The sequence below is a fragment of the Rousettus aegyptiacus genome, unplaced genomic scaffold (assembly GCF_014176215.1).
Source record: "Rousettus aegyptiacus isolate mRouAeg1 unplaced genomic scaffold, mRouAeg1.p scaffold_m13_p_6, whole genome shotgun sequence".
In the NCBI taxonomy this organism is placed as follows: domain Eukaryota; kingdom Metazoa; phylum Chordata; class Mammalia; order Chiroptera; family Pteropodidae; genus Rousettus; species Rousettus aegyptiacus.
Window position 1 is genome coordinate 60,806,909 of NW_023416309.1, and position 72,089 is coordinate 60,878,997.

The following is a 72,089-nucleotide window of genomic DNA, read 5'->3' on the forward strand; positions in this document are numbered from 1 at the left end:
CTGGGACACTGGGCTGGGGAGCCCCTGAATGAGGCTAGGACCAACTTTCTTTTTCAGGGGAGCCTCTGAAACCTTTTTCTCCTTCTTGGTATTCCAACACCATCCGAGGGTGTGGGACCAGTACAGTCTGATTCGCGACTTAGCCCCTCCTGCCTTCAATGTGGCTCTTTCTTTATGTTACCAGATGTATGTGTTATAATCAGCTGGACTTCAGGTGATTCTCCATGTTATTTCATAATTTGGTTGTAATTTCAGTGAGGACCTGAGAGGAGATGAACTCTGCTTTCATCTGGACTGCCATCTTCCTCGCTCCCTCTCCTCTACTGAGAACTCTTTGATGGCACCCATTTCATTTTAGTTCGTTTCAGAAAAAAAGTTGAAATCCTTACAATAACCTCCCAGCTCTACAGATCTTGGTCCTTCCTTCTCAGACCTCATTTCCTATTACATTCTCCCTTGCTTGCTGGACTTTAGTGCCCACTAGCTTTCTTTCTCTTCCTCGAAGATGTCAACATGCTCCTGCTTTTGAGTCTTTGCCTTAGATCCTGCTCTTCCAGATATTCATATAGTCAACTTCTTTATCTCTTTTAAGCGTTTGTTCAACTGTCCCCTCTCGATGAGGCCTTTCCTGAGTCCCCACCCTCACCCCTAGCTCTCCTAATGCTCTTACCTTGCCCCATTTTTTATAGCATTTATCACCTCAAAACGTACATACGTATAATTAACTCTCCTTGCTGAAGGCAGGAAATTTTGTCTGTTTTATTCACTGACATATTACAAGTGACAAGAACAGTGCCTGGCATATAGTAAGCATTCAATACCTATTTGTTGAATAATGAATGGATTTGCAAATGAAATGTGGTGGACAGCTTCTGACATGGCCCCAACGATTCCCACTCCCTAGTATTCATGCTCTTGACTCACCTTTGAATGTGAGCTAGATCTACTTGACTCACTTCTGATTAATGGAATCCAGCAATAGTGGTGGGATGTAACTAACCTAGGCTATAAATGTCTGTGACTTCTCTTTTGTGAGTATGCTCTCTATTGGCATCTCAGCTCACACACCTTGATAAACACTTTGATAAAGCAAGCCATCATGTTGAGAGGTCCAGATGGCAAGGAACAGAGGATAGCCTGTGAAGGTTCCTCTCAGCAAGGGACTGAGGCTCTCAGAGTAACAGCCTACACATAACCATGTAAGTGAGTCTGGAAGCTGATCTTTCCTCAGTTGTACATTGGAATGTTTAAAGCTGAGATCGTAGTCTGCGAGAGACCCTGGGCCAGAGGCACACAGCTATGTCCACATCCTGACCCATGGAAACTGAGATAAAAGTATTATTATAAGACACTAAGCTTTTAGGTAATTTGTTACACAACATTAGACAATCAGAAAAAGAAAACAAACAAACAATACTAGTAGAAAGCAGAAGTCAGAGAAAAAACATGAATGCTTATTAGGCATCTACAATTTTAAAGGCACTTCCAGGTGCTTTCACTATGTTACCCAAAAATGGATATAAATGATGTGTTAGCGTTCTTCAGAGAAAAGGAACCAACAGGGTAGAGCTAGAGAAAGAGAAAGAGATTTATTTTAAGAAATTGGTTCATGTGATTGTAGTGTCGTAGCCGCCAGCCCCCAATAGACACACGGACTACCAGAAATCAGTGAGTTATAGGAAACACACTCTTTATTCAGCAAGCTGGGTCTGCCAGAGGTACGCAGACCCCAAATTAAGCAGCCCCGAAGTGTAGAGTTACAGGGTTTTTAAGCCCCAAACCCCATTCTTCATTCCGTCTGAACACAAAGGTCTATTTTTCTTCTATTTACTACCTGTCAACCCACAGGTCGGTTGTGCAAGTGGGGGTACAGAAGCAGAAAGCTTATTGTTAGAATGTTATGTACCCATGGGTGATAGCCTATGTTCCCATGGTCAATTGCCAAACAGTAATTTTCCAGCCAGCACATTCCCCACTGGCCTTAGCAGAAGATCAAATCCTTGATTCTTCATGTGGAATTCGCTCATAGCCTCTATTCTGTAATACTAAAAGTTTAATAGAATTAATTCTCTTCCTTATATATGCAAGTAAGAAATTGAGGAAAAATGGTCCAAAAGTTAACAAGAGGAGGAGGATTTAAGTCCAGCTACAGCAGATAGAAGGGTTGTTAGCCATGGTGACCAACTGAACATCCTGGGAAACTGGTTATTTGATTGTAGTCTTTGTTTTTCCCTGGCATCTAAATTCTCTGTACTAGTAGTAAGCTTTCTCTAATTATTCCAGAGTTATTGGCATAGAAGCAACAGGTTTTACCTAGAGCCATACATAATCCACCTTGTTCTAAAAATAATAAATCTAAACCTCTTCTATTTTGGAGGACTACTTCTGCTAGTGAATTGACTTGAAGTTCTAGCCTGCTAAGCTCAGTTAACTTTAGGGGAGTTCCTACCCTGACATAGTAAGGGGGTTGCGGTTTAGGCACAACCAGCAATCTTGTCCTATGTCTAGGGTGGTCTTATTTAAGACCTTGTGTATTGTCATTAGCAAAGTTATTAATGCTCCTTCTGGTTCTGGTTGTGGCTGGTTGAATGCCTGGGCTAAAGAGGAAAAAATGAAGAAGCAGAGGTTTAGACTTATGTATGCTCGAGTCTTAGTCTTAAGGGCCTGTCTTCCTGAGCTGTCCACTCTCGTGCTGCTTTCACGTGGGAGTGATGAATCCATGATGGAATGCTGTCTACTTTAACTGCAGTGGGCATCATCAGGTAGACAGTGAAAGGTCCTTTCTATTTGGGTTCTAGTCCTTAGGAAGTGAACTTCTGGATCCACACAGAGTCCCCAGGCTGAAACTGATGGGGAAGTCCATTCCCCGGGGCGGAGTGGACAGCACGAACCCAGGACCAAATCTCCTTCTGTATACTTTTAAGTGCCTGTAGCAACTTAAGAAAGACAGGATTACGTAGTTCTGCCATTGCAACAGCCACATACCACCTGGTCAGGATCCTTCCTAGGTGGAGGAGCATACTTTGGCTATAAGCGAGGGGACCCAGCTGTGGCATATTACCAGCTGAGAAACACTTCTTAGAGAAAGGACTTTATATTTGTCCTCGAAGATATTACCCAGGGATATCTACCCATATAGGTAATACGGGACTTGGATGTGAGAGCCAAGGCCAATATTCTTATGCTAACTGGGGTTGTGAGACTGTCTTCACTATAGATAACTTAAAAAAACAGAATGATCTTCATATTAGATTAGAGGACCAAGCCTCTCCACATGCTCTCTTGGGTTTGCAATCCTATCATAATCACCATCAAAACTGGTAGCCCTGGAGGACAACACTATTGACTCATGGGACAGACATGGGGTATCAGATTATATAAAACCAGGTGTAATTCAGGATTATATTTTACTATCCAGGTTAAGGATCCTCCCAGGAAGGTTAACCCTATAGGACTCAACAAACCACTTTTAGTTCTGGGACTACCCCAAAGTCTTACACCTAAGAAAACTTCTGTTTCCGGAGCAACTCTAACTCCAGCTCTAGCCCCTCCACGCAGTAGCTTAACAGCTAAACCCCAGGCATTCAACCAGCCACAACCAGAACCAGAAGGAGCATTAATAACTTTGCTAATGACAATACACAAGGTCTTAAATAAGACCACCCTAGACATAGGACAAGATTGCTGGTTGTGCCTAAACCGCAACCCCCTTACTATGTCAGGGTAGGAACTCCCCTAAAGTTAACTGAGCTTAGCAGGCTAGAACTTCAAGTCAATTCACTAGCAGAAGTAGTCCTCCAAAATAGAAGAGGTTTAGATTTATTATTCTTAGAACAAGGCGAATTATGTATGGCTTCTACGCCAATAACTCTGGAATAATTAGAGAAAGCTTACTACTAGTAAGCTTTGTTTTGGGAAAAACAAAGACTACAATCATATAACTGGTTTCACAGGATGTTCAACTGGTCGCCATGGCTAACAACCCTTCTATCTGCTGTAGCTGGACCTTTAATCCTCCTCCTCCTCTTGTTAACTTTTGATCCATGTTTCCTCAATTTCTTATTTGCATATATAAGGAAGAGAATTAATTCTATTAAACTTTTAGTATTACAGAATAGAGGCTATGAGCAAATACCACATGAAGAATCAAGGATTTGATTTTCTGCTAAGGCCAGTGGGGAATGTGCTGGCTGGAAAATTACCATTTTGCTATCGCCCATGGGAACATAATGCTCTAACAATAAGCTTTCCGCTTCTGTACCCCTCGCTTGTACAACTGACCTGTTGTTGACAGTTGGCAAAAAGAAGAAAAATTGACTTGTGTGTTCAAACGGGATGAAGGCTAGGGTTTAGGGCTTTAAAACCCTGTACCTCTACATTTTGGGGCTGCTTGATTTGGGGTCTGTGTACCTCTGGCAGACCCAGCTGGCTGAATAAAGAATATGTTTCCTATAACTCACTGATTTCTAGCGATCCGTGTGTCTATTGGGGGCTGGTGGCTACGACAAGTGAATTCCTTAAAATAAACACACACAGACACCCTATTGGTTCTGCTTTTTTGGAGAACCAAAAGTAATACAATGTGATTACCATTTAAATCAGTGGACTTTGAGTAAAACAGATTTTTCTCCATACTATGGTTAGGTTGAATTAGTTGAAGGCCTTCAGAGAATATATTAAGGTCTCCTAAGAAGGAAGGAATTCTATCTCCAGACTGCTTGCAGGTTCAAGACTGCAACATGAACTCCTGTCAGAATTTCCCGCCTATTGGCCTGCCCTGCAAATTGAATACTTGCCAGCTCCCCTAATCATGTGAGCCAATAAAATATCTACTAATTAGTTCTACTAATATTTTTTGTTTAACTATATATTTTGTCTATTGCTAGTATAGCCACTCCAGCTTTTTTGTGGTTGTTCTCATAATATATCTTTTTTTGTCATTTCACTTTCAACCTATTTCTACCTTATAATGTAATATGTGTCTCTGCATCTAACATATTTTTTTAAATCCAGCTGGAAAATCTCTGACTTTTGATTGGAATGGGCAATACATTCATATTAGTTATTATCGATAGAGTTGGATTTATATTTGCGATTCTGTTTTATTTTCTATATGCCTAATGTCTCTTGTCCTTCTATTCCTTTTATTGCTTTCTTTTGGATTAAGTGAAGATTTTCTAGTGTGGCAATTTAATTTTTAAAATTTTCTTCAGTATTTTTTGGTTACTTTCTTAGTGGTTGCTCTAGGGTTTTCCATGTACATCTTATCAGAACTTGCTTTAGACTTGCATTAAATTTCAGTGAGATATAGCAGCATTACTCCTGTGTAATTCCATTTCTCTTTCCCTTTTTTGTGCCATTATTCTTATACATATTATGTCACTATGTACTTTAATTATTGCTTTATGTAATTGTATGTCTTTTAAAGAAGCTGAGTGCAAGAAGGGAGAGTGTAGGGTTAACTTAGAACGTAGCCCCTCCACATGCTCAGATGACTGATAGCTGCCCAGCCAATAGCCCAGGCAGTACACAAAGAGCTTTCAGCAATAACTGCTCCCAAGGACATTTTCTGCTGCTCCCATGAATGTTACCTGCTCCTGTAACCAAGAAGCACATCTTGCTCCCATCCATCAGAGAAGGCGGCTACTCCTCCAATAAGATAACCCCTCCTTCTGCTTGTGTGCATAAAAAACTCTGCTTGCTCTTGGTCAGCAGCTTTATTCCTGCAGCTTCAACCAGCCGCTGCTGAAGCTTTCTTGCCTCGTGAGTAATAAATGGCATCTGTCGCCCCTCTAGTCCTCCTGGCAGTTCTTCCAGAATACCCAAACCCAGGTGCAAGTACCAGGCTTGGGGCTTCTGCGCTACAAAGAGCAAGTATATATTTATAGTGTGTTTTTTAACCTTCTTATATATCATTTCTCATTCTTTGCTCCTGAGGAATTGAGTTACTATCTGGTGTGATTTCCTTACTCCAATACAACTTTGCTTCCATCCTCCTCTTTTGTGCTATTATTTAAAATGTACATTTAAATACATGACATTTATATATGTTATATGCCAAAAGATACAATTACATGCATACTGTTTTATAGGATTGCTTTTTAAATCAGTTAAGAGAATATAAGAGAATATGTATCTATGCTTTTATAATTATGTAATTATCTAGTGTCAAATTACTGTGTAGTGTCTCTTGCTTTCAGCCTGAAGAGCTTTCTTTAGCTCTTCAGTCTTCTAAAACTATTTAGCTAGCAATAAATTATCTCAGTGTTTATTTATTTTGGAACGTCATTTTCGAAACACATTTTTCCTGTTTTTCTTTTTTTCTTTCAATAGTTTGGATATGTTGTACCTCTGCCTTCTGGCCTCTGTTGTTCCTGATGGGACATCACTGTTAAACTTATTTGGGTTTCCTTGTATGTGACAAGTTATTTTTCTCTTGGTATCCTTAACATTTTATCCTTATCTTTTTCAACATTTTTACTGTGATACATCAGGGTGTGGATTGTTTATGTTTATCCTACTCGAAGTTCATTGAGTATCTCAGATGTGTAAGTACATGTTTTCATTATACTTGGGAAGTTTCCAGCCATATTTCTTTGAATCTTTTTTTCTGCTCCTTTCCCACTTTCCTTCTGGTACCTTTGTTAAAAGGGATGCTGGTGTTCCATATTTCACTGAAAATCTATTTTTCCTCATTTTTTTCTCTGTTGCATAGATTGCCTAATCTATATCAAGCTATCTTCAACTTTGCTGGTTCTTTTGCCAGATCAAATCTACCGTTGAGCCTCTTTATTGAATGTTTCTCTCTAGTGAACTTTTGGACTGTAATTTGTATTTGGTTCTTTTTTTATTTCTCTTTACTAATTTTCTCTATTTGATAAAATATTGTCTTTATACATTCCTTAGACATAGCTTCCTTTATCTTTGTACACATTTATTAGAGCTGCTTTAAAGTCTTAGCTTATCTGACATGTGGCCCTCAAAGACAGTTTCTGTTGCCTGAATTTTTTTTCTTGTTTATGGTCACAATTTCCTGGGGTTTTTGCACCTCATAATTTTTTTTTTTTTGAAAATTGAATATTTTAGATAATGCATTGTAGCAGCTATGGAGACAATCCCACAACCAGGACATATTATTGTGTTTGTGTGTTTGCTTAGTAACTTGTCTGAGCCATTATAGTAAAGTCTATTTTCTCTGCAGTGTGCAGACTCTGATGTTCCTCAAACAGTGCAGCCTTGGGCACATGCACAGTTACCCTGGAATAAAATATTTCTAACAAGGATCTTTGTTTTTGCCCATGACCTCTTTATTAAATTGTCTGCCTCTGTTGGTCAGTTATTACTAATTTCTTGCTGACAAAGCTATTGTTTTCCACAATACCCTGAGCATAAGTTGCTCTCCAGTGATCCAATTAAATTCAGGCCCCACTGCAGTAATCTTTGAGGCCAGGTTTTCAGGTTCATTCTGATTTCAGGAGCATCCTTCATAGCTATCTCTGCCTGGTTTTCTCTGATAAACTTCTAGTTGGTTATGGTTTAGCTTGTTTCTCTCATGCAGTTACTACTACATTCCCCTTAATTGCCAACATCCAGAATTTCCTTTGTTTTCAAGAGTTTCCATAGGTTTATACTTCCTCAAATAAAGTTAATTCCCATGGAGAAAGCTTCAAAGCTCTCTGTTCTTACAGTCTCCTCCATCTGGGAAAATAACTCTATGCCATTGTTCTGGAGTTTGAGACAGAAACAGTGGCCCAATTCTCTTAGAGTGACACCACTTCTTTCCAAGCAGGCCACTAACTAGGGATAGTACTCTTTGGTCTTAGCTTGCTACACCTGGCATGAAACCTTCACCCTAAAAGCAGGATATCTATATACAAGAATATTTTCTCTGTAACATGATGAGACATTCTGGTGCTTTCCCTTTCCAGGGAGATATAAGAATATGAGGGAAGAAGAAACCCTATGTTCTTGGCTACACATGCTGAACTTGGTGGGAGGGAGCATGCAGTTGACCCTAAGACAAATTCCAAATTTAACTGGTTGTTTTGTTTTGTTTTGTTTTGTTTTTGTTTTTGTTTTTGTTTTTGTTTTGTTTTGTTTTGTTTTAGGTGAGGCAACCCTTGATTGACCTCACAGATTGCAAGGACCTTGTTAGCTTACAATCCCTTATTTAATTTTTTTATGCCTAGGTGGTCTCCCAACCAAGTACTAACCAGGCCCGACCTTGCTTAGCTTCCGAGATCAGTTAACTGGTTGTATTTAAAAATAATTTTCACCAATGAAGGCAGTTTCACAGGAGAGGGTTTCCATGAAAGTCTTCAGGTTGCTATTTCAGAAGTCTACTCCTTTATTTCTATTTCTTTCCTGAATGCACTGGTAGACCTTCTAGAATAATGTTGAAGGGAAGTGATGTGAGTAGACATCCTTACCTTATTCCCAATTTTAGGGAGAAAGCATTCAGTGGTTCACTATTAAGAATGATGTTATCATACAGTTGTTAGATTTGTTAAATTTTTTTCTTGCATCTATGGAGATAATTATACGATTTTTCTTTTTTGGTTTGTTAATGTAATGAATTACAACAGATTAGTCTCTAAATGTTTAGCCAATCTTTCATTCCTTGAGTACAACTCACTTGGCTAAGATTGGCACTCTCGAGATATATTATTCATTTAAAAATATTATTGGATTCAATTTGCTGAAATCAAGTTTATACATTTTGCATGTATGTCATGTGTAATACTGGCTAGCTTATAGTTTTATTTTCTTGTAATGTCTTTGTTTGGCTTTCATGTCAGACTAATGCTGGGCTCAGAACGAATTGGAAAACATTCTCTCCTCTTCAATTTTTTGAATAGTTTCATATAGAATCCATACTATTATTTTACCACTAAAGCTATTTGGAACTGATGTTTTCTTTGTGGGAAGATTTATGTAAATTCAATTCAATTAATAAATAGTGTTATTTGGATGATTTATTTCTCTAGGTTGAATTTATTGGCAAATTTTTATTTATAATATTCTATTTTCCTTTGAATATCTATAGAACCTGTAAAGATGTAACTCTCTTATAGCTGATTTTGGTCAGTTGTTTGTACTCTCTTTTTTCCTAATCACTCTGACTATAGGTTTATCAATTTGATTTCTCTTCTCCAAGAGACAGCTTTTGAGTCCACCGATTGTCTTTGTTGTTTCTTATTTCATTGATTTCCACTCTGATCATTATTATTTGTTTTTGTTTGTTTGTTGCTTACTTTTGGTTACATTTGCTCTTTTGCTTTTAGGTCAAGATGGAAGCTGAGGTCATCATTAGGGAAATTTCTTCTTGAAAAGAAATGTATAGTGCTATAAATTTCCATCTCGATTTACTCGGAGTGGCATTCCATAAATTTTGATATGTTGTAGTTTCATTTTCATCCAGTTCAATTAACTTCTAATTTCCCCTTTGATTTCTAATTGGCCCATGCATAATTTATAAGTGTGTTTGGTTTCAGATATTTTGATGTTTTTCAGATATATTCAGTTATTATTTATAATTTAACTTCAATATGGTCAGAGAGCATATTTTGAATAACTTGACTTCTTTTAAATTCATAAGACTTCTTTTATGGCCCCAAATATGGTCTATTTTGGTAAATATTCCATGCATACTTGAAAAGAATATATATTTTGCTGTTAGAGAGTAGAATGTTTTATAAACGTTAGGTCAAGTTGATTGATATGTTGCTTAAATCTTATATACTTGCTGATTTTCTACTTGTATCAAATATTGACAAAAGTGAAGAATAGAGTGAAGATATATAATGGAGTCACTATTATCAAGCCGCTAAGTTACTATCAGGTAGTTCGAGGCATGAGGAAACAGATCTATTATTGTTTTAACTAGCCTGGAAACCTAAACTCTTTTAACTTTCTGGTCCTGCATCAATGTCTGCATACACATCAACCCCCCACATAACCCTCTGATTACCACCTCAAAAACTAAGAAAAGAATATTCACATATCCAGATCACCTGACATCCAGTATTTAGACCACCAGTCATCTAAAATATTAGCATCTCAGACCAATCTCAAGAAAAGCTAAGACCAACTCTTAGCTTTTTTTTTCCTCTTTGGAATATTCTGGATATCGCCTAGTTGTGATTCTGGTTTGCAAACCCTAACACTTGAATAAATCATTATCATGTATTTCTAGACAAAGCTTCCTGATTCATTTACACTCAGTCAACAGGGGATATGAGATCTCAAACTACAATTGTGGGTTTATATATTTCTGTTTTGCAGCTCACTTATTAGATATATAAATATATATAGGATTGTATATCCTCTTGATGAAATGATCTTTTTTACCTTATAATAGTCTTCCTTTTGAAAGCTACTTTATCTAAAATTAACATATCTTTTCAAGGTTTCTTATGACTCATTTAAGCATGGTATTTTTTTATTGTTTCACTTTTAACGTATTTTTGTTTTTAAATTTAACATTCATATCTTGTCAGCAACATATAGCTGTTTCTCGTTTTTGTTATTGTTCAATCATATAATCTATACTTTTAAATCAAGATATTTGGTCCATTTACATTTAATATAATGATGTTTGATTGTCTATCATCTTCATCTTGCTATTTCTGTTCTTTGTCTCATTGTGTCTCCCCTTACTCTTTTTTATTATATATTTTTTTTCGTTTTCACTTGGATTGAGATTTTTTATGATTTGTGTTTATTTCTTTTGTTAGCTTGTTGGTTATAACTTTTTTATTTTGGTTTGTTTAGCATTTATGATACGTATCTCTAACTTTGGTTGCTTTAGCATTTGTAATACATCCTTTATGTTAATGTCATACACTTCATTTTATACATGTTATAAACGATACATTGTTATTATTAAGTAGTCAATTATCTTTTGATTTAAATTATAAGAAAAATACTCTCACATTTACCCATGTTTTTACCATTTCTGGTGTCCTTTCAAAAAAAATTTACTTCTTCCTTCTCCAAATGCATGGTGTAAAAACGCCTGGTCAATCCCAGGACAGCAAACACTAGCCCTGCTGCTTGTGGTTTAGAATGCATACTCCAAGACCTGGTCCTTTTTCTGGCTAGCATATGTCTCAATAAACCCTTTCTTTCAGAAAAACTTTCAGCCTTGAAGATTTTTGATAGTCTCATAATTGTTAAATACATTCTCTTCTGTTTATGTTTTAACATTGTGTTCTTTAAAACCTGGACTACTCCATAGTTATAGTAAAATTTGTTGATATCCTTTATGGTTTCTGCTTTTTGTTTCATACTTTCTCAAATTCTGTTTGTTAAATCTTTTATTTTTATTTTAAGCAATTGCTATTTTACTTTTTAAATTTAGATACTGAATTCAGGTACCATTTATTTATTATAATGTGTGCAATGACTACATAATCCATCTTATTTTCTCAGCATCTTAATACTATATACTATCTCCATCGTTTGAAATGACAATTTTAACATTCTTATATATATTTGGATCTTTGGATCTGTGCCTGCTCTTTTTGGAAGCCAGCACCACACTTTTAAATTATGTTGATAATAATACACATTTCCAAAAGAAAATTCTTGCTTATTCTCCAATGTTATATGTATTTCCTGATGAAGTGCAAAATTATTTGTCAAGTAAACAAAACCAAACTGTCCATCAAATTTTTATTGTTTTGGAATGAAACTAGGTTAACTTCTAAAGATTATTTGTAAGGATAAATACAAATATGAAACAATATTTTCCTTGGTGCAAAAAGGGAAAAAGACCTTTGCTCCCCTCTTTTCTATGAATATGTCCTTGAAAAAATTATAAATCTTTTTTCTGTCCTTTTGATATGTATGTAAATCTTTTTAAAAAGTAAATAAGCCTGTTTTTACTTTTACAATCCAGGAAACCTCTTTCTTAAAGGCCTGGAAGACATGTCTTTACAATGTAACTAACACATAACCACTATAATTACAAGGTGAATTTAGGATGAACTTTGCCTTGGCAAATGGGTTGTCAAGTCTTCTTGAACGGGTTATACGTATCTGGTTCTATAAAGGTGTGATATTTCTGTCATTGCAAACGCATTAGCAAGCAGATCACCTGGGATGCCTATGGCAGTCTAGCTTAATGTTTATTAAACTAGATTGTTTCTTCTTTTCTCTGTGGAGAGGATTTTCTGGATTGGCAAGAGGCGTTTTTAATTATTTCCCCAACACCTCTCATCCAGGAAACTGGTGTGCGTGTGTGTGTGTGTGTGTGTGTGTGCACGCGTGTGCGTGCGCATGCAAATACATATATAAACACATATTCAAATTTTATCTGTATATATTATGGCTTCTATGGTTTAAAATTGACTATGAAAATGTTAATATTTTGGTAATTCGTTTGAATGAAAATTTTCTATTGTTGGCACAAGAGTACACTGATGTCATAAAGTTCCTAATGACCAGGAAATCAGCATATATTCAGTATATATTCTTTAGTGAAATGATAGTCAAACTATTTTATACCGTTAGGATAAAACGAGTAAAAATCTCAGAAGAGTGCACCTAATATTAAGCGGTTTTTTTTTCTCTTGGGAAGTGGTATGTGTGGGGCTCAAGTTGTTTTAGCTTATATATATTTTCTCTTTATTATGTTTCACATACATTTGCATAATTTTGAAAGCTAGCATTCCTAAAATAGCCGTAACAGTATTGTTCTTTGAATGTACTTAGTTTCAAGTACTTTCTTTAACTTACTCATGAATATTCACCGCACCACCCCACACTAGTTTTCTGTTTTCAAGCCCCGATTGCGGGTTACCAGTTTCAATCAGCTATGAGAATACGTAACGAAAGAAAAGACCAAGCCTCCTAGAAATCCCAGCGGCAACCAAGACGCTAGAGGAGACCGAACCTCATGACGTCATCCGAAACTGAGTCGCAGCCGAGGCTTCGGGGAAGCGTAGTTCCAGAGTGGGACGTAGGAAGCCTTCTGCGCATAAACAATTCCGGCTCCTTTCAATAGTCGCCATTTTCTATTTCGCACCCCGGCGCTCAGAAGACCCCGGACCCTCCTGCCCGGCGCGGTGCAGCCCAGGGCGCAGCCTGGCATCTGCGCGGGCCGGGCGCTGAGGCGGAGCTTCTGATAGTGTGTGGAAGGTCGCTCTCGGGGCTCGAGGCAGGGGCGGGGCGGGGGTGACGGGAAGCCGGGTGTCTGCGGCTGCGCCTTGTCGGAGATCCTGGAAACTGACGCCCATCTCCGAACGCGGGGCTGGCCTCCAAGGGGCGCTAGGGAGAGAGCTGGACAGCGGCTGCCTGGCAGGCTGGTTGTCATCGTTCCCGTTTCTCTCCAGAGCCTTGTTTCTTGACCTGAGTGGGAGGCGGCCGGGAGAGGCCTGGGGCCGCACCGGGTATCGCCAGGGCGGCGCGCGGAGGGAAAGGCGGTTTGTGACGTGGATCCGACACCCGTCGCGTTCCGGCTAGCGCGTTAGCGGTCCTGGCTGTTGGAGAAAGGGCGTTGTTGAAGTTCCAGGGACTTGGGCTCAAGTCCAATGCCTGCCAGTAAATGGGCAGGTTAATCTCGGTACGATTCAGATATTCTTCTGTAAATTGACAGTACTAACCTTTCGAGTTGTTTTCTGTATTAAGTAGGATAGTATATTTAATGTGTGATAATAAAGATGAGCGGCTTTTATTATTACAAGGTATACTGTTCTTTCATTATTGGCTCATCTTATTCATCATAACCATCCTTTGACTCAGTATTAACCACTTCCATTTAAATAAATACAGATACTAAAGGTTTAGAGAGAGAAATTGTTTTGTTTTGTTTTTTCAACCCAACATTAATAGATGGGTTTTAAATTCTCACTTCTTTTATTCTGTAGTTCCTGCTGCTTACACTAAAATTTACAATCTTCAGTTGAACGTAATTGTCCCTAAGCATCATCAGAACATAATTGTGGAGTGTACTGATTAGGTCCACCTCATACTACCATGTAGCTTTCTATTTCCGAAAATTCTTGAAGCTTCCTCTTGTGTCAAAAGGTTATAATTAAGGCCCTTCCTGCATTCTCTAGTCTCTTCTCAGAGGACTGTTAAACAAATAATTTGTAACTGTAAATTAAGTCCTCAATTTTAAGTTTTACTGGAGGAGGTGGGAGATCAAGACAAGAGGGGAGATCAGACATTTTTTAAAAATGAAAACTATTTTATCCATGCTTCATATGAAAGTAATATGATGCCTCTGATCTGGGCTTTTTAGGCATTTTGTAAGCAGCAGGCTAACTGGAAGTGATTTCTGCCGCCTGTAATGTAGAAGGTATCTCAGCATTATGGCATCCTTTTGCTACCTATAGCAAGTACCTCTTTGGGGATCACGATACCACGTTGTTATTTCAGAAATTAGATTTGTGTCACTGTTAGAAGATTAGATGGCCATGTCACAATTCATCAAAGCTTAATTAAATTTTACTCTAGGCCCAGCCCAAGTTTGGAGGGAACAGTGAATTCCATGGTACAAATTCCATGTCTGAATTTGTGGCACTAGTTGAAGACTTATAGAATCAGAATGATATTTGAAGAATTGTTCAAAATTATCTGATTCTTCTTCATGTTAAAGATAATAGCATTGAAACTATGACAGTCACTAGGTTTGGTAATAGTAGAGCCTATCCCAGATCAGAATACTCCAGGTCCACCATATCATATTTAAGTCAAAACAAGGTTCTTGGAGAAGTGATTTTTGAGAAACTGCAATTGAAGGAAAAAACATTTTTGAGAGCTTTGGAGAATTTCTGACTGTCTGGAGTTTATAATAGTAATAGGAAAAATTGTTATGACCTATAACAAAGCACTTTCCATGTCAGTAAATACTCCCATCATTTGTAATGCCAGCATAGGATTGCATACTTCGGTGATATATATTATACACCTTACTTAACTAATCTATTATTGGATATTAAAGCTTTCAGTTCTTTTGTGTTATTTAGTAAATGGACACATAATTTGCAAAACAAGTAATAGAAAAATATCCCAAGGTCAAGATTATATCAGAGTCACCAATGGACAGGTGGTACTCCTTTATCATGGTCCTATTCCTTCTCATGGCTCAAAGGGATATTTTTCCAGGGATTTACCTTTCACTAAAATGTCATATGAAAATTTCTCATAGGTGATTCCTGTAACTGCAAGATAAGGAAAGTCTCATGATTTCTGTCTTTCAGCTTTCCCTGTTCTGACTTCATAGTTTCTATCCTTTCCCAAGAGCAGCAGAAAATGAACAAATTCCAGGTGAGTCATTCATTTAGCTTTTATTTTGTTTCACTCTGTACGTGTTCAATGAGTTTTATGAAAGAGAGCCCACATATTAAATTTAAAAAGGAAATAGTTTAAAATCACCTTCAGGGATTTTCCGTTCGACTGGCACAAGATACTCCTTGACCCCTGGGAGCCCCACAACCTTTCAAGGGGTCTGTGAGGTCAAAATGTAATATTAAGATGCAAATTGCATTTTACACTGTTGACGTTTGCACTGGTGGTGTGAAAGCAGTGGTGAATAGATTGCTTGCTACCTGTTCGGCATGAATCAAGACTGACACCAGTGACACTGCATTCCTCTGTAATGGACATATAGTAAAAAATTGCCATCCTTTCATCCTTGATGAAACAGTAAAAATTATTAATTTTATTAAATCCTGACCCTTAAGTACACATCTTTTTAATATTCCATGTAACAAAATGAGAAGTTCACACAAAATACTTTTGTTGCACACTGACGTATAATGGTTGGTTGTCTTGAGGAAATGCACTCGTGATTATTTGTGAACTCATCTAGCCACTTTTTTCATGGAATACAATTTTTACTTGAAAGAGCAGCTAGCAGACAAACTGCTTATTCAGACTTGGGTATTTAATAAACATTTTCTCAAAAATGAGTGAAATGAGCCTGTCATTTCAAGGAAAATAACTGTCACTGTTTGTTGCCAGTGTTAAAATTTAAGTTTTAAGTAAAAATTAGAATTTGGGGAAACTTGTATCCTCCACTATGAACTTGACAACTTCTAATACTTAAAGACTTTTTCTGATGAGATTGGAGAGGATACAAACAAATGTGATTTTTTAAATGTAATAAAATGTGTAAACATTTGAGTAATATTTCCAGTATATGTGCTCAGAGACAAACTCAAGCAGTTTAAGAGGACAGTGATACAGTGAAGTGAGGAACAGAATAAGTTGATTCGGGAATGCCAACTCTGAAAGATAATATTCGAGGAAAGCCCTGAATTAGATTAAACAGAGAGCCAAGTAGAAAAATGGCAGAAAATGTAGATAGGAGGAACAACAAATATAAATACTCTAAGGCATGTTCCGGAAACTGTATTCAGGACATCAAAGCTAGAGAGAAGTGACCTAAGGAGAGAAAGGTAAGAAGTAAGATCTAAGAGGTATAATCAAAGAGGTAAAAGGAGCAGGGATATATAGGACCTGTAGGTTGTAGAGAATATTGAATTTTGATTTTATGTATTGATTCATTAAAAAATTTAACAATCATACTTTATATAATCAAAGGAATGTACATAATACATATGTATAATTTAGAGAGTATTGATTAAGTAAGTAGCAGAGTATCCCCTATCTGGGTTAAGAAACATAATTTACTAGTACCTTTGAAGCCCTTGTATGCCCCTCCTTAATCTTATTATACTATTACCCAAAGAAAACTAATTCTGAATTCTGTGGTAATCACATCCTACTTTTTAAATTTAATTTGAAAACAAAACATCTTATTTGGCAATTAATTAAATGCCCGTCCCTTTAATAAGCACTTGATATAGTGTTTTATATAATTGTCACAGCCAGTTTTTGAAGTATTATTATCACCATATCATAAATTTTCAGAGTGGATATCTGCTATTAATTAAAAATCATAGTTTCAGGATATGTTGGTGAAGAGAAAAGAGACACTAGAGGGAAGGAGAAATGAAGTAGGATGAAGTGCAAAATTGAACCTATTCTGCTTCAGTCAGTCTTGAACATATATCTTTTATGTGAAATTCTTCTTATCCAGAATTCATTCAGGAGTGGCACATGACATTTTCCCTCTACCTTATGCTCTGTAACTAATTGCCGGATGGTCAGTCTGGAACAGCAGAAATGAGTAGTGAGCCTGTTTATTTTTGAAATAATTTTCCAAGGTCCCAACTCTTGGAAAAATTTACTTAATGCAGGTACTGGAATTTTTTGTTTGTTCATAGATATTTTTGCCAGATTATCTCTTTATTTTTTCTTGATCATTGAAGTCCTATTGGCATAAATTTCCTGTTTGAAAATATCCTTTATAGTTACTATTTTTATTCTGTGTACTTGTTTGTTTTAGTGTGGGTCTGCTGGTAGAAAATTCAGTTTATCTGAAATATTCATGAAGAACTTGGTTGTATAGAATTCTTGGTTGACAGTTCTTTTAAAACATTGAAAAGTATTCCTTGCCTTCTACTGATGCTATTAAAAACTCACCTGTTGATTTTTCAGACCATCGAGGTAGATTTTCTGTTTTGTGCTAGCTACTTTTAAACTAGCTTTTACTCTAGTACATTTATGTATGAATTTCTCTATATCCTAATGAGATTTCATGTATTTCCTTTGGGTTGAGTATTTGAGTGTTTTGAGTATTACATTGTATCTTCTTTATTGACTTTTAAACTCTACCTTTTTGTTATTTTGTTTATTGTGTAGTCTGGAGGTTATAGTATGCACCATTAACTTATCACAGTATCTACAAATATTATTATTTGTCATGAATAATGTAATAAACTTTCATCAGTATAATTCTGTTTACACTGTTCCCACCCTCATGGTCCTTGTCTTATGTCTCACTTCTGCATATATTTTTAACTCTATATACTTGTTATTTTTGTTGTATTTTTTTTATTTTTATTTTTTTTTATGCCTACTGCACCCGGTCTTTCTAGGTGGTCTCCCATCCTAGTACTAACCAGGCCCGACCCTGCTTAACTTCTGAGTTCAGACAGGATCGGGCTTGTTCAGGGTGCCATAGCCATAGACTGTTTTATTTATTTTGTTTTATTAAGTTTATTGGGGTAGCATTGGTTAACACAATTATATAATTTTCAGGTGTACATTATCATTTGACATCTGTATATTCTATTCAGTGTTTACCACCCAAAGTCCAGTTTCCTTCAGCTACCATATATTTGATCCCATTTACCCACTTCACCCTCCCCTTAAACCCTATATTTGACTCCCTTTACCCTGTCTACCTCCCCACTCCTTCCCTACGCCACTAGTAACCACTAGACTATAGTTCTTTGGTAACCACTAGCCTATAGTCCACATCCATCTCTGTTTGTTTGTGCTACTCATTTGTTGCTTTTAGGTTTATATCTCACATATAAGTGATATCATGTGATATTCGACTTTTTCTGTCTAGCTTATTTCGCTTAGCATGATTATTTTGAGGTCCATCCATGTTGTCACAAAGGGCAGTATTTCATCTCTTATGGCTGAGTAATATGTCATTTGTATATATGTGCTACACCTTCTTTAGCCACTCATCTATCGTAGGACACTTTGGTTTCTTCCATGTCCTGGCCACTGTCAATAATACTGCTATGAACATCGGTGTGCAAATAACTCTTTGGATATGGGGTTTCAAGTCTTTGGGGTAAAACCCATAGAGGGATGGCTAGATCACATGGTAGATCAATTCTCAGTTTTCTGAGGAACCTCCATACTGTTTTCCCTAGTGGCTGTACCAATTTGCAGTCCCATCAGCAGTGTATGAGGGTTCCTTTTTCTCTGCATCCTCTCCAACATTTGTTATTATTTGTCCTATTGATTATAGCTATTTGAACAGGTGTGAGATGGTATCTCATTGTGGTTTTGATTTGCATTTCCCTAATAGCTAGCGATGTTGAGCATCTTTTCATATGTTGTTGGCTCTCTGTTTGTCCTGTAGGGAGAAGTGTCTGTTCAGGTCCTCTGCCCATTTTTTGACTGGTTTGTTTATTGTTGTTGTTCTTATTGAGTTGTATGAGTTCTTTGTATATTTTGAATATCAGGCCCTTATCAGAGTGTTCTTGCAAATATATTTTCCCATTTGGATGGTTCTCTCTTTATCTTGTTGACGATTTCTTTTGCTGAGTAGAGCTTTTAAATTTGATGTAGTCCCATTCATTTATTTTAGCTCTTACTTCCTTTGCTTTTGAGGTCAAATTCATAAAATTCTCTTTAAGTCCAAGGTCCTTGAGTTTCATTCCTATGTTTTCTACTATGCATTTTATTGTTTCAGGTCTTATATTTAGGTCCTTAAGCCATTTTGAGTTAATTTTGGTGTGTAGTGATAGACAACGGTCTAGTTTCATTCTTTTGCAGGTGACTTTTCAGTTTTCCCAGCATCATTTATTGAAGAGGCTTTCTTTTCTCCACTGTATATTTTTGGCTTCTTTGTTGAAAATTATTTGCCCATGTAAATATGAGTTTACTTCTGGACTCTCGATTCTGTTCCATTGGTTCATGTGTCTGTTTTCCTGCCAATGTTATGCTGTTTTGATTACTGTCACTTTGTAGTATAATTTGAAGTTGGGCAGCATGATGTCTGTCTCCAGACTCTTTCTTTTTTCTCAGGATGGCTTTGGCAGTTTGAGGTCTTTTGTGCTTGTATACAAATCTGATGATTTTTTGTTCTATATCTTTAAAAAATGCCGATGGGATTTTGATGGGAATTGCATTAAATCTGCATAATGCTTTAGGTAATAGGGTCATTTTAACTATGTTGATTCTTCCAATCCGAGAACATGGAATATCTTTCCATTTCTTTGTATCTTCTTCAATTTCTTTTAATAGAGTCTTGTAGTTTTCATTATATAGGTCCTTTACTTGTTTCATTAAATTTATTCCTAGGTATTTTATTCTTTGTAAAAGGAATTATTTTTACCACTTCTTTTTCTGACACTTATTTATTGGATTTTTGAGTGTTGATTTTGTTTCTAGAGACTTTACTGTATTTGCTCATTGTTTCTAGTAGTGTTCTTGTGGAGTCTTAGGGTTTTCTATACAGAGAATCATCTGCAAATAGTGACAGTTTGACTTCTTCATTTCCTATGTGGATGCCTTTAATATCTTTCTCTTGTCTGATTGCGCTCTCTAGGAGCTCCAACGTTATATTGAATAACCGTGGCGATAGTGGACAGCCTTGCCTTGTTCCTGATCTTAGAGGGAAGGTTTTTAGTTTTTCACCATTAAGTATAATGTTGCCTAAGGGATTATCATAGATGGCCTTTATTATGTTAAGGTACTTTCCTTCTATACCGATTTTCTTAAATGTCTTGATCATAAATGAATGCTATATCTTGTTGAAGGCTTTTTCTGCATCTATTGATATATATCATATGATTCTTATTTTTTAATTTGTATGAAATGTATCACATTAATCGATTTGCGTATGTTGAACCATCCCTGTGCCCCTGGGATGAAGCCTAATTGGTCACGGTGTATAACCTTTTAAATATATTGCTGTTTCGATCCGCTAGTATCTTATTTATGGTTTTTGCATCTGTGTTCATGAGAGATATTGGTCTGTAGTTTTCTTTTTTGTGTGTTATGTGTACTGGGTTTTGGTATCAGAGTGATATTGGCCTCATAAAATGAGTTGGGAAATATTGCCTCCTCTTTGATTTTTTTGGAAGAGTTTGAGGAGAATAAGTATTAAATCTTCTTTGAATGTTTGGTAGAATTCACTGGTGAAGCCATCTGGTCTTAGACTTTTACTTTTTGGTAGGTTTTTGATGATTGTTTCAATTTCCATACTGCTGATTGGTCTATTTAGATTTTCCAGTTTTTCTGGATTCATTATTAGAATATAAGAATGCTGTGGATTTTTGAGCATTGATTTTATATCCAGAGACTTTACTGTATTTGCTGATTCAGTCCAGGCAGGTTATATTTTTCTAAGTACTGGTCCACTTCTTCTAGGTTATTAAATTTGTTATTATATATTTTTTCATAGTAATCTTGTACAATCCTTTGTATTTCTGTGATGTCTGTCATAATTTCCCATCTTTCATCCCTGATTTTGTTTATTTGTATCCTTTCTCTAGCCAGGGGTTTGTGAATTTTATTAACCTTCTCAAAGAACCAGCTCCTTGTTGTGTTTATTTTTTCTATTGCTTTTTGTCTTCAAATCTATTTATTTCTGTTCTAATTTTGATGATTCCTTTCCTTCTGCCGACTTTAGGCCTCATTTGCTCTTCCTTTTCAAGTTTTTAAAGATGAAGCATTAGGTTGTTTATTTGGGCTCATTCTTGTTTTTGGAGATAGGCCTGTAATGATATGAACTTTCTTCTTATGACCGCTTTTGCCACATCCCAAAAGTTTTGATATGTTGTACTATCATTATCATTCATTCCTTTGTATCTCTTGATCTCTCTTCTTGTTTCTTCTGTGACCCAGTTATTCTTCAGTAGCATGTTATTTAATCTCCATGTATTTGTGGTTCTTCCCGCTTTCTTTTTACAGTTGATCTCCAGCTTCAAAGCATTATGATCAGGGAATTTGGCTGGTATGATATCAACCCTCTTATATTTTTTTAGGCTATCTCTGTGTTCCAGTATGTGATTGATTCTTGAGAATGTTCCATGAGCACTAGAGAAGAATGTATAAGCAGCTGTTTTGGGATGGAAGGCTCTGTAAATGTCAATTATGTCCAGATGGTCTAATGTGTCATTTAAGAATGTTATTTCCTTATTGATTTTCTGTTTAGATGATCTGTCCATATCCGACAGTGGGGCATTTAGGTCCCCTGCTATGATAGTGTTTTGGTCTGTTTCTATGTTTAGTTCTGTTAGTTACTGCTTTACGTATTTCAGAAATACCTGATTGGGAGCATAGATATTAATAAGTGTTATGTCTTCTTGGTTCATGATTCCCTTTATCATTATGAAGTTTCCCTCAGTATCTTTCTTACCTTTTTAATTTTGAAGTCTATTTTGTCTGATATTAATACCACTACCCCCATTTTTCTCTAAATGCCATTTGCTTGAAATATCATTTTCTACCCTTTCACTCAGAGTCTATATCTTTGGAGCTGACATATGTCTCCTGGAGGCAGCATATGGTTGGGTTTTGTTTTTTGATCTATTCTGCACCTCTGTGCCTTTTTATTGGTGAGTTCAGTCCATTTACATTTAGGTTGATTATTGAAATATGAGGTCTTCTTAGAGCTGTTTTATCTTTTGCTTTCTGGTAGCTCAGTGTTTCTATTGCTTCCTTGTCTTTCGTTTCTTTTTCTTTCTTTTTTTTTTTTTTTTTTTTTTTGGTTGGCTTTTGTGGGGTTTCCTTCTGGTCCTTCTTGTTTTATGTTATATACAATGGTTCTGAATCTTTGGCATGTGGCTACCATTATGAATATGTAAAGGATAGTTATGTATATACAGTGTTCCATTTTCTTCTGCATGTGCCTTATCTCCATTCCCCTTTATGAATTTGGATCTTTGAATACCCTCCTTTTAAGTCATTGTCATCTCAGTTTGTCTCTATGTATGCTGAACGTTCATTACTATCTTGCTCTAGCAATTCTCTTATTATTATTTAAGCTTATAATGCCCTATTTTTAGTAAGGTTTGCACCCCTCTGCTTCTATTTGCCTGATAGTCACTTTACTCCTAATTATGTATTTTGTTTTGTTTTGTTTTGTTATTTTGTTTTAGATGAGCTGACACCCTTCAGTATTTCCTGTAGTGCAGGCCTTGTGGTGGAGAATTCCCTCAATTTTTATATGTCTGGAAAGGTCTTAATTTCTCCTTCATATCTAAAGGAGAGCTTTGCTGGATACATTATTCTAGGCTGGTAGTTCCTTTCACTTAATAGTTTAAATATTTGATTATGTTCCTTTCTGGCTTGTATGGTTTGTGCTGAGAAGTCCAAGGATATGATATAGTGTGTCTTGGTGAAGACCTTTTGGGGTTGAGATAATTGGGTGTTGTGTTGACTTCTTGAATTTCAAGATCCAGTTCATTTTTTAGCTTTGGGAAATTCTTGTCAACTTTTTGTCTGAAAATGCTTTCTAATCCCTGTTCCTTTTCCTCACCTTCAATAATACCCATTATTATTATATTTCCTCTCCTGATGTTATCAGCTAGTTCTTGTGTTTCTCTTTCATTATTTTTCATTCTTTGGTTTCTCTCTTCTTCCTTCTGATTTATTTCTAGATTTCTATCTTCGATATCACTGATCCTTTCCTCTATTCAGTCGACTCTATTTCCCAAGCTTGCTATTTCATTTTTCAACTCTTGCATTGTGTTCTTCATCTCCGGTTCTATTTGGTTCTTTTTGAGAGTTTCAGTCTCCTTGCTCTGATCATCTAGTTGTTTTTTCAGTTCCTGAAATTGTTGATTTGAATTGTTTTGGATCTCACTGAATATTTTCAGAAGTGCCATCCTGAAATCTCTGTCATTTAAGTTGCATATTTGTATGTCTTTAAGCTTATTTTCTGGAGATTTTTCTCTTTCTTTCTGAGCTGCCTTGTCATCTTGCTCGTTCATGGTATTTAATGGACTGTTTCTCCACTTGGGCATTAATGGAAGTTTATTCTGTTGTTTTTTTCAGAAAGATTTATTTTATAACGTCTCTCTTTAGCTTGTTGCAAAGATGGCCCTTTTCTGTTGGTTTCCAGTAGGTGGTGTGTAAGCCCCTTGGATCCCTGCTTTATATAAAGTCTTAATGACACTTTTTAAATTTTCTTGTAGATATTTAATCATGTTTGTTTCCCTCAGTTTCAGTTCCTGTCAGTGTCAGCGACTGTCTTGACAGTGTTTGTTCACATTCCCCTGTGGCCCCACATTGATCAGTCTCAGAAGGTATGTGTGGAGGGGCTCTCTGGGTTGGGGTTTGGGGCTGTGGCTCAGCCTCGGTTTTGCAACCGCAGCCAATAAAAATCAACTTGTTCTTCTGTGGTCCTGTCCTGTTTCTCTGCTTTCTGCCCTGATGACTGGGCCCTGCAGCCTTCCCAGGCAGGGCTATTCGGGGAACTCCTTGCAGGAACTCATGGTTGCTTCTCCCTCCTCTTTCTACAGGGAGCTCTGTTGGTTGTGGCCGCAAGAAGCAGCTTCTTTATTCCTCTGAGTCCACCGCCCGGCACCCGGGGTTCTGACCTGTGGTAGCTCTTATGCGTAGAACCCACGCTCAGACGTGCCGATGTGCAGTTTGGGTGTTTTTTGTTCAGTTTTAGATGTTCAGCTTATTGTTGTTTCAAGGGGAGGGACTGAGGACGTCTCTCACCCTGCCGTGTTTCCAAAGATTAAGCTCGTTATTTTTGTTTTAAACAGTTATTAACCTTTTAAGGAAATTTAAGTATATGTATATATGTGTGTGTAAATAAAGTAGGCTTTTATGTTTATGTATATATCTATGATTTGGACGCTCTTTATTCCTTCCTACAGGTCTGGGATTTTCTCTGATTTCTTTTCCATTTAGTCTCAGCAACACATTTCATCATTTCATGTAGCTCAGGACTGAGGGTGGCAGATTCACTCGGCTTGTCTTTCTTAAAATGTCTTTATTTCATCTTGATTTTTGAAAGATATTTGGCTGGTTAGAAAACTCTACCAAGAGTTTTCTTTGTTTTGGCATTTTTAGAGTATCTCTGGCTTCTGTAGTTTCTAATGAGAAGCTGGTATTCATCTTATTGTTAATCACCATCATCTGATATAATATGCCTTTTTCCTCTGGTTGTGCTCAAGATTTTCATTTTTTTCTTTAGTTTGCCATAGTTAGACTGTGTTGTGCATACATATACTTTGTTTTTATGCCTCTTGAAGAATGATAAAGATTTATGGGTTGCCACCTTTTATCATTTTGGAAAATTTTTGGATACTCTTCAAATATTTTCTTTGCCCCCATTCTCTTTTTTCTTTCTAAAGTTCCAATTACACAGATGTTGGATTATACACATATTGTACATATATATGCTCTATTTAGTTTTTGGAGGGTTTGTTGTTGTTGTTCTTTAGTTTGGATATTTCTATTGAACTTATTTCAACTTCATGGCTTCTTTCTCTGTCAATTCTCTTCATAAGCCCATAAAATCCACTTCTGCTATTGTATCTTTTAATTCTAAAAATTCTTGTCATTTACTTTATCTATTTTTTTTTTCACTAGGTCATTTAACATTTTTATTGTAGTTACTTTAAAGTCCTTATCTGCTAATCCCAATACTGAGGTTATCTGGGTCTGCTTCAATAGGCTTCTTTCTTCAATGAGTCAAAATTTTCTGCTTTTTTGCATGTCTCTTAATTTTTCACTATGTGCTATACATTATATGTAAAAGTATAGTAGAGACTGAAGTAAATAATACCTCCAGAAAAAGACAAGTGTCTTCCTTTGTCTGGTTGCTAATGTGTAGTTCAGCTGGCTCTAGGGTTTAGTGAAATTCAGTTCACCACTGGCTCCAAATGATTTGAGAGCAGAATCCTGGCTTTCTCTTCAGCAGTGTTTGGGATTTGAGCACCATCAAGGCTCCACTGATGTGATCTGTAGCCTATCCACCAACTTTTCTTTGAGATTCCTGCCCTACAGAGTTTTCACCATCTGAGATATCTCTTACTGCCCTGGTTCTCTGCTCCAGGCCTAGGGAGAGTTGTTCCTATACACTAATAAAGACCTATGAGGGGAAAAAAAGTGAGTGTTTGTATTTCAGAGCATCTGCATCTGTAATGGAGCTTCCTATTTAGTTGCAGAAACTGCTCCTCCAACTTATAATAAACTGACTACTTCGAGACACTTGATGGGAAGTAAAAAAGTCCTGTAGATACTAGGCTTCTTTTGGGGGGACCTCTTGAATATGAAACCCCCACTCACTCAGTCACTAGATAGAATCAAAGGCAAGTTGGTGTTGACTTGCTTTATGATTGGTATTCTTAGAGAGTCTGATATACCACACAAGCCCACAAGCAAATATTAATAGTTTGTTAAAAGTTGAACTGGTTCCCTCTCTCCCCTACCTGCCCCCAGGAATGAAAGTAGTTGTTATTTTCTCTTCTCATCTGAAGTATTTATCTATTCTGAAGTTTTTTCCCCATATTAATCTTTGTATTTTCAGATCACTGATAGATCTTATAGAACTTATAATTTTATAGGTTAGTGGCTTGTTGTCATTGTTAGGGTGAGATCAACATCTCTTTTACCTTTCTACATTCTATTCAGAATTAGTTTTTTCATTTTTATCTTATTCTAGAAATACTAGCTCTCAGCTGCTTTTTGCTCTGCATTTGCCCAGGCTCTGAAATTTTTAAATGTCCTAGAAATTCTAAGCAGAGGTGTAGGATTTATTCCAATGAGTCTCTCTTTTTTCTAGGATTTTTATCTCTCAAATTATGCTACCTATGTTAATATTTGATACTTTTGTACACTTGTTTTTAGTGTGTTTGGGGAGTTTAGATTTTTCCTTTTTTAATTTTTTAATTGTGGAAAAATAACAACAAAATTTATCATATTAATCATTTTTAAGTGTCTAGCTCTGGCATTAAGTACATTCATGTTGTTACACAACCATCACCACCATCCTTCTCCAGAACTCTTTTCATCATCCCAAATTGAAATTCTGCACTCATTAGACATTAACTCCCCATTTCCTCTTCCTCCATCTCCCGGGAACCACCATTCTACTTCCTGTCTTTATGAATTTGACTATTCTAGGTACCTCATATAAGTGGAATCAAACAGCATTTATTTTTTTAACTGGATATTTCACTGAGTATAATGTCTTCAAGCTTAATCCATGTTGTAGCATGTGACAGGATTTCATTTATCCTTTCATCTGTTGGTGGACACTTGTGTTGCTTGCACCTTGTGGCTGCTATAAATAATGCTGCTGTGAACACTGGTGTACAAATATCTGTTTGATTCTCTGCTTTGAATATTTTTGGATATACTACTAGGAGTGAAATTGATGGATCATATGATAATTCTGTGTAGTTTTTTGAGAAATTGCCATACTTTTTTCCATACTGGCTGCACCATTTTACATTCCCACCAACAATGCACAAGGGTTCCAGTTTCTCCACATCTTTGCCAGTACTTGATATTTTTCGTACTGTTTTGTTTTGAGAATAGCCATTCCAGTGAGTCTGAAGTGATTTTTGATTTGTGCTATGTTTCATTTTTATTTATTTTTTAAATTACAGCAGAATTCACTCTGAGTATACATTTCAGTGAGTTTTTACACATGCATAAAGGCATGTAATCATCACCACAGTCAAGATATAGAACAGTTTCATCACCTCAAAATTCCTTTGGCTCCCTCTTTGTAGTCCCCCACCACTAATTCCTAGCAAACATCAATTTATTCTTCATTCTTATAATTTTGCTTAATCATGTTATCAAATTAGTTCTTTATTATTGCTAAATAGCATTTAGTTGTATGTATGTACCCTATTTATCCACTCAGCAGCTGAAAAACATTTGGGTTGTTTATAGAATTATGACAATTATGAAGAGAGCTGTTACAAATATTTGCATTCAGATTTTTGTATACATACAAATTTTCATTTCTCTTGGGTAAATACCTAGGCATGTGCTTGCTGAGTCATAGTTTAAATAGTATGAATGACTTTATAAGAAACTCCCAAACTGTTTTAGAGTACTTGTACTATATTTTATTCCTACGGCAATATATCAGAGTTCCACTTCACGTTCTTGCAGCACTTGGTATTGTCAGTTTTTTTAAAGGTATGTATTGGTATGTCATTATAATTTCAATTTGCATTTTCCTAATGACTAATGATATTGAAAATCTTTTTATGTGCTTATTTTCCACCCATATATCTTTTTTTGTGAATGTTCAAATCTTTTGTCCACTTTTAAATTGGGTTGTTTTCTTACTGAATTTTGAGAGTTCTTTATATGTTCTGGATATAAGTACTTGGTTAGATTTGTAATTTTTAGATATTTTCCTCACTATCTGTGGCTACTCTTTTCATTCACTTAACAGTATCGTTCACAGAACAAATTTTGATGAACTCTACTTTTTTCTTTTTAGTTTCTTTTGGTGTCATCTCTTGAAAAGTGTTGTTTAACTCAAGATCACAAAGACCTTTTTCTACCTTTTAAAATATTTTTTAGTTTTTACATTTTATATTCAGATCTATTCATTTTGAATTATTTTTGTATAAAGTATAATTGGCTGAGATCCATTTTTTATATGGATGCTTATTTCTTCTAGTGCTATTAAAAAGCAAAGATAAATATGTTACTTTAATATATGTTAGCTTAACATAGATACAGAAACAATTATAGATTTGTGTATATACATGTGTTAATACAATACATATATTTTCTAACTCTGTTGGCTGAGAGGGTCTATAAGCAATGACACCCGAGTAGCAATGAGCATACCTAGTGCATAGATCATGGTTTCTAACTACCATTCTCCAATAAAAGAAACCAGAATTCCATGCAAAATGATTGATTCTAGGGCTGAGTCAAGGGAAATACAAAATAAGCCCAAAGTATTTTGTAGATCAGAAAATAAGTGCTCAAAAACAAAGTGATGGGGACATGTCAAATGGGCACAGGAGCCAACCTGAAACAGCTTGTCATGGACAAAGCTGGAACAATTTGAGCAAGAAAATAAAACAGTATTCATTTCTAACCCAAAGCATTAAATATTTAAGGCCACATTTAAATAAATAAATGGTTGAATGAATAAATAAATGGGGAGAAGAGAGAAGTTCTTTTTATGAATAGTTCAAAATAATATATATAGATACTACTCCCTCTTGGAGGTTGGGTTTATTGCCTTCCTCCTTGAGTATGGGCAGGACTTAGTAATTTGCTTTCAAAGAATAAAAGAAACATACAGTGGAGAAAAATGGCAAACTCTACCTTAACAAAGTGATCCAAGTTAACAACACCAGTGATATCAAGTACCCCTTTTATATTGTGATGAGAAAGGCTCTTTTTTATTCTTCCCAGTCAACCAGAGGTCAGTGTCAACAATGCCAATTCAATGTCAACCGGAGTCCTGATTGGGGCATAGTGAGGTGGAGGAGGGGGAGATTTTATTCAGTGCAAACAGCTCGATTGTGAAATAGCTCAGCTGTGGAACAGCTTGAGGGAGGCAGTCCAAGTGAGGACATTCCAGCATTACACTGACAGTGTCACAGTTCAACTCTAGTGAGACAGCCCCACTGTGTGAGTGCTCCATTCTGGCAAGACAGCTGTGCTCTGCTCCTGTTACAAATCCAGCTCTAGTGTAACAAATCTGGCTGGGGAAATAGTCTTAGATGGAAACTGAAAGTGTTGCTATACCAAGACAGTGGTGAAGCTGGCTTATATAGAGAAGGGTTCCTGCTCCTGGTCCCCGATTGGTTTGTTCTTATGCAAATGAAGACTCTAAATCCTCACAGTTTGATTGGTCTAAAAAGCACTGTTCTGACTGCTCAGAGTGGAGCTGTTCTGATTGGTTGATGAAGATGCAAATGAGGATATAGCTGCACAGCTCTGATTGGATTGGGAAAGTCTCAGTCCTGTTGGTTGACTTTCAATCCTAGGAGCTCTCTTATAAGGGTCACCTCAGACAGCAGAAGCACAATATAGGAGGTTTGGAAGCCCACTCTGTGACTTTTTCCTGAAATGCAACATGCATGAGAGATTTCTGCAAACAATGACTGCTAGATTCTGGTTATGAATTCAGGCCTGATTAATCACAAGAAATCCTCCTTGGCGGGTGTATTCTTCCTCAAAATACCCTCAAAACCTATAATTTCCGTCAAAACAAGAGGGAAAATATTACATAAACCCAAATGAAAGGGAATTTTGAAAAATACCTGACTAGTACTCCTCAAAATTGTCAAGGTCATGAAAAACAAGGAAAAACTCAACAGACTAGAAGAGACTAAGGACACATGGCAACTAAATGCAATATAATATCCAAAATTAGATCATGGAATAGAAAAAAGTACATTGAAAGGAAGACTAGTGAAATTCAAATAAGGTCTGTTTAGTTAATAGTCTATTTGTTAATAGTCTATACCTGTTTTCAATTCTTTTGCATATATTTATAGAAGTAGAATTGCTAGGTTGTATGGTAATTCTATGATTAACTTTTGAGGAGCTGCCAGACTTTTCCATAGCATCTGTACCATTTTATATTTCCATCAGCAATGTTTGAGGATTGCAATTTCTCCACATCAACTATTATTTTCCATTTTTTGTTTTTTAAAAACAGTCATCCTGGTAAATGTAAAGTGGTATCATTTTGATTTGTGTTTACCTAAAGACTAATGATGTTGAGTATCATTTCATGTGCTATGTAGATGTATATATTTTTCAAAGAAATGTCTATTCAAGTTCTTTGCCCACTTTCTAACTGGTTTGTCTTTTTGTTATTGAAATGTAAGTATATTTTATATATTATGGATAGTATATATAGATAGATAATTTATAAGATAGATGATCTTCAAATACTATATTCCATTCTGTGGGTTGTCTTTTCCCTATTTTGGTAGTGTCCTGTGATGCACAGAAGTTTTAAATTTTGATAAAGTTCAATTTATTTGTCTTTGTTGGTTTTGGTGTCATATTTAGAATCCAATGCCAGATTCAAGGTAGGGAGACTTAACCTTATGTTTCTTATGAGCTTTATAGTTTTAGCTCTTATATTTAGGTCATCGATTTATTTTGAGTTAATATTTGAATATGGGGTGAGGTAGAGGTCCAATTTTATTCTTATGCACATGGTTATCCAGTTGTACCAGTATCATTTGTTGAGGTAACAATTCATTACCCCATTGAATGGTATTGGCTTCCATCTATCAAATGACAATAAATGTATGAGTTTCTTTCTAACTCTCATTTCTATCCCATTGGACAGATGTCTATCCTTATGCTAATACCACACTGTTTTGATTACTGTAGCTTTGTAGTAAGATTTGAAATTGGGAGATGGGAGTCCTCCAACTTTGTTCTTTTCCAATTTTGTTTTGGCTATTTGGGACTCCTTCCAATTCCATGTTAATGAGGATTGGCTTTTCCATATGTGTTTGAAAGCCTTTGGTATTTTGATAGGACTTGTACTGAATTCGTAGATTCCTTTTGGTAGTATTGTCACCTGAACTATATTAAGTCTTAGAGTCTATGAACACAGAATGCCATTTATTTTATTTAGGTCTTCTGTAATTCTTTCAGCCATTTTTTTTTATAGTTTTCAGTTACAGGTCTTACACCTCCTTGAGTAAATTTATTCTTTCATATTTTATTCTTTTTGATGCTACCTTAACTGGAATTGTCTTAAATTCTTTTTCAGATTTTTATTGCTTGTATATAGAAACACAATTGATTTTTTTGTGGATTTATCTTATATCCTGCAAGTTGCTGACTTTATTAGCTCTATTAGCTTTTTGTTTTTGCGGATTCTTTGGAATATTCTATACATAGAGTCATATCATCTGCACATAGCGAGTTTTATTTTTTCCTTTACAACTTGAATACCTTGATATTTTTTTCTTCTCTGCTTACTCTGGATAGAACTTTCACTACATTGTTGAATAGAAATGGAAAAAGCAGGCATCCTTGTTTTATTCCTGGACCAAGGAGAAAGTTTTCAGTCTTTCACTATTGGGCATGCTAATGGCTGAAGGAGGAACAGATTAAAAATGCTGTTTATCATGTCGAGGAAGATTTCTTCTACAGTTCATTGGGTGTTTTTATCATGAAAGAGTGTTGACTTTTGTTAAATGCTTTTTCTGTATCAATTAAAATGGCCATCTACTTTTTTCCGTTTGGTCTATTAATATTGATTAACTGTTGTGTGTTGAACTACCCTCGCATTCCTGGGATAAATCACACAAGGTCATGTATAATCTATTTTTTATTTTGCTGGATTTGATTTACTAGTAATTTGTTAAGGATGTTCACCTCTATGTTAATAAAAGATAATTAGCCTGCGATTGTTTTATCCTTTGATGCTTTTGTCAGGCTTTTATATCAGGGTAATACTGGCCTCATAAAATGACTTAGAAAATGTTCCCACCTCTGCTTTTCTTGTTAGGAGTTGTTTGATTAATGACTCAATCTCTTTACTTGTTTAAATATGTTTAGATATTCTATTTTTTTTCAGTCAGTTTTAGTAGTTTGTGTTTCTAGGAATTTGTTCCTTTCATCTAGGTTATCCAATTTGTTGGTATACAATTATTCATACAACTTTCATATAATACTTTTTATTTCTGAAAGGAGGATAGCAATGTCCCTTTTTTAATTTCTGATTTTAATTATTTGCGTATATTTTCTTAGTCATTGTAGCTAAAGTTTCGTCAATTTTTTAGATCTTTTCAAAGAACTAACTTTTAGTTTTGTTCGTCTATTGTTTTTCTAATCTCTATTTTTACCTCCACTGTAAATTTTTATTTTCTCCCTTTGCTAGCTTCGAATTTAGTTTATTCTTTTTTTTTGGTTCTTTAAGATACAAAGTTAGATTATTGATTTGAGATTATTTTTAATGTAGGCATTTACTACTATAAATTCCTTTCTAATCATTGCCTTTGTTGCATCCCATTAAGTTTTGATATATTTTATTTTTCATTTCATTGTTAAGTGTTTTCTAATTTCTCTTGTGGTTTTTCCTTGGTCTTGGTTGTTTAAGACTATGGTTTTTTAATTTCTGTGTTTTTTGTGGATTTTCCAGTTTTCTTCCTTTATTGATTATTGACTTCCACCTTTATTCCTTTGTGGTTGAGGAATATACACTGGATGATTTTAGCCTTTTTAAATTTATTGAATTTTGACATATGGCCTGACAAAGTTCTATTGGGGATAACGTATCATGTGTACTTGAGAAGAATGTATATTCTATTTCTGGGTGGAGTTTTCCACATATATGTCTGTTAGTCTTAATTGATTTATAGTGTTAAGATCTCAATTTCCTTATTGATCTTTTGTCTTGATGTTCCATCCATTATTGAAAGTGAGCTCTTGTAATGTCCAGCTATTATTTTAGAACTATTTCTCCTTTCAAGTATATCATTTTTTACTTTATGTATTTATATATTATATTTTACTTTTTATATACTGATGAGTACATGTTTATAAATATCATGTGTCAATGCATTGACCCTTTTATCGCTGTGTAATGCCCTTCTTGTCTCTTGTATCAATTTTTACATATGGCCTATTTTGTTTGATATTAATTTTTCAGCCTAGCTCTCTTTTGAATACTATTTTCATGAAATATATTTTTCCATCCTTCATTTTCAAGCTATGTGTGACTCTGGATGTAGGGTTTAACATATTCAGGTCATGTTTTATTATCCATTCTGCCAATCTTTGCCTTAATCCACTTATATTTAAAGTGATTTCTGATGAAAGACTTCTTCAACAAGGTGTTTATTTTCTATATATTTTATATCTTCTCTCGAGATTGCTTTCTTTTTTGTCTTTGATCAATTTTTTTAGTATACCATTTTAATTTACAAATACCTTTTTCTGTATTTTTTTGAAATTATTTTTTAGTGGTTACCATGGTGATTACAATTAACATCCCTAATTTAGAACAATTTAGTTTGAATTTATACCAACTTAGCTTCAATAGCATACAAAACCTGCTGATATATAGCTCCATTTCACATCTTCTTTATATTGTTATTGACACAAATTATTTTTTATGTTGTTTGTCTGTTAACAGAGAGTTAGTTACTGTTTTATGTATTTATTCTTTAAGTTATATAGTTATATAAGTTAAAAGAGGAATTATAACTCCAAAATAGAATAATACACGCTTTTATATTTCCCTGTGTAGTTGCCTTTTCCTGTGTTCTTCACGTGGCCTTAAATAACTGTCTAGTGGCCTTTTATTTCAGGCTGAAAGCATTTCTTGTAGTGCAAGGCTACTAGCAACAAAATTCTTCAGCTTTCATTTGTCTTAGAATGTCTTTTAATTTCTCCTGCATTATTTTTCTATTTTTTAAAATTTATGGTAACATTGGTTAATGAAATCCAATAAGTTTCAACTGTACACTTTAACAGTAAGGCATATATATATATACTGTGTGTTCACCTCCCATAATTAGATTTCCTTCTCTCACCACATATTTGACCCCGTTTATCCCATCTATCTTCCCCATTTCCCCCTACCCTCTGGTAACCTCTAGTCTATTGTCCACATCCATGAGCCTGTTTGTCCTGTTCATTTGTTGCTTTTAGGTCTATATCCCATGTGATTTTCAACTTTTCCTGTGTGGCGTATTTCACTTAGCATGATTATCTTGAGGTCCATCCATGTCTCCTATATTATTAAAGGATAGTCTCGCTGGATATAGAAATCTTGGTTGACAGTTTTTTCTTTCAGTGCTTTAATAAGACATGATTTTTCTTGAGAGATCTGCTTTAATCTTATTGAGGATCTTGCTACTTTTAAGATTCTTTGTCTCTAGCTTATGACAATTTGATTATAATGTGTTGGATGTGGAACTCATTGAGTTTATCCTTCTCTGTGTTTAATTTATGTCTAGCATCAAATTTGAGACATTTTAGGCCATTATTTTTTCAAATATTATTTGTTTCTTTTCCTGTCTCTTCTCCTAGGACTCTTGTTTTGCTTTTGTCAGTTGGTATGGTTAATGATGTCCCATAGATTTGTTAGGTTCTGTTTATCTTTCTTCATTCATTTTTCTTTCTGGTTCTCAGACTATACCATTTCAGTTGTCCAGATTCTTTCCTCTGTCTGCTCAAATATGCTTTTCGTCCTCTGTAGTGAATTTTAAATTTCAGTTACTCTACCTTTGAGCTCCATAATTTCTTTTGGTTCCTTTTTTTAACTTTACCTATTTATCAATATTCTTATTTAATCATACATTGTTCTCCTAGTCTCCTTTAGTTCTTTGTCTATGAATTTCTATACTTCTTTGAGCACACTTAAAGAATCGATTTAAATGGTTTGTCTAGCAAATCCAATGTCTGGACTATCTCAGGGATGATTCTTGTTAACATTTTTTTCCTGTGACTGGGCCATGCTTACTTGTTTCTTTGTATTTTTTAAAAAATTAAAACCTGAACATTTTGAATATTTTAATGCATTTTCTCTGGAACTTAGATTATCCACCTCCCCAGGATTTGGTGTTTTTGCTTGCTAAAGGCTACAGTTGTTTATTTGTTTACTTTTCCAAACTATTTTTCTTAAAGATTATATTCTTCGTTGCGTGTGGTCACTGTCATTTTTGTTCCATTGTCTCAGCAGTCAGTCATTGATGCAATAGAGATTTCCTCAAATTTCTGGAACCCAAAGAAAAATCAAATACTCACTCAATATTTATAGATCAGCTCTGAGCTGGGGAACTCCTTCTATACTTAGCCAGGCCACCTACACTTCTGCCTTAGCCTGGACTTCTTTTTGTAAAGAGTCCTAAATTCAGCCAGCGGTGCAAGCCTAGTGTCCTCTCAGGTGTTTTCTGAGCATCTGTTCAGCTCTGGGCATGCACTTTCTCCCTGAATTCCCTTCTTTATACACTATGGTCCTTCAAAGCCCTTGTTCTCCCTTTTCAGCTTCTTCCTTCCTGGACATTCAAAGATATCTACTGTTTGTCTCATCAACATCACATGGCCACAGATAGTATGTCATTAAATGACTTAATTTGGCAGTCCCCAACATTTTTGGCATAAGGGACCAGTGTTCCTATGAGAATATAATGTCTGATTATCTGAGATAGAGCTGAGGCAGTGATGCCAGCTCTGAGGACTGGCTGAAAATACAGATGAAGCTTTGCCTACTTGCCCAGTGCTCACCTCCTGCTGTGCAGCCCCGTTCCTTACAGGCCATGGACTGGTACTAGTCTGGCCTAATTGAGCCCAGACCAGGAAGCCATTCTAGCTCTAACAAGACAAAACAAAGAGAAACCTGTGTACTTGTTCATCAGACCACCAGACAGATAAAAATGCACAGCAGTTTTTTGAGAACAAGGTCTGTAATCCTGCCTTGGCATAGCAAGCTGCGCCAGGAACATGGGCCTTGTCCTCACTGCCCCTGCGGAACTGGGGTAGGGGGAATGGTAGATGGGTAAGCAAAAATGCCACAATGCTGTGTTCAAATTTAGTAGCTTCTTTCTTAAGTACCTCACTGGATGTTATGTTTTTTTTTATTAGATCCTAGACTTCCAGAAAAGTTGACTGTCAGTTTTTTCTGGTTAAAGTATTGCCTCAGTAGGGGGACCAATTCTTAAGCTTTCTGCCTCACCGTTTATCATGACATCATGTAGAAAGGTTTCTAACTACAAATTCAGTTTCTTTAATAGATATAGGACTATTCAGCTTAGATATTTCTTTCTGAATGAGTTTTATAGTTTGTTTCTTTAAAGAAATTGGTTCATTATATCTAAGTTTTCAAGTTTATCGGCATAGAATTGTTCATAGTATTCCTTATCATCCTTTTAATGTTTGTAAGATCTATAGTAATTGTCTCCTTTTCATGTCTGATTTGATTAACTGTTGTTTTCTGTTTTTTGGTTTTTTTTTTTTTGGTTGTTCTAGCTTTATCAATTTTCTTGATCTTTCAGAAAACAAGATTGTTATTGTGTTCTAATAACACTAAACAACAAAGTGCTCAACTATTATTTACAAATATTTGGCAGTTTTCCAGGTAATTTTCTGTTACTGATTTCTAGTTTATATTGGCATGGTCAGAGAATTTATTCTGTATGATTTCAGTTAAAATTTAAGGGTTTTTTTTTTTTTGGCTTAAAAATGGTCTCTCTGTCAATATCCCATGATGAAAAGATGTTAGCATTTGTTTACACACTTACAAATATCTTGCAAGGACAATATGATTGTTTAGTATACAGAATAATCTTCCTTTTCACAGTCTCTGTAAGCAGTCCATTTTAATTTCCACAGCTTCCTATTATGGCTATACTGGAAATATGTTCTTACTAGTCTCATATCTGTCAGCCGTTATTTTTGGTTTCCCATATGCTTTTCTTTCTTCGTTTCTTTGAACTATGTTCTACTGCTTTGCAGAATAGATAGTTTATATGCTTTTAAAACTCTTATGTTTATGAAAATACCTTTATTGTTTTCTTATCCTTGAATGAAACTTTGGCACTGCATGGAATTTTAGGTTCAAAACCTTTTCCGTTAAAATTTGTAGACATTTCTTCTTTGTCTTTTAGCATATATGAAAAGTCAGTTACATTTGTAATTTCTTAATTGCTGAAGTGATATTCTTTACCATAAGAAATCAGTACTTGTAACATTTTCATTAGAGTATTGCTTTAAAAAAAATTTGTATTACAAAAGAATAAAATGTCTGTGTGTGTGCATAACACGATTTTGTGTTTCTCTTTTTGGCTGTATTATGCCCACAGTCAGGGCCCCTTTATTAGTTCCTCTGATTTATATGGTGAGCTCTTCTCATCAGCTTTTGCTTTCTGCTAGATGCTCTTTTTTGTTTGTTTATTTTTTGTTCATTTATTTTTTTTAAAAAACGAGTCATTTAAGCTTGACTGTGATTAATTTGCTTGGAAAATCAGTCACTCTACGGTCCTTGTTAAATTCCATCCCTTCAACTCTGGGCATTAAAGTTTTCCTGAGCTGTTTATTAGGATGTGTGTTCAAAAGCTGGTTGCTCTTATTTGATTCTCATGAAGTCTAGATCTTCCAAAAATTTCTCAAATTGTTCTGTTTACCGATTGCAGCTTTCACTCCTTGTTGTTGCTCCTATCAAGTTATTCTAATTTAGACTTTTACATTTTGATTTTGAACTATAACTCACAATAGAAATGGAAAAACAAGTAAATATAAAATATATAGATGTTAATTCAGGAAAAAATAGCAAAGCAGAAAGTCATCTCAGATAAAAATATTAAATTAGAGTACACCTAAGGGAGAAGAGATATCAGATAAGAGGAGTGGGGAGAAACAAGAATTGACAAGGAAAAGGAAGAAAGCAATAGAAATAGAAGAAAGACAAAATAAAATCCCTAAATAACAAAAAGTAAGTAATGAAGAGAACTAGTATTTAAAACTGCTGTCTGTCACCATACACCAGAATTAACTCAAAGTGGATCAAAGACCTAAATGTAAGATATGAAACAATAAGTTTCATAGGGTGAAACGTAGGTACTAAACTCATGGACCTTGGTTTTAGAGAGGATTTTCTGAATTTGACCTCAAAGCCAAGGGAAGTAAAAACAAAAATGATGAATGGAACGATATCAAAATGAAACTTCTGCACAGCAAAAGAAATCATCGCCAAACAGGCAACTTTTTGAATAGGAGAAGATATTTTCAAACAATACCTCCGATAAGTGGCTAATATCTAAAATATACAAAGAACTCATACAACTCAACAATACAAAAACAAACAATTAATTTAAAAATGAGCAGAAGACCTTAACAGACACTTCTCCCAAGAAGGCATACAGATGGCCAACAGACATATGACAAAATGCTCAACTTCACTAGCTATTAGAGAAATGGAAATTAAAACCACCTCACACCTGTTAAAATGGCTGTCATCAACAGGACAAGTAATAACAAGTGTTAGGTGATGGAGAAAGAGGAATGCAAATTGGTACAGCCACTATGGAAAATGGTATGGTGGTTCCTCAAAAAACTAAAAATAGAATTATTACCATCTAACTCAGCAATCCCTCTTCTGGGTATCCACTCCTGAAATTTGAAAACATTTGTCTGTAAACATATATGCACCCTGATGTTCATTGCAACACTGTTCATGATGACCAAGACATGGAAACAACCAATGTGTCCTTTAATAGATGATTGGTTAAAGAAGATGTGGCACATATATACAATAGAATATTACCTAGCCATAAGAAAAGATTAAATACTGCCATTTGTGACAACATGAATGGATCTTGAGATGATCATGTTAAACAAAAAAATGCGGAAAAAGTTGAGAACCATATGATTTTACTCATATGTGAGATATAAAACTGAAAGCAAAAAACAAGACAAACAATAAAAACTCAAACACAGACAACAATTTAGTGGTTACCAGAGGGAAAGAAGGGAGGTGGGGAGGTAGATAAGGGTAAAAAGTATCAAATATATACTGACAGAAAGAGATTTGACTTTGGGTGGTTAACAACAATGCAACATGTTGATGATGTATTAATGAACTATAAACTTGAAATCTATTCAATTTTAGTAACCAATATCAGTCCAACAAATTTAATTTTAAAAATAATAAAATAAAACTGTAATTCAAGAAAACTTCCCATCAAGAAAAGAAAATCTGAATCTACATATTGAAAAGACTTTTTGTGCCAGAGGGAACTGACCCAGAATGATTAAAAAAAAATGAGAAAGTAGTTCTCTGAGTCTCAAGGGAAAAAGTCTAAGTCATTTGGCAAGGAAAGAAAATAAAATTGACATGATTTTTGTTAGGAACATATAAATATATAAAACAGTAGAACAGTGTTTTCAAGGATAAAAGTGTGAAGCAAGAATTTTATCTAGCCAAGATGTTCTTCAAGTGAATTTCAGATTCTATAGAATATAAAAAAAGCAATTATTAGAGAAAAATTCATAGCCTTAAATAATTCTGCCAAGAAAAATAGAAGAATTAAATGAATTAGCATTATGGCTCTAGCCATTACCAAACCACATAGACACTGTGGGAGTTACCCGCCCCTTTCTCCCAGTAGTTATTAATTTCCAATTAATGACAAAGTTGCATTATGCTTTTCCCTCACTGCTGCAACTTTAATATAAATGTTTATTTCTTACATAAGTGTCTTAATTTTCTAACACTCCATCTTTCTGATGTTCCATTTGCCTCTTGTACTTTAATTTTCTTCTAAACTACCAATCTACTCATATAACTCTAGTGCTTACATCTATCTCTTCAGTGGCTCCCTATTATCTGTATTTTCATCTACAAAATGAAAGGGTGAACATCCCAAAAATGTATAAGATAGTCTGCATAATTTGAAATAGAATTATTGATACATATTTTTCTTTCACATAAATACTAAAATAAAACTTGTTAATTTTTAATAAACAGACTGAGATGTCAATATACATTAATAAGAAGACATCTATTAAGTAGGCATGCAAAATATATTTTAATGGCCCAAAAGACAAATTCAGAATTACTCCATGTTTCGTAACCTGACTTGACTATCAACTAATTTTGGTCCTACACTCTGTTCTCATATCATACTGTTTTATTTGTAGTTTCCTAAACTTGTAATATGTGATGCATCCATGCCTTTACCAATTCTGTATTTGTAATTCCTAAAGTTTACATTAGTGAGTTTGACCACCTAATAAAATCTAAAATGCAAACAGCTATCCCCACTTGGGACCATCTTATATTTTACACATACTTCTGCCTTAACACTTGCTATGTTTATTGCATTTAAGCATTTACATCTTTGCTTCCCTGTCAGAATATAAGCTCCTTGATAATAAGAATAATTTCTTTCATTCATATTTGTATCTCCAGCAGAGTTCCAGACATGGAGTGATATTTCAGTAAATATATATTGAACAAATATTTTATATATAAAGCAGGGTACAGAGTAGCAGTGTTATCTTAATGTTCCAGAGTAAATTCTATATGTAGCACATCGAGAGCTAGTTTACACATGTCTTTTCAATGGTATTCTATTAAGGACATTTCAGCTTGAATTGAAATATGTTGTTACAGGAACCAGTAACATTCAAGGATGTTATTGTGGAATTTACCCGGGAAGAGTGGCAGTTACTGGACCCTTCTCAGAGGACCCTGTACAGGGAAGTGATGCAGGAGAACTATGGTCACCTAGTCTCAGTGGGTGAGAAAAACTTCCTTGTATGTAAGTCCCAGTAGGTTGCATTCCCTTTCCTAGTTGTGGAACATGTAAGGCATCTGTAGGTTTAAATAATATTAGCTTTGTGTCAGGGGCCCAAGTTGATTAATCCATATTGAGTAACAGAAAAAATATTTGTGTCCCCACTCTCCCTGTTGAAAGAATCTAAATTTGACAAGCCTAAGGGTGGCCTTCATGGTTCTGCTAAAACTGTCCTTTCTTATCCTTAAGAGTCCCTGAGTTCTAAGCAATTTGTATCATTTTATCTTTTCCATTAATAGGTTATTGTTTGAATAAGCCAAATGCAGTCTTCAAGTTGAAGCAAGGAAAGGAGCCATGGATATTAGAAGTAGAATTTCCACGTCGAAACTACCCTGGTGAGAATGTAGCCCTTGTTATTAGTAGTGAAGTGGTTGGTGCCTTTTGCCTTTTGCAATATTTTTCAACAGTCTTTTTTAAATGCCCTGTACTTTTGAAAATGAATGAGGACACTCAATCTGCATATGTAAGCAACAGAAATCACACCTCCGATTTTTATTCTTTCCACTGAAATTCCCTGCTTTGCTCAACAGTTTTTATAGGTTTACTTCTCTTTCCTATATATGAACCTTGACTTAAACTTTTGCCTTTTTTCTAGAATTCCCACTTCCTCTCTGTCATCGAAGTATGCAACTATAACCTTAAGTGTTTATAAATCTGTCTGACATGCTTTTTTCAAATTCTGTTTCTTTTTATTAACAACAAAATGCCTTGGGTTTTTTTCCAGCACTAGTTTTAACTTCGTATTCTCTCTTTGAACTCTGAAATTGGATTATAAATCATTATGTCTTTCGTCATTTACATTATCTCAGAGTTGATACTTCCTTCTAGATGGTGTTTGTACACTAAGTACATTTTATCTTTCCTAAAACCTAGTGCACTTTGTTTGGAGTGTTATAATACTGTGTAACACTAAGTATAAAAATAAAAAGGACATATAAAAAAAGGTAATCTTACTTTGCTTCCTTAAATGCCTTTCATGTGTTTTTGGACTTGTGCACTCATGTTCAGGAACAACGTGCATGAATAATGTCCGGTATATATTAGTCATTCACTAGGCATTTGTTGAAAGATTTAATTTCAATTAATAAGAGGCAGACACCCTTTATCTTCTGCTGTAGACTCCTTATAGTAACTTCTGCAAGGGCTTATTCTTTCTTAAAATGAAAGCTTTGTTTTTTAGGCTGAGATCTCCTAAAGCTGACATTTCCAACGTCTTTATTTTATTTGTATCCTGGTCCCATATTTTGTCATCTTATAGGATGGTTCCACTGATCTAACTTCCTTCTTTCTCAGGCCAGAAGCTAATTTAAATAGTAGGTGTGTAATACTGCAAATTTATATTGCCCCTAGCCTATCACAATAAACTTATATGAACTCACTATTACAAAATACACTTAAATTTAAATTAATTTTCTGTCAAGAAATAGTCCAGCCCTTTTGTGCATCTTAATTTCTCAAAACTTGTGGCTCCAGAATGCATGCTAATCATCGCTTCATCTGCTCTTTCAAGTATCTTCATAAGTAGGATCTTATTTCATGTGTATCCAAGTTAACCTTGCACAAATTCCTATAAGATAAGTTTTCTTATGTTTCCCTCACAAGTGTCATGAACTTCCACCTCCCTCTGCTCATAATTTTTACTTTTCTTTCAGGCATTTAAACATGAATAATTATGAAGGTTCTAACATGATGTTGAATAATTAATCTTTAACGATTAGTAAATCGAAGCAGAGATGTGGGAGCTCAGATATGAAAGCAGAACAAGTCTGTTGCTGAGTCATAGGTAACATTGCTTTGGAGATGCAAAATTTGTTGGTCAGGAGTGATAATCCTTGGTGCTACAACTTGGAATTCATTTTATTATATAGATGGCTTGCACTTTTCCTTTAAAAAATCTTTACTCTTGGACATATGTGTTTCTGGGTTTTCCATCCCAGTGAAAATTAAGCCAACTAGATGAAGAGTGAAAGCCCAAGCTATAGGACTGTTCCTCTCTGCTGGAGATACAAAGATGTATGAAAGAAACTATTCTTGTTATCAAGGAGCTTACATTCTGACAGGGAAGCAAAGATGTAAATGCTTAAATGCAATAAACATAGCAAGTGTTAAGGCAGAAGTAAGTCACTTTAGTGTTGACATCTAGATTGCTGTGTATGGGTAAAGAGGAAATAAAGTGTTTATAGTGTGCTAATGGCTAGGAATACTAACACAGTGAAGTAGGTTTGAACAGGTATCTTCCCCCTGATGTTTCCAGTGAACACAGTTGTCTAGTGATTTTACTTATCACCCTACTTACTGTTTATTGTCCTTAATGGGCTCACAGCATTCTCTGTGACTTCCGTATTCCTGTTCAGCAATGCTTTAAAACTTTTGTTCCCTGATCCTGGTTCTTTATTTTTTATTTATTTATTTTTTTGATTAACTTTCTCCTCCAAGTTTGTAAAGCCATATTTATAGAGTCAGATTGCTTGTGCTTATAATCATTTTCCTTCACCTGTCTACTATAATAGTTTTTAGGGTTTATTATTATTATTTTTTTAACCAAATGAAATAGAGGAGATTTGCATTTGAGAGTTCCTTCATTTGGAGAGATTGGCCTGAAGCCTAAGAATCAACCCTACAACCATAATAAAGTGTTAAGATTTATGTGCTATTACATTTTGGATTGCTTTGTAGAAGACCTATGGAATATTCATGACCCAGGAGCAAGATATCAGGAAAGCCAAGCTGAAAATTCAAGGCAAGTTAAAGAATTTATTTTTTAAGATTAGAAGCTTTGTAAAAAAAGGGTCTTGACGAGAGTACTAGAGATGGAAGAGCACCATTTCATACTAAATGTGCAAAAACTAACACTGCAAAGAATATATTCTAAATGGGAAAGCACTTTTTCATAATAGAGGCCTTACTCGGAATCGGGAGATTCAAATTTTGAAATAGGCTTTTTGATTCCTCAGAGTAATACAATAAGAAAGGCTTTATTATGCAAAGTCAAGTTCAGGCAGTTGAGAGACCCTGAGAATGTGACGCAAGTGAAGATTCCTTCTACCAAATGTTAAGCCACAGTGTATGTCAGAGAACATTCACTGTGGAATAACCTTATGAATCTAATGAATATGGGAAAATCTCTAGAAATCGGTTCTCAGAGTTTTGGAAAATACAGGGGGAAAAAAGCCTTATACATTAATGAATTTGGAAATTTCTCTCTAGGACTGGAGAACTCACCAATCAGAAAACTCATACCAGAGAGAAAACCTATAAATGCAATGAATGTGGAAAGTCCTTCTGCCAGAAGTCTGTCCTCATAGTACATCAGCACACTCATTCAAAGGACAAACCCAGTGAATGTGGGAAATCTATCTCTAGGAATAGAGACCTCACAAGACATCAGAAGACTCACACCAAAGAGAAAACCTATGAATGCAAAGAATGTAAGAAATCTTTCTACCACTTGTCATCTCTTAGTAGACATTTGAGAACCCATGCAGGGGAGAAACCCTATGAATGTGATCGATGTGAGAAATCCTTCTACCAGAAGCCACACCTCATAGAACATCAAAAAACACACACAGGAGAGAAACCCTATGAATGTACTGAATGTGGGAAGTTCTTCTATGTGAAAGCATACCTAATGGTACATCAGAAAACACACACAGGGGAGAAACCATATGAGTGTAAGGAATGTGGGAAATCATTTTCCCAGAAATCACACCTTACAGTACACCAGAGAACACATACAGGGGAGAAACCCTATAAATGTAAGGAATGTGGGAAATTCTTTTCTAGAAATTCACACCTCAAAACTCATCAGAGAACTCACACTGGAGAGAAACCCTATGAATGTAGTCAGTGTGGGAAATGCTTCTACCAGAAGTCAGCCCTCACAGTACATCAGCGAAGTCACACAGGGGAGAAACCCTTTGAATGTAATAAATGTGGAAAAAACTTTTACTATAAATCAGATCTTACTAAACATCAAAGAAAACACACAGGGGAGAAGCCCTACGAGTGTCACGAATGTGGTAAATCTTTCTCTGTGAATTCAGTCCTCAGATTACATCAAAGGACTCACACAGGGGAGAAACCCTATGAATGTAAGGAATGTGGGAAATCCTTCTCTCAGAAGTCACATTTCATCATACATCAGAGAAAACACACAGGCGAGAAACCCTATGAATGTCAAGAGTGTAGGAAAACTTTTATCCAGAAATCAAAACTCACTGCACATCAGAAGACACACACAGAGGGGAAAAACATATAAAGTAGTATAAATTGAGAAATTGTTCTGTCTGAATTGAGCCTTCAGAATAATCATAATTCACATAAGACAAAATCCTTACGCATATCATCAGTATGGGAAAATTCAAGCCACAATCTTTCTTCACAGAGGAGAACTACATGAAAATTCTGTAAATCTATAAGGAAGAAATTCTTATCATATGTTAGTCTTTACTAAATGTCAGACAACATAGATGGCAGAAACGCTACAAATTGTAAAATGGGGGAAACCTTTCAGAAGTCATACTTTATTGTATAACATAGAAATCACACAGGAGGTAAATCCTATAGGTAAAATGAATGTTGAAATTTTCTGTCAAGGCAACCATCACTAAACATCACATGAATGAGAAACTCCTATCAGTATCCTGAGCATTCAGAAATATTTTATACCAGTTGGACTCATTAGAAACTCAAAGGGATGTCTGCAAAGATTGCATCAGATATAGATGCCTTTATCAGAAGTGAATTTCAGATTATTGATACTGGGATAGAATCTTTATAGATATTTCAAATACGTGAAAGCTTTTTAACAAAAATTTGAGGAGAATCTGTACCGAGGGAAATAGTTTCTAGAAGTCATGTTGATTTTAAGGATTTTTTTTTTTTAACCGCAAGTGTCTAGCTATATGAAGCTTTTTAAAAGGTACAAATAAATTGAATAATCAGGCAACATCATTAAACACATGGAGTCCTGCAATATGGAGGACTTGTATTTGTGAGTGTGCTACATAACACAGATTGTGGATGTTTGATGTGCATGTGGAATCTGTCTATAATTGTACATAGGGAAAAATGTGACCTTAGTTCAGTAACTTTAATGTATATGAAAAAGTTTCACCTTGAGCCTCAGCAGTGATTCCTATTGTTAATATAATGTATATTTGTATTATTTTTAAAAAATTATAATACATCTTTTTTTTCCTGATTCTTGGCATTTCTAAGTAGATATATGTGTTGTTACTGAACTAATCATTCAGAAAGAAATTTAAAATGTTTTTGTAAAATTTCCAACTGTCAACTGAATTTTACATTAAGGACACATTTATTAATATGAAAAGCCCGAGTTTGTTTTTGAAAAGACTCTACACAATAAAAACAAATAATGCTATGTTTAGAAATGTTATCTATCTTACTATTGGTATTTTAGCAGGGTGCAGAGCTACCTGCATTTGTATTTTGTAGGGGAGTCCTAAATGTTCTTCATTACCTTTTTCTTTCTGGTAGAGACAGCATGGCATAGGCTCAAATTGCAGCATGGGCATGCCACTTAATCTGTCTATGCCTCAGTTTCTTTTTCTATAAAAAAGAAGTGATAATCACAATATGTTAGGATTGCTTCGAGGTGTAAATGAGTTGATATTTTTAAAGCACTTAGAATAGTGTCAGACACAAAAACAGCTATATGTTAGATATTATTGTCATAATTTGTATTTCTTGAATTATGCTGCCATAAAAACAAAGCTTGGCTATCAACATTCATCCCCCACTTTATTGCTGTAGTGCCTTGGTTTGGTTTGGCTGTGCATTGTCCCACAAGTGGTTCAGATCTGGCCTACGGCTTGCCTTTTTTTTCAGCTGGCAAGCTAAGGATGGTTCTACATTTCTTATGGTTGAAAAAATTAAAGAGTATTTTGTGCGTGAAAATTATAAGAAACTCAAATTTCAGTGTTCATAAATAAACTTTTATTAGAACACTAGTACAGAGAAAAAGCATTTGTTTCTGTTTTACCGGTGACCGCCTTCACACTAGAAGAGCAGAGTTTATTAGTTCTGTCAGAGGCCATGTGTCTCACGGAACCTAAGATAATTACTATCTGGCACTTTACAAACTTAAGTTTTTCTGTTCCTTAGAGCTGAAAACATCACAACAAATGTTAGAGATAGATAGATAGATAGATAGATAGATAGATAGATAGATAGATAGATAGATAGATAGATAGATATAGATATAGATATATATACACACACACACATCACAACCAATGTTAGAAATACACACACACACACATATGTGTGTGTATATATATGTATGTATATATATATATTATGTTTCGTAAATGGTGCATACAGCAATTTGTGGTTATGTTTCGTAAATGGTGCATACAGCAATTTGTGGTTGGTAGTTCTGTGCAGTATATTTATTTTATGCAGTATATTTGTATGTTAAAAGCCTAAGCATTAGAGTTTTTTCAAAGAAATGTGTTTTAGTTGATTTATCATAACATCAAGAATTTTCCTGATGGAATGTAGTAGTAAATGTATGAAATAAACTTTGTCTGAATTAAATTGAATTGTTAATGAATCCCTGCCCATAGTATTATTTCTTCCAAGCCAATGGCCAGCTTTCTCTGTAACATTTTATAATTTTTTTACTATCCCATGATAAAATACCATCTTTATGTCATAATTAGTTAATGTAACCTAATAACATAAAAAAAAAAAAACAATACCCAACTCCACCGGCTACATTACTGATAATACGTATTACTGGTACTACTACATTACTAATAAAATTATTTTATTGCCCATACTTCATGTGATTGTCAAATGCTGCTTCAGTCCAAATCTTGCGACCTTACTTCCCCTTCTTAATGAAGATGACATTCATGGTGTTCAACTTTCTACGCATGCTTCACTCTGCTTTATCTGATGTTTAACTCTAATGAGCACTTAATATGATTATACTTAGTGATTGTTTGTATTTTAAGAATAAAGTATACTTTGTATTTATGTATAATAACTTGTGAGTACTCTGTGGTAAAATACTGTTATCAATATTCTACTCAGCTCTGACATGAGCGTTCCATCTTGATAGAGGTTTAAGAGGAACTTTAATGCCTTTAGAGTTATTTATTTCAACCTACTTAAGAGCAAATACATTTTCTAACTTCTTCCACCTTCTCAAACAAAACTTAAATCAAAATTAATTAGTACTTTTTGAGGACAGTCCAATAACTGGCAAATCTGTTGTTAAGAATAAAGAAACTTAACTTTGAGTGGTGAACACGCAATACAATATACACGTGATATATTATTGAACTGTACACTTGAAACCTATATGATTTTATTAATCAATGTCACCCCAATAAATTTAAAGAATAAAGCCTGTAATAATGAAAATACTTAAAAAGTAAGTATCTGATAATAATAAAATGTTTCTACTCTCCAAATTCAAGAAAGCCTAGGACTGACTGTTTCTTGGCCATAACCTCAAGCCATGAATTAGTAGTAATCACCAGAATTGGTGGCAGAGACAACTGATCAGACATTGATAGCCACTTATTGGAGAATGCTTCATCAGTACACATACTTATGAAGGCCAACCAATCTATGACAGTTCCACATTGCTGAAAGCTAATCAACAACAGCTTTCATTCTGACCATGCTCTAGAAAGTCAGCAAGTCAGCTACAGCCTCACTCCAATGACTACACTTTTATGACTGAGGCCATCCAGTAAGTTTCTCAGCACTCCTGCTTTCAAAAGCCTGCCAATGCCTGAATCCTTCATTTCCTAAAACTATGTATCATTTCTCAATTTGTGTTTGATTTACAAGTATAGTACTCCTTTGGCTAGTGCGATGGTCAAAGATAGTGTGAATGAAAAAAGAGCTATATACAAACTCACTGACCAAAAGTAATCTCACAGGGTGGTCTGATCATAACATTCTAACAGGGCAAGTCAGAGTGAGGAGTTACCCCTCAGGCCTGTATCTTCCCTAGTAAAAGGTTATTTTTGCCTTAAGCAAGCCCTGTCCATTGGTTTTGCGCATCTAGGTTACCACATCTTGAAATGCCTCTTTTTTCAGACCCGTGGGAATTGTAACCGCCCTCTAGAGAGCACATAATCTTGTTAACTATCCTGGCTCAAATAAACTGATGAACTCATAACAATTGTCTACAGGTCTGGACATTTTTAGATTGACGAATTCCCTGCCCTTTGAGTCTGGATTGGCCTTGTGACTTGTTTTGGTTTATCGTAATCTGACCGAAGTTATGGGTCTACCCTTTGGGAAGTGTGGCAGCTTCCACTTTTTTTCTTGAAGCTAACCTTCACGCAAAAAGTTTAACTAGTCTGACTGAGACCACCCAGCTGTGAAGAAACTCAAGCTACTGGTGGTGAAACCCCATGATGCCAGATGTGAGTGAAAGTTTTCTTTTTTAGACCTTCCAGCCCAGACCCATCGTTGCCTAAATGTAGCCAGCCCAATAGGAGACTTCGGTGAAGCAGAAAAATCACTCATTCTACATACAGAAATAATAAATTGTTCTAAGCCTAGTTTTGGATGTTTTTGCTACATAGTAATAAACAAAAAGTGAGCAATAAAGTTTTTGTTTCAGATATTGAATGGTTAGTCTCTTTCACAGGAAGTCATGCAGCTTCAGTAGCCCTTAGAAGTTCTCCCACTGTTAACACTATAATGACAAGTTTAATCTGATTTCTAAAAAAGACATCCAAATACAACAATCTGCCCCCATGAGACAATGGCTAAATTTGTCTTGTACTATCTGATGTCACCTCAACGGTATTGAGACTTTGAAATGTAGATAGCAAAGAATGAATGCAACTGATGGGAAATTTGCCCATGCTTTTTTTACAATAAAGATTTTATCCAGGAGATTCAACGAGTGATCAGATCTTTCCTTATCTGTAAAGTTCAGATGTGGTTGCAACCCTCCCTAATGTAGCATTATAGCTCTGGGCTATAAATGTCTGGTACCTGGTACCTGGCCTCAGGTTGATTTAGGACAGGGGAATTATTGCCTTGGTGTGAGAGAATCACATATGGAGATTGTTGGGGCTAGGATTGGTTGGTATACATATGAAAGACATGCTACAGGCATGTCTCCAGCCCTTTTCTATCTCTAAGAATTGCCTAGCCCTGTGAGAGGCAGTCTCTCCCTGGCCAACAATCTTTATAAGATGTCAAAACATCATAAAATAGTCATGTGTTGCTTAATGATGGGGTTACCTTCTGAGGAATGCATCATGAGGAAATTAAATTTCATTGTGTGAACATAAAGAGTGCACTTACACAAACCTGGATTGTGTAGCCTACTACACATCTAGGTTATATGATATAGCTTATAGCATGCTTCTAGGCTATAACTGTATAGCATGTCACTATACTGAATACTGTAGGCAAGTGTAGGTAACACAATAGTAGTACTTGGGTATCTAAGCATATCTAAATATAGAAAAGGTATAGTGAAACGCAGTATAAAAAAATAGTACACCTATATGGGACTTACCATGAATGGAGCTTTCAGGACAGGAAGTTGTTCTGGATGAGTCAGTGATTGAGTGGTGAGTGAATATGAAGGCCAAGGACATTACTATAGACTTCTGTAGACTTCATAAACACTGTACACATTGGTCAAATTAAATTTATTTTTTAAAGTTTTCTTCACTAATAAACTAACCTTGAATTTAGTTAATATTATAATAACTGTGTATGGTGGCAGATGGATACTAGATTTATCGAGGAGATCACTTTGTAAGTTGTTTAAATGGCTAATCATGTTGAGTATCTGAAGATAATGAATTATTGTATGTAAACTATAATTGAAAAAATTAAAAATATGAGACAGTTATAAGCTCAGCGTTGGTGGACTGCTAGCTGAAAATTAACAGGTGGCCCCGGAGGGGTACAGCCTAGTGAACCTCTCTCAGGACTGTGCCACTGTACACCTACTACACAAAGTCACACTAATAAGACCTGCAAGACTTAGGAGCTTTGCTTAGTACATAGAAACAGACGTGGAAAGGCAGCCAAAATGGGAAGATCAAGAAACAGAAACCATATGAGAGGAGAGAACAGAGATCCAGGAATAATGGAGTCAAGCAATCTAATAGATGCAGAATTTAAAACACTGGTTATAAAGATGCTCTATAAACTTAGGAGAAGTGTAAATGAATTCAGTGAGAACTTTTACAAAGAGATTTAAAAACATAGACATGAAAATGGAAATTATAAAAGGAAACCACTCAGAAATGAAGAACACATTATCTGAGATGAAGAGTATATTAGAGGAAATAAACATTGTGGATAAAGAGGAGCAAGCATCGAACCTCCGATATAGAGAATGGGGAATCCAAAGACACTCAATCAGAATGGGAAGAAAAAAAGAAGCCAAGATTAAACAATAATAATTTAAGGAACCTACGGGACATTATTAAATGTAAAAATATTCATGTCATAAGGATACTTAAAGGAAAACAAGAAGTTGAAGAGCCATTTTAAGAAATAATGATGGAAAACTTCCCTCCCTTGATGAAGGAAATAGACACACAAGCCCAAGAAGCTCAGAGTCCCAAGAAAAAGGAACCCAAAGAGGTCCACACCAAGACACATCATAATTAAAATGCCAAAGTTTAAATATAAATAGAATCTTAAAAGCAGCATGAGAAAAGCAGTTAGTTATCTACAAGGGAGCACCCAAAAGACTGGCAGCTAAATTCTCAAAAGAAACCATGTAGGACAGAAGAGCCTGGCACAAAATATTCGACGTGATGAAAATTCAGGGTCTACAACCAAGAAGTCTTTATCCAGCAAAGCTAACATTTAGAGTCAAAGAACAGATAAAGAACTTCCCAGACAAAAATAAGCTAAAGGAATTTATCATCATCAAGCCAGTATTACAGGAAATGTTGGAGGGACTTCTTTAGAATAGAAAACATGTGTCAAAAACAGGAATAAAGAATGGTAATAACATTCTTTTCACCAAGTACCTCAAGTGGAAAAGAATTATGTGCTCCAACCAAAAGATCAAGTGAATGAATGGTTAAGAGAACAAGACCCCTACATATGCTGCCTATAAGACTCCAGATTAAAAGACACACGGATACCAAAAGGAAGGGGATGGAAAAAGATATTGCCTTGATGGTCCTGCAGGATATCGCACTGAATGAAATAAGTCAGAGAAAGAAAGATAAATATTGCATAATTTCACTTACATGTGGAATCTAAAGAACAAAATAAACAACAACAACAATGGAATCATAGATACAGAAAATATTTTGAGGGCTACTAGGTGGGAGGGATGTTGGGGAGATGGCGAAGAAGGGCAAAGGGATGAAGAAATACAAATGGGTAGTTACAAAATAGACATGAAGATATAAAGTGTAGCATGAGGAAAATATTTAATAACATTGTAATAAATATGTAAGGAGAAAGAGGAGTACTAGATTTAGTGAGGTGATCACTTTTTGAGTTATATAGCTCTCTAATCACTATGCTATACAATTGAGACTAATAGATTATTGTATGTCAGCTATAATTGAAAAAAATTGAATTGTACAATGTAAAAAAGTCTACTAAAATATTAAAAATAAATTAAAAAATTAAACAGCTTACTGTAACATTTTTACTTTATAAATGCTTAATTTTTTAACTTTTTATTTTGTAATAATGCTTAGTTTAAAACAAACACATTGTACAGCCATACAAAAATTTTTTCTTTATACCTTATTCTAAAAGCCTTTTACTATTTTACTTTTTTATTAAATTTATTGGGTGACATTGGTTAATAAAATTATATGTTTTGAGTGTGCACTTCTATAATCCATCTTCTGTATATTGCATTGTATGTTTACCACCCAAAGATAAATTTCTTTCCATCACCATATATTGGATCCCCTTTACCTTATCTACCTCCTCCCCTCCCCCCTTCCTTCTGATAAGGACTATACTGTTGTCTGTGTCTATGAGTCTCTTGTTCATTTGTTGGTTTTAGTTTTATATTACAATAAAAGTGAAATCATATGGTTCTCAGCTTTCCTGTCTGACTTATTTTGCTTAGCATGATAATCTTAAGATCCATCCATGTTGTCACAAATGGCAGTATGTCATTTTTTCTCATGGTTGAATAATATTTCATTGTGTATATATACCACATCTTCTTTATACAATCGTCTATTGAAGGACACTGCAGTTGTTCCCATGTTTTGGCCACTGTAAGTAATGTTGCCATCAACATCAGGGTTGTATATCTTTATGGATAAATGCTTTCAAAATTTTGGGGTAAGTACCCAGAAGAGGGATTGCTGGGTCATATGGTAATTCTATTCTTAATTTTTTTGAGGAACGGTCATACTGTTTTTTGTAGTGGCTGTACCAATTTTTATCCCCACCAGCAATGCACAAGGGTTCCATCCTTTTTCTGTTTTAAATTTTTTTTTATTTTTTTACATTTAAAATTTTTGTTAAAAATTAAGACACAAACACACACATCAGCCGAGGCCTACAAAAGGTCAGAATCATCAATATCACTGTCATTCGTCTCCATATTTTGTCCTACTGGAAGACCTTCAGGGCAATAACATTTATGGAGCTGTTATCTGATATGGTAAAAATGCCTTCTTTCTGGATACCTCCTAAAGGACCTGCTTATGCTCTTCCTGAGGTGTCACTTCAGAAATATGTTCATGGTGGTTTACTTGGTGTGTTTCATTTTTTTCATCATAGATTGTGGTTGTAAGCAGATAATGCATCATAAACTTTCCTCTCTATTAATGAAACATTTTGTGTTGGGGGTTCATGGTTTCAAACTTTTTAAGGAGCTCGTTGAGGTCTACAAAAGTATCTGCTAAGCCCTTCATTGTGAGTTTCCTTGGGTGTCGTTTTTCTTCCTAGTAATTTTTTTTTCTCTTGCCTATTTTCAGCTGTGCATTCCTGTTCCAGGTCCAACAACTCCTCATTAATCAATTCTTCAGAAACCACCTCTAAATACTCACTGATGTTATCCTCATCCATACCCAGGTTAAAGTCATTTGCCATCTCAACCTTGCCTTGTCGATTTTTGTAACCTTTGTGATACAATGTTATGATAGCTACTATCTCATCAAACAACAAGAATTTTTTGACTCTATTTTAATCTTTTGGGACCACAATGTTATACATGGTCCATTATTGACCAAAACATGCAATGCATGATTTTACAAACAAACAAACAAATGAATAAATAAATGAATAAATAAATAAATGATATATATATATATATTACCCTACGCTTTGAAAAAAGATTAATATTCTCTGGCCTAAAGTTCTACAACTATTAATGACAATAATGTGATCTATACCTTTAAATCCATATAAATTCTCATGAAATTACCATGTTGTTTTGGTTATTGTCACTTTGTAGTATAATTTTAAGTCAGAGTGATATTTCCAGCCTCGTTCTTTTTTCTTAGGATTGCTGTTTGGGGTTTTTTGTGTTTCTATACAAATCTGATGATTTTTATTCTGTTTCTTTAAAAAATGCCACTGTGATTTTGATAAGGATTGCATTAAATCTGATTATTGCTTTGGGTAATAAGGTCAAACACTTCCGATAAGGGCCTAATATTCAAAATATACAGAGAACACATATAACTCAACAATAAATAAGCAATCCAATTTTAAAAATGGACAGAGGACCTGAACAGACCTCTCTCCCAAGAAGACGTACAAATGGCTAACAGACATATAAAAATATGCTCGGCTTCACTACCTATTAGGGAAATGCAAATCAAAACCACAATGAGATACTACCTCACACCCGTTAGAATATCTATCATCAATAGAACAAGTAATAAGTGTTGGAGAGGTTGCGGGGGGAAAGGAACTCTCATACACTGCTGGTGGGAATGTAAATTAGTACAGCCACTATGGAAAACAGTATGAAGCTTCCTTAAAAACCTAAGAATAGAATACCATATGACCCAGAAATCCCTCTTCTGGATATCCACCCCCAAAATTTGAAAATATTTATCCATAAAGATATATGCACTCCAATGTTCATTGCAAATATATTTAAAGGTGAAACACTAAAAGTTGTATACAATAGAATATTACTCAGCCATAAGAAAAGATGCAATACTGCCATTTACAACAACACGGATAGACTTTGAGATTATCATGCTAAGCGAAATAAGTCAGACAGAAGAAGTTGAGAACCATATCATATCACTTATGGATGGGATATAAAACTGAAAGCGACAAACAAACATGACAAATGAACAGAATCATGGACACAGACAGTGGATTAGTGGTTCCCATAAGGAAAGGGAGTGGGAAGGAAGGAGGTAGATAAGAGTAAAGGGTGTCAAATATATGGTAAGGATGGAACTTTATCTTTGGGTGGTGAACACACAATGCAGTATACATATGATGTACTATTGAATTGTACACTGGAAACCTATATGATTTTATTAACCAATGTCACCCCAATAATTTTAATTTAAAAAATTGAGGATATGAACTTTCTGAATATATTGGGAACATATGATATATGAAATACATATAATTCTATTTATGTAATATTTACATATGCATTCATAAATGAATGACATATATGTATCAACCTGAAACATCGTGTTTCATGAAATAACACCCTTTCTAGCCATGATACATTTTACATTTTCTAATCAATTTTGGATGGAGGGGGGTGGGTTACCCTTTTTCTTACTGATAGGAACACATGTAAGTCTTGGACAAATTATAAGAATTTCTCTAGAAAAATCCATTCTAAGCAATGCACTTTTCTTTAATGACAGTGAAAACATAATTGTGGCTGTCATACATTTAACAACTTTTTAGCATTTATAATGTACCAGGTACTATTCTTGGCATAGGGTTTATAACAGCAAACAAAAGAATACTCCATGCCCTTGTGGAGGTTTTATTCTAGTTAAGGAAATCAGAGTAGGAATAAAAAAGAAAGATACTTGTTAGGGTAGATTGTGATAAATGCTAGGAAGAAAACCTAGAAAGTAAAGCTAGAGAATTGATGAGAGCAAGTGTTTATATAGTGTGTAATCAAGGAAGTCCTCATTGATGCTATGCTTGAGAAAAAATTGAAGTATATAAGGAGATCAACCATGTTGACATCTAGAGTAAAAGCATTAAAGACAGAATAAAATATAGAGAGAGTATATGCAAAGACAATTGAAAAAATATATATCCTATCTTTTTTTTCTAGAATGAATATCATGACTATTTATAATACTTCTATTTTATATTCTGTTCCAGCATTGCATATAAAAATGTTTTGCCTGAGTTCACTGAAAGAATTTCACAACCTGTTAATACATAGTTTTCTACAGTTTTAAAACCAAAGCTCCAGTAGCTACAAAGAGGAATGTGATTGCTGGGTCAGAGTTGATACTCTCAAAAGAGATCGTACCCAAATTTTTAGGGCCCAGGGGATACTACAATGGTAATAAATGCACTAACGAAGGGAGCACAGATACCAATGAGTTTAGTGGTGACTGTCCTCTGTAGGCCAAGATTCATGGTAGGAGATGCTGCTGTGCAACTGGTTCCACAAATGCCAATGGAGATAATAGAATTCTGAAATAGCAGAAGCCAGGTGGCAATACCAACAGTCAGAAGCAAAATGAGCATAAATACATTAAAGGGAGTCAGGCTCAAAATGGCAACTACAAGGCCTCAATCCATAGGGATTTGTGGTGGTGACTTATAGACCACAGTGTTCCTAAGAGTGAGACAACTGATAATCAATGAGGATACTGCTTGACTTACATAATTGAAAAAAGAAAAATACCTTCCTCACTTGGTGTGGACAATAATATATATTTATTGCCTTACCCCATGACCATTTTAATTCTCCTTTTCTCCATCACAATATATTCCTAAAGAACCTAGATTATCATGCAATTCCAGAAGATATTATAATCCATTGTATTAATAATATAATTATTATTATATTATTAATAATATATTAAGAATATAATAATATATTAATAATATATTAATGTGACCTACAATACAGCAAATGGCAAGTATACCAAATGGTATAATGAGAAACATGAGCAACAGAGGGTGGGAAATAGGTGCAAAATACAGCCAGTGGTTAACCACGTTGGTGAAGCTTGTAGAGAGAGAATGTTTCTGGGATGTGCTAAGATATCCCCTCCAACGCAAAGGACAAGTCACTGCATCTGTAGCCTCTACTACTAAAAAAGAGGCAAAGCAAAGAGATAGGCCTCTTTGAATCTTGGAGATTACATAGCTCACTCTTGACAACATTGCTTAAGTACATTCCAGCTGCTAAAACAGAATGCCATAGACTGAATAGCTAATAAACAACAGAAATTTATTGCTCACAGTTCTGGAGGCTGGGAAATCCAAGACAAAAGCACCGGCAGCTTACATGTCTGGTGAGGCCTCACTTCTTCACAGATGGGCACCTTTCCATTGTGTCCTCACATTACAATAGGGACAAGAGAACTTTCTGGGATCTTTTCAGTAAGGGCAATAATCCAATTCACAAGGGCTCTACCCTCATGACCTAATCATCTCCCAAAGTCTCCACCTCCTAAGACCAACACACATAAAATTAGTAGGGACACATTCGGTTTATAACACTTTGCAATCCACTTGTTGCCTGTTTGATGATTCTTTCAGAATAGATCAGACTATAATGTAAGCTGCCCTACCACTCAGGCCACATATGACAAACTCCGTGCATTTTTCTACATGAAAAATGCTGTGTGAAAACTCTAGAAACCCATAATAGGAGAGTCACAGTGCAAACCCCTAGGTTTCTGTGGCCTGGCAATTCTACAGTAAAGGACTCTGTTTTATTTGAAGAGTGGTTCTTGGAATACTACTGATCTTCTTACAGCTGATCAAAACAAGTGACTATGCAAATGAAGCTGCCATTAGATAAACCTGGCTCTATAATGTCTTATAGTTGGAAGGGCAATTTATTGTATGATGGAAAAAGTACATTTCTATAAGGCCGAAGTGAATTACACACATAGGTGGCCCATATGCATGTGTTACCTACCACTGTACCCTCTCCCCAAGCTCACACACATGGCCTTTTGGGGGTTTCCAGTGACCAGCTGACAGAGAAGAATAAAAACCAGGCCTAGCTTATGATATGATAGTGAAAGTTTAAAAATGAGCTGTTACAATACCATAATCCCACTGAAGGATATGTCTGCCTGTGGTGAGGAAACATGTCTTCAGTGTGCATATCTTTGAGCGCTAAACCTAGTCACCAACTTTGGGTATAGGAAATATGGTCTGAAGTATGAATACACATGAATTATTTGGCATGGACAAATACCTTGCTGACTAGGAACTTAGGAAAAGTGAGATTGGAAAATTGGAGACAGAAGGAACTTCCAGTCAATATAGCAAAATAGGTAAATTCTGTGCTCACCTCCTCCCACAACCACATCATAATTACAACTAAATGATAGAAGAACCATCATTGAGAGCCACCTGAAGACAGCTGAACAGAATTTCTATAATTAAGGATATCAAGAAGAAGCCATGTCGACGCTGGTAGAAGGGGCAGAGAATGAACCAGGCAGGTGTCACACCCATGGTGTGGTGATTAAGAATTAGAAGGATGAGAGGAAAATGGTGGATTGCCTCACACAGCTGCAAGACACTGTGAACTCACTTGTAGATCAGTTTTGTAATTCCACTCGAGTGTTGCAGCAGAATGATGATCCTCCTGTATCTTTTAGTAATGTGTAGACAGAAATTAACAAAGATCAGCAAGCTAATTCTACAGAAGAATTCTACAGGCTTTTTGCAGCACTGATTGCGTGAACAACAAGACATTGACATTTTGATAGGTATCTTGCCCAGTGAAGAATCTACAGCTGCTTTACAGGCTGCTGGCCTGTGGAAATTAAAAGAAGAAAACTATGAAGCTGCTACATGTCTGGATGTTTGTTTGTTTGTTTGTTTGATTGATTGATTTTGTATCAAGGGCACATGCTTCTGTATACAAGGTGCACTTGCTGATATTGTGTGGTCATAGCTGAAGACAAGAAGTAGTACTCACAGACAGTCTCTTCCAGACTCATAGTACCAAGGTGTACCATGTGGCTGAGAAAAAAAACTATTTCAGTGAAATTAAGAATTCCGTATCAGATTTAGATGTAAGTCTTACCAACAGTTACAGAAACATTAAGCACTATAACATGTTATCTTTTTAGCTATTTTTAATAGTCTTCCATTTTCACTCTTGATAAATAAACTATAAAACTGTGATTGAACCAGCTTCAACCATCATTATACCATTATTTTTTATTATCTAATGAAATGATTGAAGGAGCTATTGCATTAATAATTATAATTAAACAAATGTAATACCCAAAAAGAATCACAAGAAATATCTTAGCTGCAGATACCCTCCCCCACACCCCACTCTAAGGAGCAAAGAGTCCCAGACTTACAGTTGGATCCCCAGCCCAGGGTACTAGTGCTGGGAAGAGGAGTCCCTCATTAGGGTGTGAAAAATAATGGAGATTGTGTCTGAGAGAAATGGAGGGCTGCTTGAGTCCCAGGCCTTCCTTTTGAGGAACCCACACACATATTTGCTTGCTCACAAATCTACTTGATCTAAGTAAGCCCCAACAAAGGGGAAGCAGCTCAAAAAGTGCTAGGGGGATATGGGGAGGAAGTACATTTACTAGCTTCAGAGTGAGGCCTGGAGGGGGCAGGGATTAGGGCAGCTCTACCCTGGGTGAAAATGTTGGTAGGCACCATTGCTCCTTTGTTGAACTTCCTTCCACCCAGTAGGCCCAGTGCAGGAAGGCAACAAATATGTGCTCTTACCCAACTCTTAATACAGTCCCTAACCTATTCCAGCAGCCTGCCTTGGCTCACGCTGCAGACTTTTCTAAAATCTTCAAAAGATCCACACTCCCCAAACAAGCATTGGCTGGCTTCAGAATGCCCAGTACCACTTTCTAAGTGGCCCTAAGCCTAACAAAAGCAAACAGCAGTTTCGATTTGCATTGTAACTCTCATAAGGTGGCCCCAAGCCTAGCATGAGCAGTAGCCAGTCTTGGCTTGGAATGTATTTTAACTAAGTAGCCACAGCCTAGCACAAGCGGCAACTGACCTCAGCTCACATTAGAGTATCTACCAAAAGGTCAAAGCCCGACTCTAGTGGCAGCTAACTTTGGATTGCAGCATAGCCTCTCCAAAGTACCTCCAAAGGCAGCACAGATGGAAAACAACTTCAGATGACTTTGTAGCTCCTACCAGATGGTCCCAAGCTGGGCATAAGCAGCAAATGACCTTGGACTGCACCCAAGTCCATCCCACGAGGCTCCAGAACCAACCCATCTAATGGTTGGGTTCAGATCACACCAGAGCACCACCCAACCAGCTCAACAAGTGACACACCTGAAGAAGGAACTCAATGGGCACAAGAGCACCAACTAAAGTGATGCTAGCTCTATGAGATTAGGCCCTACACAATAGCTCACCACTTTAGTCAAGGCCAGGCCTCACAGCCAGGCAGCCTTGAGGGTCAATCTCAACTTCTGACATACCAAAAGCAACAAAGGCTCAAATACAATTGGAGGGCACACACAAATGACACAAGGGACATCCCAGGAGCACTCAACTCAGGCATCCAGAGATACTGTGCCACTCAGCCAACAGGACATTTACTACATAATGCCAAACTGCCAAGACTGGAAAACATAACGTATCTACCTAATAAAAAGAAACAAAACATAAGGAATAAGGAAAAATGAAAAGACAAATAAACATGTCCCAAATGTAAAAACAGGACAAAACTCCAGAAAAAGAACTAAATGAAATGGAGACAAGCAATCTACCAGATACAGAGTTGAAAACACGTTATAAGGATGCTCAATGAGATTAGGGAAAGAACTGATGAACTCAGCGAAACTTCAACTACAAGATAAAAAAAAATTAAAAAAGGAGATAGAAACCATAAAAAATAACCAGTTAGAAATAAAGAATACAAAAATTTAAATGAGGACTAGATTAGATGGAATTATCAGCCGATTAGATGAAGCAGAGGATCAAATAAATGACTTGAAAGATGGGGAAGTGGAAAACAGCCAATCAGACAGGAGAAACAAAAATTTTTAATTAGGATAGTTTAAGGGACTTCTAGGAAAACATCAAGCATACTACTGTCTACATCCTAGGGGTACAAGAAGGAAAAGAGAGACCAAGGGATTGAAATTTTTTTTGAGGAAATAATGACTGCAAACATCGCCAACTTGGCAAAGAAAAAAGACATACAGGTCTAAGAAGTGCAGAGTTCCTAACAAAATAACTGAAAGAGGCCCACACCAAGACACACTGTATTAAGAAGCCAAAGGTTAAAGACAAAGATAATTTTTTAAAATTATTTTCTTCAGTTACAGTTGATATTCAATATTATTTTCTTTTAGTTTCAAGTGTACAGAATGGTGGTTAAACATTTATATAATTTATGCAGTGGTCCCCCAATTAGTCTGTATCCACCTGGCATTATACATAGTGATTGCAATATTATTAAATATATTCTCTATACTGAACTTTACATCCCCATGACTATCTACCAATTTGTATGTTTAAATCTTGTTACTTTTTTTACCCTACTCCAATCCCCCTCCCATCTGGGCACCATCAGTTTGTTCTCTATATCTATAAGTCTGTTTCCATTTTGTTTGCAGGTTTATTGTGTTCCTTAGATTTCACAGATAATTGAGATCATATGGTATTTGTCTTTCTCAGTCAGACATATTTAACTTAGAATAATACCCTCTAGGTCCATCCATGTCATTGCAAATGATCAGATTTTATTCCTTTTTATGGCCAAGTAATATTCCATTGTATATATGTACTATATCGTCTTTATCCAACCCTTGGTAGACACTTCCATAGTTTGGCTATTGTAAATAGTGCTGCAGTAAACACAGGAGTACATCTTTTCAAATTAATGTTAATGATTTCTAAGTATAAATACCCAGAAGTAAAATTGCTGAGTCATAAGGTAGTTAAATAACTATTTTTCAATTACAGTTGATGTACAATATTATATTAGTTTCAGGTGTACAACATAATGATTAGACATTTATATAACTTATGAAGTGATCATCCTAATATGTCTAGTACTCACCTAGCACTATACACAGTTACTACAATATTATTGATTATATACCTTAAGCTAAACTTTATATCCCCATGACTATTTTGTAACTACCAATTTGTACTTCTTAATTCTTTCCCCCTTTTCACTCACCCACCCAATATCCCTCTCAACTGGCAACCATCAAAAAGTTTTCTGTATCTACTAGTTTGTTTCTGTTTTATTTGCTTATTTTGTTCTTTAGTTTCTACATGTATGTGAAATCATATAGCATTTGTCTGTCTTTGTCTGACTTACTCCACGCAGCACAACATCCACTAGGTCTATCCATGTTGCAGATAACATGATTTCATTCTTTATTATGGATGAATAATATTCTATTGCATGTATGTACCACCTACTTTTTAATAAATAAATCATTGGACACCCAGGATGTCTCACCCAGGTTGCCTCAATATCTTGGTTATTGTAAGTAATGCTTCAATGGACATATGGATGCACATGTCCCTTCAAAGTAGTGTTTTGGGTTTCTTCAGACATAAACACTAGATGTGGGATTACTGGGTTCTTCTTTGTCTCTTATTATAGTCTTTGTTTTCAAAGCTATTTTGTCTGGTTTAAGCACTGTTACCCCAGCTCCTCTGTTTGTTTCCGTTTTTATAAAATATCTTTTTTCCATACCTTTACTTTCAGTCTATGTATGTCTTTCAATGTGAAGTGAGTCTTGTAGGAAGCATATGTAAGGGTCTTGTTTTCTTATCCATTCAGCCACCCTATGACTTTTGATAGGAGCATTTAATTCATTTATGTTTATAGTAATTATTGATAGATATGTAGTTATTACCATTTTATTATTTATATTTTTTATTGTGTTTTCTCCTTCTCCTTCTTCAAAAAGTCCCTCTAACACTTCTTGTAACATTTGTTTTGTGGTGATGAACTTCTTTAGCCTTTACTATTTGTAAAGCACTTTATCTAGCCTTCAATTATGAATAATAGAGTTACTGTGTAGCGTAATCTTGGTTGTAGTTTCTTGCTTTTTATCACTTTGAATATTTCATGTCACTCCTTTCTAGCCTGCAAAGTTTCTATTGAGAAGTCAGTTGGCACTCTTATGGAAGCTCCCATGTAGGCAAGTAACTGCTTTTCTCTTGCTGATTTTTTCTCTCTATTTTTAATCTTTGGTATTTTAATTATGATATGTCTTGGTATAGTCCTCTTTGGGTTTATCTTGTATGGGACTCTCTGCACTTCCTGAGTTTGCATGTCTATTTCCTTCACCATGTTAAAAAGTTTAGGTTTTCAATTCTTTGCTCTCTCACTTCTGTTATTCTTACAATGCAATGTTGGTAAGTGTGATGTCCCAGAGACCTCTTAAACTATTCTCTTATTTTTTAATTCTTTTTTCATTTTGTCATTCTGATTGGGTGTTTCCTGCTAAACTATTGTCTGTGTCCATGAGTCTCTATTTATCTTGTCTGCTTCTTGCTTTCGGTTTTATATCCCACATATGAGTAAAATCATATGATTCTCAATTTTTTATGTCTGACTTACTTCACATAGAATGGCAATCTCAAGATCCAGCCATTTAGTCACAAATAGAAATATTTCATCACTTCTCATGGCTGAATTAATATTCCATTGTATATATGTAGCACATCTTTATCCAGTCATCTATTGAAGGATACTTCAGTTGTTTCCCATGTCCTGGCCACCATAAATAATGCCAATATGAACATTGCAGAGCATTTGGATAAATGTTTTCAAATTTGGGGGATGGATACCCAAAAGAGGGATTGCTTGGTCACATGGTAATTCTATTCTTAATTTTTTGAGAAATCTCCGTACTGTTTTCCATAGTGGCTTTACCAATTTATATTCCCACCAGTAGTGTATGAAAGTTCTTTTCTCCCTAAGAGACATACAAATGGCCAACAGACATATGAAAAGATGTTCGAGTTCACTAGCTATTAGGGAAACACAAATCAGCATCACAATATTATATCACCTCACACCTGTTTGAATGGCTATCATCAACAGGACAGGTAAAAACAAGTATTAGAGAAGTTGTATGTGGGGGAGGGGAGAAACCATGATTTGTTCTTGTTTTATGCTTCCTACCTCCATTTTTGTGTTTTCTATCTATTTGTTGAGTTAATCTATTCTTTCCCTAAATTCATTGAGCATCCTTATAACCAGTGTTTTGAACTCTGCATCTGGTAGATTGCTTGTCTCCATTTTGTTTTGTTCTTTTTCTGGAGCTTTGTTCTATTTTTTCATTTAGGACATGTTCCTTTCTCCCTGTTAGGCTGCCTCCCTATGTTTGTTTCTATGCATGATGTAGGGCTGCTATGTCTCCAGTCTTAGAGTGGCCTTATGTAGTACATGTTCCATGGAGCTGAGTAGCACAACCTCTCCCTGGTCACCTGTGTTGGGTTCTCCAGGTGTGTCTCTTGTATGGGCTGTGTGTGCCCTCCTGTTGTATTTGAGTCTTGGTTGCTGTGTGCATGTTAATGTAAGGGACTAACCCTCAGGCTGATCAGTTGTAAGGACTGGCCAGTGACTACAGTGCAGGAATATTGTTCAGGGGTTGATCCTATGAAACAGGATTCACTTTAGCAGGGCTTAGGTGCTTGTCCACTCTGCCCTTTTGGTGTTTGTTCTCAGATGTGGCCCTGGGTGCTACTTCTGCTCCATCTGAAGCCAGCTACCAGGCATGCCAACCAGGCCTTTGGGGAGGGGTCCTATAGTAGGCCAAGTCAAACTGCAGCCTGTGCTCTTCTGGGAGCCACTTGGCTTGAGCCACTGAGCCATCCGCAGATGGCTGACATCTATGGTGGGACTGAAGGTACCTCAAGAAGCCAAGCTGCAAACCTAGTCTGGTTGTTGCTACTGCCAAATTGAGTCTGTTCAGAAAGAGGTATAAAGGACACCAAGGCCAGATGCTGCTTGTTCGAGTTTTGTGAAACTTTGAGATTTTAGGAAAGTCCACAGAAAGAGCCAAAAAAGATCATTTGTATGGAAAAGCCACTGGAAGTGGCTTGGATGAACCCAAAATTGGGGTAAGTCTTAGGAAATCAACAGGGCAGGGCAACCAGTGTTAGCAGATTGATAATGACTCAGATATGGCCACTGCCTGAATGTGCATGCCAGGAGTGAGGAGGGCTCAACAAGGAAACAATGAATTCTACCATCACTTTTGTCTAAAAAAGCTGCCCTTTCATCCCTTGCACTGAAGCCAAACAAATCAGTTTTTCTTCATATGGCCTTGGCACCTTTGAAGCTGCAGAGCCAGTACTGAAGCTCAGAGAGTATGAGTCCATCAGTAAGCACATCCATGCATGGGCCTTTTAAATGGAACACTGGGGACTCCAGCAGCCCTCCATCTCACTTAGCCATTCTCTACTGGTTTTTACAGCTAGAAGTTATGAAATCATCTTTTCCTGGCACTAGAACCCTGGGCTACTGAGCCTTGTGTGGGGCTAAGACACCCTACTCCTCTAAAAGACATCCACAGTTGAGATATCCCAGCTAATTTTTAACCAGACTTGAGGTGTCTTCTTCTGTATGTCCTTAGTTTTAACTTTTGTCGAGCTAGATTTCAGGTGATTTTCGATGATTGTTGTTTTGTAGTTTAGTTGTAATTTTGATGTAATCATGAGAGGAAGCAAGCATTATATTTACCTTCCTTCGCCATTTGAACTGGAAATCAAATAATTTAAAAATTTTTTTGAAAACCTCCAAACTATTTTTTTATAGTGTCTACACGAATTTGAAATCCCACCAACACTTCACAAGAATTCCGTTTTCTCCACATCCCTGCCAACATTATTGTTTGTTGATTTACGAATGATAACCATTCTGACATGTGGGAGTTGATATCTCATTGTAGTTTTAATTTGCATTTCCCTGACATTCAGCAACATGAGGACCTTTTTACATGTCTACTGGCCACCTACATGTTCTTTTTGGAGTAATGTGTATTCACATCTTTTGCCCATTTTTAAAAATTAATTATTTTTTTTTAAATTATGGTGACATGGGATAATGAAATCCAGTAAGTTTCAGGTATACAATTCAACAACAACAAGGCAAATATATGTGTGTGTGTGTATATATATATACATACACACACACACATATATATACACATATATATACACATTGCATTGTGTGTTCACCACCTATAGATAAATTTCTTCCTGTCACCATATATTTGACCCTTTTTACTCCCTCTCGCAACTTCTCACCTCTCCCACTACCTATTGGTAACCACTAGTCTATAATCCATGTCCGTGAGTTTCTGCTTGTCTGTCCTGTAGTTCATGTCCTTGTCTGCTTGTCTTGCTTTTAGGTTTATATCCCACATATAAGCGATATCATGTGATTTTCAACCTTTTCTGTCTGGCTTATTTCACTTAGCATGATTACATCAAGGTCCATCCATGTTTTTGCAAATGGCTGTCGTCTCCTCTTATGGCTGAGTAATTATGCATTGTATTTATGTGCCACAGCATCTTCATCCAATCATCTATAGTATGATACTTTAATTGCTTTCATGTCTTGGCCACTGTGAATAATGCTGATACAAACATTGGTGTGCAAATATCTTTTCAGATATGGGTTTTCAAGTCTTTGGAGTAATTGCCCGGTAGAAGGATTGCTGGATCATATGATAGATCAATTCTTAGTTTTTTGAGAAATCTCCACACTTTTTTCCATAGTGCCTGTACCAATTTGCAGTCCCACCAGCAGTGTATGAGGATTCCTTTTACTCTGCATCCTGTCCAACAGTTGTTATTACTTGTCCTGTTGATAACAGCTAATTTTAACAGGTGTGAGATGGTACTCATTGTGGTTTTGATTTGCATTCTTTAATAGCTAGTGATGTTGAGCATCTTTTCATATATTTGTTGGCCATTTGTATGTCCTCTGTGGAGAAGTGTCTCTTCAGGTTGTATGAGTTCTTCATATATTTTGGATATTAGGTCCTTATTGGAGGTGTTGCTTACAAATATATTTTCCCACTTGGATGGTTGTCTCTTTAACTTGTTGATGATTTCTTTTGTTGCCCAGAAGCTTTTTAGTTTGATGTAATCCCATTCATTTATTTTGGCTTTTACTACTCTTGCTTTTGAGGTCAAATTCATAATTCATAAAACCCTCTTGAAGTCCAAGGTCCATAAGTTTAGTTCCTAAGTTTTCCTCTATGCAATTTATTGTTTCATGTCTCATTTTCAAGTACTTAATTCATTTTGAGTTAATTTCAGTGTGTGGTGATAGACAACCGTCTAGTTTCATTCTTTTGCAGGTGACTTTTCAGTTTTCCAAGTACAATATATTTAAGAAACTTTCCTTTCCCCACTGTATGTTTTTGGCTCTTTTGTCAAAAATTATTTGCCCATATAAACATGGGCTTACTTGATTCTGTTCCACTAATCTGTGTGTCTGTTTTCCTGCCAATTCCATGCCATTTTGATTATTGTCACTTTATAGTATAATTTGAAGTCAGACAGAGTGATGCCTCCAGCCTCGTTCTTTTTTCTCAGGATGGCTGTGGCAATTCGAGGTCTTTCATGCTACCATACAAATCCGATTATTTTTTGTTCTATTTCTTTATAAAACTCCCGATAGGATTTTGATGGGGATTGCATTAAATCTGTATAATGTTTTTGGTAATAAGTTCATTTTAACTATGTTGATTCTTCCAATCCAAGAACATGAAGTATCTTTCCATTTCTTTATATCTTCTTCAATTTCTTTTAATAAGTTCTTATAGTTTTCATTATATAAGTCCTTCACATGTTTCATTAAATTTATTTCTAGGCACTTTATTCTTTCTGTTGCTTTTGCAAATGGAATTACTTTTTCCACTCTTTTTTCCTGAGTATTCATTTTTAGAGTGTATAAATACTATGGATTTTTGAACATTGGTTTTGTATCCACAAACTTTACTGTATTTGCTTATTGTTTTCAAGTAACATTCTTGTGGAAATTTTAGAATTTTCTATATAGAGAATCATGTAATCTTCTAGTAATTGACAGTTTAACTTCATTTACTATTTGGATGCTTTTTATAGCCTTCTCTTGCCTGATTGCACTCACTAGGACCTCCAATATTATATTAAATAACAGTGACAATAATTGACAGCCTTGTCTTGTTCCTGATCTTAGAGAAAAGGTTTTTAGTTTTTTGCCATTAAGTATAATGTTGGCTGAGGGTTGGTCATATATAGCCTTTATTACGTTAAGGTACTTTCCTATATTTTGATTTTTAAGTGTTTTGATCTTAAATGGATGCTGTATCTTGTCAAAGGCTTTTTATGCATCTATTGATATGATGATATGATTTTAATTTTTTAATTTGTTTATGTGGTGTATCACATTAATCGATTTGCGTATGATGAACCATCTCTGTGCCCTTGGGATGAAGCCCACTAGATCATGGTATAGAATCATTTTAATATATTCCTGTATCTGTCTGCTAGTATCTTATTTAGGATTTTTACAACTGTGTTTATGAGGGTTATTGGTCTGTAGTTTTCTTTTTTGTGTGTTATCTTTACCAGGTTTTGGTATCAAGGTAATATTAACCTTATAAAATGAGTTAGGAAGTATCGCCATCACTTCAATTTTTTGAAAGAGTTTGAGGAGAATAGGTGTTAAACTTTCTTTGAATGTTTAGCAGAATTCAGTGGTGAAGCCATCTGGCCCAGCATCTTACTTTTTGATAGGTTTTTGATGATTGTTTCAATTTCAATACTACTGATCGGTCTATTTAGATTTTCCAATTCTTCTTGATTCACTCTAGGAAGGTTGTACTTTCTAAGCACTGTTCTATTTCTTCGAAGAGGTTACTATATTTGGTGTTCTATACTTTTTCATAATATTCTTATATGATCCTTTGCATTTGCGCAGTGACTCTTGTATTTTCTCCTCTTTTATTTCTGATTTTATTTGTGTCCTTTCTATTTTTTTTTTAGGTGAGTCTAACCAGAGGTTTGTCAATTTTATTAACCTTCTCAAAGAACCTGCTCTTTGTTGCATTTATTTTGTATTGTTTTGTTTCTTCAATTTTATTTAATTCTGCACTAACTTTGTATATTTTTTTCCTTCTACTGATTTTAGGCTTCCTTTATCTTTTTCTAGTTTTTTAAGATGAAACATAAGTTATTTATTTAGGCTCATGCTTCTTTTTAGAGATAGGCCTGTAATGATATGAACTTTCCTCTTATGACTGCTTTTGCCATGTCCCAAAAGATTTGATATGTTGTACTACCATTATCATTTCTTTATATGTATCTCCTGATCTCGCTTTTTATTTCTTCTCTGACTCACTCATTCTTCAGTAGCACGTTCTTTAATATCCATGTATTTGTACCTCTCCCCTTTTTCTTTTTACAGTTGATCTCCAGCTTCAAAGCATTATGATCAGAGAATATATTTGGTATTATTTTTAACTTTTTATATTTGTTGAGGCTATCTCTGTGTCCCAGTATGTGGTCGATTCTTGAGAATGTTCTGCGCATAGAGAAGAATGTATAAATAGTTGTTTTGGGAGGGAAGGCTCTGTAAATTTCAATTATGTTCAGTTGGTTTAATGTGTAATTTAAAGATGTTATTTGCTTATTGATTTTATGATTAGATAATCCATCCATATCAGACTGTGGGGTATGTAGGTCCCCTACTAAGATAGTGTTTTGGTTTCTCTTTCCCTTTAGTTCTGTTAGTAATTCTTTTACATATTTCAGGGCTCCCTGATTAGGAGCATAGATATTACTAAATGTTATGTCTTCATAGTGTATGATTTCCTTTATCATAGAGAATTATCCCTCAGTATGTTTCTTTAGCTCTTTCTTTTCATGTTCATTTCAACAAATATTAGTACAGCTATGCCCATTTTCTCTGAATGCCATTTGCTTGAAATATCATTTTCCACTATTTCACTTTGAGTCACAATTTGTCTTTGGAGCTGAGATGTGTCTTCTGGAGGCAGTAAATGGTTGAGTTTTGTTTTTTGACCCAATCTGCAACTATACACCTTTTTATTGGTGAGTTCAGCCCATTTACATCCAGGGTGATTATGGAAATATGAGGTTTTCCTATAGCCATTTTATAGGAAGCTCGGCGTTTCCATTACTTCCTTGTCCTTGTGTGTCTTTTTTATTTTGGTTGGCTTTTGTGGGATTTCCCTTTGGTCCTCCTTGTTTTATGTTATATAATTCAGTTCTGAATCTTTGACATATCCTCTACATCACGAATATGTAGAGGATAGTGTGTGTGTGTATACACACACACAATATATATATATACACACTATACTATATATATACACTAGTATATACTAGTATACACTAGTATATACTAGTGTATATATATACTAGTATACACTAGTATATACTAGTGTATATATATAGTATAGTGTATATATATACTAGTATATATTATAGTATAGTGTGTGTACGTACATATATAACCATTTTCTTCTGCGTGTGCCTTATCTCCTTTCCACTTTGCGAACTTGGATCTTCAAATCCTTCCTTTTTCTATGATTGTGGTCTCATTTGTCCCTATGTATGCTGAATGTTCATTACTGTCTTGCAATAGCAAATCTCTTCCTATTGTTTAAGCTTATGACGTCCTGTTTTTAATAAGGGTTACACTCCTCTGCTTATATCTGCCTGCTAATCGCCTTACTCATAGTTATGCAGTTCTTTGTCATTTTGTTTTAAGTGAGCTGACCCCTTTCAGTATTTCCTGTAGTGCAGGCCTCGTAGTGGAGAATTCCCTCAATTTTTGTATGTCTGGAAAGGAATTTATTTCTCCTTCATATCTAAAGGAGAGCTTTGCTGGATACACTACATACACTATTCATTATTATTAGTGCATACACTATATACATACACTATTCATTATTATTAGTTCCTTTCATTTAATAGTTTGAATATTTGATTCCACTTCTTTCTGGCTTGTAAGGTTTGTGCTGAGAAGTCTGACGATAATCCAATGGGGTTTCCTTTATAAGTTACCGTCCTCTTTTTCCCTGACTGCCCTGAGAATTTTGTCTTTGTCATTGATTTTTTGATAATTTTAATACAACGTTTCTTGAGGAAGTCCTTTTTGGGTTGAGATAATTGTGTGTTTTGTTGACTTCTTGAATTCCAAGCTCCAATTCATTCCTTAGATTTGGGGAATTCTCATCAACTATTTGTCTGAAAGTGCTTTCTAATCCCTGCTCCTTTTCCTTGCCTTTGGTAATGCCCATTATTCTTACGTTTCCTTTTTTGATGGTATCAGCTAGTCTTTGTATTTCTCTTTCATGATTTTTCATTCTTCGGTTTCTCTCTTCTTCCTTCTGACTTATCTATCTTCGCTATCATTGATCCTTTCTTCCATTTGGTCGACTCTATTTCCCCAGCTTGCTATTTCATTTTTCATCTCTCATCTCCAGAAGTTCTATTTGGTTCTTTTTAAGGGTTTCAGTCTCCTTCCTGAAAAACTCGTTCTGCTGATCTAGTTGCTTTTTTCAATTCCTGGAATTGTTGATATGAATTATTTTGGATCTCATTGAGTTTTTTCAGGAGTACCATCCTGAATTCTCTGTTATTTAAGTCACATATTTGTATGCCGTTAAGCTTATCTTCTGGAGATTTTTCTCTTTCTTTCTGAGCTGCCTTGTCACCTTGGTTGTTCATGGTGTTTAGTGGACTGTTTCTCCACCTGGGCATTAATGGAAGCTTATTCTGTTGTTTTTCCAGAAAGAAGATTACATAAAGATCTCTCTTTAGCCTGTTGGTAAGATGGCGCTTTTCTTTTGGTTTCCAGTAGGTGGCGTGTAAGCCCCTTGGATCCCTGCTTTATATAAAGTCTTAATAATGCCTTTTTAAAAAAAATTGTAGATATTCAATCACACTCACTACCCTCAGTCTCAGTCCCTTGTCGGTGTAAGCAATAGTCTCAGTAGTGTTTGCTCAGATATCCCTGGGGCTCCACGGTGTTTGGCCTTGGGAGCTATGGGGGGAGGGGCCCTCTGGCTTAGGGGATAGCGGCTGTGTGGCTCAGCCTTGTGTTTTGCAGCCACAGCTGGCAATAATCAACTG

The 72,089-nt window shown here is 35.6% G+C and overlaps 1 protein-coding gene and 2 pseudogenes across 4 annotated transcripts; 2 read left to right on the plus strand and 1 right to left on the minus strand.

Annotated features, from left to right (window-relative positions):
* Positions 1–13,031: 13,031 nt before the first annotated feature.
* Positions 13,032–47,421, plus strand: ZNF25 (zinc finger protein 25). 4 transcript variants are annotated; one of them, XM_036223197.1, is made up of 8 exons: positions 13,032–13,143; positions 13,338–13,567; positions 15,210–15,276; positions 23,775–23,858; positions 40,658–40,805; positions 41,081–41,176; positions 43,518–43,581; positions 44,049–47,421. In XM_036223197.1, exons 3-8 carry the CDS (start codon positions 15,262–15,264, stop codon positions 45,097–45,099), a joined length of 1,458 nt encoding a protein of 485 aa, XP_036079090.1. In that variant the 5' UTR covers positions 13,032–13,143; positions 13,338–13,567; positions 15,210–15,261; the 3' UTR covers positions 45,100–47,421. The 4 variants fall into 4 exon arrangements, with proteins under 4 accessions (XP_036079090.1, XP_036079091.1, XP_015986930.2 ...); XM_016131444.2 differs by lacking the exon at positions 13,032–13,143 and having other exon boundaries at positions 13,237–13,567; positions 40,658–40,784; XM_036223200.1 differs by lacking the exons at positions 13,032–13,143; positions 23,775–23,858 and adding an exon at positions 36,540–36,622 and having other exon boundaries at positions 13,352–13,567.
* On the minus strand, positions 17,930–18,048 carry LOC118604706 (annotated as a pseudogene).
* A 9,501-nt stretch (positions 47,422–56,922) lies between the features above and the next one.
* On the plus strand, positions 56,923–59,031 carry LOC107503322 (annotated as a pseudogene).
* Positions 59,032–72,089: the final 13,058 nt, after the last annotated feature.

Excerpts from the sequence above, each read along its gene's own strand:
- ZNF25 (XM_036223197.1), top strand. Across the intron at positions 40,806-41,080 it reads TGAGAAAAACTTCCTTGTAT|GTTATTGTTTGAATAAGCCA; the intron begins GTAAGTCCCAGT and ends TTCCATTAATAG. Across the intron at positions 43,582-44,048 it reads AGCCAAGCTGAAAATTCAAG|GACTGGAGAACTCACCAATC; the intron begins GCAAGTTAAAGA and ends ATTTCTCTCTAG.